Source organism: Gymnoscopelus braueri (assembly GCF_963280865.1).
Source record: "Gymnoscopelus braueri genome assembly, chromosome: 16".
In the NCBI taxonomy this organism is placed as follows: domain Eukaryota; kingdom Metazoa; phylum Chordata; class Actinopteri; order Myctophiformes; family Myctophidae; genus Gymnoscopelus; species Gymnoscopelus braueri.
This window is the reverse complement of record NC_137616.1, coordinates 36,933,752-36,994,699: the sequence shown is the minus strand read 5'-3', so window position 1 is coordinate 36,994,699 and position 60,948 is coordinate 36,933,752. Positions and strand designations below refer to the sequence as shown.

General features: G+C 43.1%; 2 protein-coding genes across 2 annotated transcripts; both read right to left on the bottom strand.

The window, feature by feature from the left end:
- Window positions 1–345: 345 nt before the first annotated feature.
- trmt6 (tRNA methyltransferase 6 non-catalytic subunit) lies at window positions 346–12,849 on the bottom strand. The gene is made up of 12 exons (XM_080453648.1): window positions 12,617–12,849; window positions 11,421–11,551; window positions 10,123–10,232; window positions 9,407–9,498; window positions 8,776–8,859; window positions 8,533–8,657; window positions 7,551–7,721; window positions 6,707–6,864; window positions 5,515–5,600; window positions 3,981–4,083; window positions 1,062–1,148; window positions 346–964 (listed from the first exon to the last, which is right to left on the bottom strand). The coding sequence occupies exons 1-12, from the start codon at window positions 12,715–12,717 to the stop codon at window positions 800–802; spliced, it is 1,413 nt and encodes a 470-aa protein (XP_080309774.1). The 5' UTR covers window positions 12,718–12,849; the 3' UTR covers window positions 346–799.
- Window positions 12,850–13,633: 784 nt separating this feature from the next.
- On the bottom strand, window positions 13,634–31,290 carry fermt1 (FERM domain containing kindlin 1). Its single transcript, XM_080452514.1, has 16 exons — window positions 31,204–31,290; window positions 28,672–28,826; window positions 27,460–27,557; window positions 26,709–26,844; window positions 25,616–25,750; window positions 23,678–23,864; window positions 23,008–23,110; window positions 22,407–22,514; window positions 20,180–20,311; window positions 19,913–19,962; window positions 18,696–18,820; window positions 18,028–18,134; window positions 17,165–17,389; window positions 16,882–17,006; window positions 16,276–16,417; window positions 13,634–14,980 (listed from the first exon to the last, which is right to left on the bottom strand). The coding sequence occupies exons 2-16, from the start codon at window positions 28,820–28,822 to the stop codon at window positions 14,807–14,809; spliced, it is 1,998 nt and encodes a 665-aa protein (XP_080308640.1). The 5' UTR covers window positions 28,823–28,826; window positions 31,204–31,290; the 3' UTR covers window positions 13,634–14,806.
- Window positions 31,291–60,948: the final 29,658 nt, after the last annotated feature.

Below are 60,948 nucleotides of genomic sequence, written 5' to 3'. Positions count from 1 at the left end.
CATCTTATGTGTTTTGATGTTCTGAAATCAATCAGCATGGGAATGGTTTTCATGTTTATACATTATCTGTAATTAAGAAATGCTATGAAATGAGCTTTGCTAATTTGTTCAGAGTATAAAATATATATTCAAATTGTGCCAAGCCCAAATTGTTGTTTAATTCCGTTTCTAAATGTTTGCTCAGTCTGCGTTCAATAAAAGAGAAATTATTCTATTCTGGGACCAAACGAATAGCTTGCAATCTTTTTTTTCTTTTCTTTTTTACCGCATCTCATCATAACAGGGCTCATTACACAGACAGAGAACGTGCATTTTATTCTGTGAAGAATGCAGATGTAAGCAATATTGTAAAGATGCGTCAGTTACTGACTCCTTTATTCTACATGGCACTTTTATGCTTAAAAATAAAAAACATAAAACCTAAAAGATGGGAGAGGATTCACAGCCCCAAAAAAACAATTTTGTCAACAACTTAAAGCAACCAACAGAAGGTTGCGACCCATTTAACAGCTCATTGCGCAACACAAACAATAAGTCCCATGGTAATTCACACAGGCATACAGTGCGCTTCACCCCGCAGGCCTTCATCTGCACTGATCTGAGAACACAAGACAGGGACGGCGGGGCTATTCTGATGGAACGCTAACTGGACACATAGTCCACCCCCGCCGCCGTTCCAGAAATGTCAAATCAGTTCAGCTGAAAAAGCGAGGCTCCATCCTGCAGGGCGCCGTTCGCTCTGGGCTACTAGAAACACTCCCCTTATATGTCACTCGTGTCTGGGAGTCGTGTTCTTTGTTTATCCCTCGGTCTCTGTCAATTTGAGTCTCTTTGGCGCCGGTTCCCCTGCCTTCTGTGAGCCCGCCGCGGGCTTGGGTCTCGCCGCCTCGACGGTTGTTCCTGAGAGAAGGTAGCCTCCGCCACCGCTCATCTGCAGCACGGGATGAGTTCTGTTCTCCAATACCTGGGGGAGATGACAGAAATACAACCGTTAGGTCGGTTAGGACAGGAGGGAACAGTTCTTTTTTTCAGAGAACAGTTTAAAGAACAAGAACAGTCACCTGGTAATGTCTGAGCCAGGAATCGGTGAGCTTGAGGCCGACAGTGCCTCCTTGTTCCTTGAGTTTATTGTAACACTCGATGAGAGGCTGCGGGGAAAAAGCACAAAAAATATATAAAAGAGGTAGATAATCCCCATGGGGAAAATCTAGTCGCTTCACTGGCCTGCAGAGAAGCAATGCATTACAAAGTAGGTTTAAGTCAACAAAAACAGACACAAATTACAGCTATGAAAAGAGGCTTATAATCTCAGAAACCATAAATCAAAATAGGGAAACAAATAAAAGGGAAAGGGGTTATAGTGTGAGCCTTGGCAGGAACACGGGCACAACAGAAGTAATAGGCAACATAACATGGCTCCGGTCTCAACTGACTCTATTAAAGCCAACTGGGAGGCGGAATTGGGCGTACAACTGACTGAAGACATCTGGGATAGCAGTATGGAATACATACATACCTGTTCGATTAATGCACGACATTGCTTAATACAATTCAAAATATTACACAGGTTACATTACTCAAAAGTAAAATTACACAAAATATTCCCAGACATCTCCCCCCAGTGTGATAAGTGTAAATCAGCAGATGCAACTCTACTGCACAGTTATGCCCTGTGTCCCAACCTACAGAATTTCTGGATAGAGATATTCAGACTATTTTCCAATATACTAGAGGTAGAGATAGATCCAGACCCAGTGTTAGTCATCTTGGGAGTATCAGAAGGGATGAAGAAACTACAATTATCTCAACAGCGCCTTCTCTCATACGGCCTTATCGCTGCAAAAAAATTGATACTATTATTTTGGAAGAAGAAAGAGGCCCCCACAATCAAACTCTGGCTCACCGAGATGACAGAATCCTTACATTTAGAAAGAATTAGATTTATACTCAAAGACAAACTGAAAGATTTTGAAAAGATTTGGAAGCCTTTAGTCTCCTTTCTTAAAGGTTGATAGGCTAATCCTTGTGGATGACCCGTGTCGCACGTAATCTGGGGCAGCACTTCTGGGGAGGGGGAAGGGAGGCGGGAGGGTCCCTTTGTTTTTTGCTTAAGTTTGAGTGTATTCTTTTCATGTTACTCCGTTTTGTGTGTATGTCTGTTGGTTTTTGTTTAAAAAAAAAAGAAAAAAGGAAGCAATCCATATGAACAAATGTATAATATAACCCTGTGCTTCACAATAAAAAAGATTTGAAACAGAAGTAATAGGCACGGGGTAGTGATTGGCATTGTAACTCCTCTGCAGTGGCAGGACAGTCCACCAGCAGTTAAAGTAAAAGAGCTTTCTCTGCGGAATTCTTGAGCAATGAGGCGAGGCTCTGTGTAATGGCAGCGAACGATAAGAAATCCATCTAAAAGAACACTAACGAGCTTCCATCAGTGTGAGGTCAGGTGTCCACAGTATTTCTGGAGTTTTAATGCACTCCGCTATCTACTGAAGTGTCTATTTTTGTCCATAATTTCTATTGTGGTACTTAAAGGGATAGTTCAGCCCCAAAATGACTTTTTTTCTATCGATTAGTCACCCCATGGAAACTTTTTTTTCTCGCATTCCTAAGCCAATAATTTGATGACCAGTGGACCTGTAGGCAGCGGTTCCGGTAGGAGATACAAAGGAGACTCTTTGTGTCTCCTTACAATAAGTGCATTCAACATAGGTTGATGCTTTGTTTGTCTCAACATTGTACAGCACTTTGGTCAGCTTCTGTTGTTTTAAATGTGCTTTATAAATAAAGTTTGATTTGATTTGATTTGATTGGTAGGGAACGAAACTACTAATCACCAGAAGTCTTAAGTGCATTTTCTGCTAAAACAGGCAACCAAGAGTGTACCTAGCGCTAAGGTAAAAGTGCAATATATCAGCTACCTACTTTCTTAAACAGATGAGACAAATAGCTAAATCAAATGAGCAAGAGCTAAAACAAATAAGTGTATTGACTAAAGAAGATCCAATAAAACAATACAATAACTAGAAAAAGTGCTCCTCGGAGCACAGGTCTCCGCCAGGTCAGGTACGTTATTGTGGCCTCCTGGTGGCGTTATAATAGGCCAATGTGAAAAGGGTGCCATTTATTCTTAGGTCTTTCACGGCAATCGGACACTGCATTCATGATTTGAGGCATTTTGTTCCAAAAATGTGTTTTGCTAAATTAGACCTGCTGGTGGCGCTATAACAGGCCAATGTGAAAAGGGTGGCATTTCTTCCTCGGCCTAGTGGGAATGTGCGTGTGAAAATTCACGGAAATCGCAAGCTGCGTGCATAGTTTGAGGCTTTTTGTTCAAAACGGACCAATCCTGCAAACTTTGGAAGCCAACCATAGGCAATGAGGATGGAATATGGGAAATCGGACATATTTGTGTTGATCACATGACTATAGAGATACTGTGTACCGATTTGCATGACGTTTGGATAAAATCTGTAGGAGTAATGTAAAAAAAAAGGGTTTTGCACAAATCGGCCTCCTGGTGGCGCTATAACAGGCCCATGTGAAAAAAATTGGGGCAGAGGTTCTGAATTGGCATCCAGGGAGTGTGTGTGCACAGTTTCGGAGCGACCGGGCCAACGGTGCCAGAGATTAGCTGCTAACACACAGACAGGACGGACGGACGGACAGGGGCGAAAACATACTCTCTCGCCATGCCTTTCGGCCTGGCGGAGACAATAAAACAAGAGTTCGTACAACTAGTTAACAACAAGTAGGCAAGGCATCAAAACAGTCATTTTAAATTATTGTCAATTATTGTCATCAAATTATTGGCTTAGCAATGCGACAAAAACAAAAACAATATCCATGAATTCAAGTCTCCATGGGGTGACTAATCGATAGGGAAAAAAGGTCCCGTTGGGGGTGAACTATCCCTTTAAAGCTACTGAAACGGACACTAGGGATAAATTAAGTCTCACGTCATCTTAACGTCTTACCTCTTTGTATTGGGAGTAAACCACGAACGGCCTGGAGGGAGCGAGGAACTTCAGGAGTCCCAGAAGAACTGAACTCGGGTGGAACCGACTGGCAATGATCAGCCTACAGTAGAAAGGGCAGGAGGGAGGGATAACATGAACTGACAATCAATCAAAACCTGCCTGACAGGAAAATGGATTTCTAAAGCACAGTCCCTTGTTGGAAAAGCATCGGTAAGCAGTAACTTAAGTTAGCTTACCAGTGATTTATGTGCATTATCCCCGCTCTGCTTATTAAAGGTTATACCCGTAACTTATGTCCAACCCAAGGATTCGAAGCTAGGTTGTGACAGCAAATCTCTACTGCTCATCCTAGAGGCAATCCTTGCATGGCTAGGGGTGAGATTGTGCTTGCAACCTTAAGGCAGTACTACTTTATAGCACCTGTTAGGCAGTGTTGATTTTGACAGCAAATTTTGATTTAGTTTTAAGTCATAGTCTTTTGAATAAAATTCCATTTAGTTTTAGTCATATTTTAGTCATCTGAAATGTTTTAGTTTTGTCTAGTTTTAGTCGACTAAATATCCTAAGATTATAGTCTACTAAATCAACAGTTGATTTAGTCGACTAAAATGTATTTTGGCGGTGCATTGATGGCGTCGTAATGCCTGATTTTACACTTGTTTGCATGCTGAAAATGGCCGATCTACAAGCTCGCGACGCGTTGTGAGCTTGTAGATCTGCTATTTTCAGAGCGCAACACCCGAGCGCAACCAACCATAAAATGACTTGTCTTTTAGTTCTACTGGATCTCTTCTCCACTAGTCCCTCACTAACATTTTAGTCTAGTTTTTATTTGTTGACGAAATTGTCAATATATTAAGTCATAGTTTTAGTCATCATAGCTTGTTTTTATTTAGTTTTCGTCAGTGAAAAAAGGTAGTCGACGAAAAGTTTGTGTCATAGTTTTAGTCGACGAAATCAACACTGCTGTTAGGTTCTGGGATAGACTGAGAAATGTGTCACTTGCGTATCATTTATGATATAGTTGTGTTGAAGTTAGAGGTGACCCAGAGACATGTCGGCATGCCAAACAAATGTGTCTGATGACAGTCACAAAACACCACGCCTATTAATCATAACATCGCTAGCAATGCTAAGTTTTATCCCTTGGTATGGGAAGGAAACGGCCGAGGAAACCGCACAAGTGCACATTCACCTTGCGAGGACATTTCAGCCTCTAATCATCGTGCCTGGAGTTTAGATGATAGCAAGAGCCTTCATCGTGACCGTGCTGAATTTGGATGATTGCAGAGGTTTCATCGTGACTATGCTGAAAGAGGATAACCGAGTAATTGCCTTAATCATGACACATCAATTTTAGCTAGCGCGCGTTGCTTCCAGAGTCCAATCGAAAGTTAATTATACAAGAGGACAAAGAGAAGCAGAGTAATGCTGGAGGGAGAGATGATGAGGAACAGAAGAAAAATAACTGTTGGAAAGAGGGGAAGAGATTCAAGAGAATGTATGAAAATGGGGCAGAAATGACACTGACCCGTCCGCGTTCCTCCCCTCCAACAGAGCAGCAACAGACGCTAGCTTCTTCCTCTTCTCCTCCATCTTCACCCTCCTTTCCTGGGCCTGCACGTTCAAACCAGGACAAAACAACATGGTTTCATCAGTCAAAAGAATTGAGTGTTTTCTGATTCTCACCCTCTAGGTTTACAGTCTACATAAGTCAGCATGTGTGATGTTTGACAATTTTTTATGCTCAGGATCAATGTCTGTTGTCGGTTATAAGGAAAAATAAATAAAGATTGAGGGTGGGTTGCCTCAACAAGGATTAACTTTAACCTGGATTAAATTGAAGTTTATCTATTAGTCCTGTTGCACAACACTGTAAATGTTACAGCTGTAGCCGTGTGTGTGTGTGTGTGTGTGTGTGTGTGTGTGTGTGTGTTTTCTTGTCTGTTTTCTGCTCAGGTATTGCCTTTGGTCGGCAATAGCTGAATGGTTAGAGAGCTCGCCTGGGAAGCCGAAGGTCCCAAATTCGATTCCAGGCCTCAGCAATGTGTCAAAGTGTCCCTGTGCAAGACACCTAACCCATAACTGCTCCCCAAGCACTGTACTAATGGCTGCTCCTAGTAGTTATAGGATGGGAAAATGCAGAGTACAAATGTCACGTAAGTGCAAATATACCGTGACAAAAACACCCCAGAGTGGTGACCAAACTACTATAATAGTATTCCTCCCCCCCAGTGAGGAGCTACAGAAAGTTGATTGAACAAACCAGTGTTCAGTAAACTTACGAGAGTTTCTGTTAAAAGCCTGGGGAAGAAAACAGACAGGGCCCGTGGTGATACTGTTGTCTTAGACACAACTAGTTGTGGGTGATTACTTCCATTTGCAAAGAGAGTGTTTATGTTTATTGGCACAACCGAGCTAACTCCTCAAGTGTAGTGTTCTGTGGCCTCTCATCTTTTAAGGGTGTGTGTGTGTGTGTGTGTGTGTGTGTGTGTGTGTGTGTGTGTGTGTGTGTGTGTGTGACAGCAATGAATGTATTCTTGCGCTACACAAGCTTAGAACATACAATAGGTCTATGCTAGTTTTCTGTCACGAAGGAAGAAACAAGTAATTGCTAATGCGTCACCAAAATCCTCCTCTGAAGAGCATGAAGGTGCACAGCAAATTAATTGGCCAGTATTTTTCAAGATGTGTCGTTGTATGGATGGACACAGATGACCTACTTTGATTTCCTTGCGCTTTTCCCGTTCCTCACTCTCCTTGTCCAGTGCTGCTGGGTCAGCACTAGAGTTTGTCTCCATTTTCTGCTCCGCTGAACTGCCCTGCTGTTCTGCTTCTGGAACAGGCTGCTTCGGTTCCTCTCTGACAGACTGGCTGACATCTGCAGTCGAATGACATAATGAATCGTAGTACTTCCATTTCTGGTCTACCCGTTTTATTTTGCAACTGGCTTCTGTTACAAAACAATCCCCCCCCTGGGGATAAACAGTATTTTTCTCTCTTTATCTTGTTAACCCATTAAGACCGGGAACGCATCTGTGTCATTTTTAGATTTGAGCTAAGAAGCATTATTTTACACTTTGGCTATTCAAAAATAGCAGATATACAAGCTCATAGCACGGCACCGAGTGCCGCACTACAAGCTTGTATTATCTGCTATTTTTGAAAATTTGTGAAAATCTTTGAATATATATATTTTTAAAGCGAACATTTGTAACTCAAATCTTTGCTTCTGGGGGTCCATGGAACAAAATATTTTTAGATGGGGGCTGTGGCCAAATACATATAATTTTGGGGTCCTTGACATGAAAAAGTTTGAGAACCACTGACATAGCAACATAAGTTTTTTCAAAAAACTGTTGGGGTTTAGAAGACATTTTGTAGAATCGGACAAAATGTCTTCTAAACCCTTAGTGGGTTAAATAGAACTTTATTGAGCCCCGTCGTGAAATTCAGGTGTCATAGCAGGACAAGCAGTAAGCTTTTTTCTTCTATATGTTCCATCCCTTTCTTTGTTCCATCTCACTTTAGAAAAAAGGCCGCTAATAAAAAAGAAAAATGCCCTACCATTATTGGTGTCCTTGGCAGCAGTGTCCAAGGTGCCTGCCAGCAGAGCGTTGACATGGCAGATGGGAAACTCATGCAGCATGTCGTGGAAGTGAGCAGGGAAGCCAAAACTCTCCATACCCGCTCGAACCGGGCCTCCGCCTGGAAACATTTGGACCACTGAACCATAGCCTGGATGGGAATGAGACGAGAGCTGGAGTTAGAAATATAGAGAGAGTGTGGCCGCTCAGTCGATTCAAGTCCAACTGCAGCCAATCGACGACAACAAAAGGAATTCTGAACTTACTGGACTGTTAAAAGACCTTCTGTTAACAGCTTTCACTGCAGCCAGTGGTGGAAAAAGTACTCAAGTGTTTTACTCAAGTAAAAGTATCAATACCGCAATGTAATACTAATAATAATAATAAATATAAGTAAATAAATAATAAATAAAGTAATACTATAATGCAATACTGCAATGTAGAAACACTCTGTTACAAGTAAAAGTCTGGTAATCAAAATTTACTTGAATGAAAGTACAAAAGTATTCGCAATAAAAATATCCTTAAAGTACCTTAAGCAAAAGTAGTCATTATGCAGAATGTCCCGTTTCACAAGTTATCATGTCTAAAATGTATTAAAATATTTTGAAAATAGCAGATCTACAAGCTCACAATGTGTTGCATTGCGACGCGCTGTGGGCTTGTAAATCGGCTATTTTAAAATAGCCAAAGTTTAAATAGGGCTGAAGCGGTTAATGTATGTTTTGTAATAATAATCAAAATCTACAAAGTAACTTAAGTTTTCAAATAATTGTAGTTGAGTGAAAAGTACAATATTTGCCAATATTTTGCCATTTGAGATGTTGTAATGATGATGTAAAAGTAATGAAAATTGGAAATACTTGAAAGTACCTCAACATTTTATTTAAGTACAGCATGAGTACATGTACATAGTTACTTTCCACCACTGACTGCAGCATAACTCATGCCGACTAGCATACCTCCCATTCTCTCCATAACGGCTCCCAGCACCAGACCCGCGCACGTCTCGAACACCAGGACTTTGCTGCCAGCGTGTATGTTCCCTAGGGCCAACATCTGGGCTAAGGTGTCATACCGCATGTGACTGGAGGACACACACACACACGCACACACACACACACACCTGGGGTTATAGCATCTCTTTTCAGCTGAGCAGAGTGTTTCCATACACTTTGATGTAGCAAATCCATGCGCTGACTCACCATATCTTCCCTGGTTCTCTGCCATGGTACATCATGGCCAGGATGCGACAGGAAGGTTTTACTATTGTGATGTTATTCTCATACCTGCAGGAATACAACACAGGCATAAACGATTGTTTGAACTGAAATCACACTATTATTACAAAACACAAATGCATCAACTGCAAGATGCTGAATGTACTTTCAGCAGAGAAAGTGTTATTTTACACTACTCCCTAAGGACAATCTTTCAACTGTAAATCCAGTTGTGTTGTGTGGAAAACATTTTAAGCCGTTAATGTTGTCCTATGCAGATACAAGAGACCATTTATGAATAATAAATGCATTTTGCAAGTTCAGTTGAAAATCACAAGTTCCTCTTGAAACAGTGTTTGGCTAAAAGTGATGTACCAATTATCCCTGTTTACACGCCCACTTTGAACCACTTATAAAGTGTGACGGATTTCATATTGGTTGGGTGAGAAATTAGGGGGGGAAACAGAAAGTTCAATTTGTTGGAGGGGACTTTAAGTGTATTGCATTGCATTTCATAACACAAAATTAAGCACAAGAAAAGCTACATGATTTTGTTATCAGGGTCGCCATTAAAATCTATAAGCAAACCATGTACTAATCAATAGCAATGACTCACTTCTTCTTTTTCTTGTTTATGTATTTGTTCTGTGCAAACTCGGTCTTGTCTCTGAACGTTGTGCTGTTGTCTATGAGCTGCTGGACGATTTCCTGTACAGAACATGAGAACATCAAGTTCAACTTCAAGGCACCATGAAAACCTACATGCATTTCATGACATGGATTTGTTCTCTCGGCTGGAATGCTGCAAGTGATATTTTCTGTTTGAAAACTATTTTTTTGGGGGTAAAAAGTTAAAGCTGCTTTATATTCCGATAGTAATCACTGCTATAGAGTGTTTGTTCAGTAACAGTGGTCTCAACATCTCTCCAGCTCTTTAATAAACAGAAAATATTTATTTTATGGTGGGTCACCAATTTCATCCAATCAGGAAAGAGAACCCATTCATACTGTTAATTTTTTGGTTTCATCACTTCCAATTTCCTGTGTTTATCCTGTATTCTAAATGAGGTCTCGCTCCTGATTGGATGAAATTTGTATCCTGACCTGAAAATGTATTTTCTGTTTACTAAAGAGGTGGAGGGACACAGAGACCCTGTTACCGAACAAACACCCTATAGCAATGATTACTATACATTTAACCCGTACAATCATTTTTTGAATATTTTTATATTATATTATTATTTTCAAAAATAGCCGATCTACAAGCTCACAAAGCGTCACAATGCCATGCATCAATATCTAATAACTTGCTATACAAGCGTTTGCATGTACCTGTCCCTTCAGACCTTGCTCTTTGAGCGTCTCAATGTCATCCCGGGTGAGTTTCTGGGATTTCCCATCATCCACAATGTTTCGATTGTCCGTGCCGGCCTCCTTTGCATCTACAAAATGAACAGAGAGATGTTTTTGTCCAAAACTGATGTTTGCGCAAAGTAAACTGAAAGTAAATGGATGGGTATTTACAGAACGAAATATCAGTACAATCAAAGACTGTAAAGATATTAATGCAGTAAACTGCTTTCCTGAATGTGGTATGGTTTAACATAATACTTCCAACATTTTCCACTGCACATTTATTCCACCACAACACTCACATCATTAGTACTTTAGTAGTACAAGTCGTTTTCTTGAACTGTTGGAAACCAATGTTAACAGCCCACAGAATATTTCATGCTGCTTGTACATAAAGGGCTTGATGTTGCACGCAGTGTTGTGCACCAAAAATAGCAGATCTACAAGCTCACAGCGCATCGCAGTACAACACATTGTGAGCTTGTAGATCTTTATCAGTGACACTGGTGTGCAACCAAGTATACATCTTGCTTTAGTGACCGTGTGCTTTAACTTATATTCTAGGCTACTATATCTGCCTTACACTTTCGTTACTCACTTAGGTAAAAACAGTATAAAAATGATGAAAGACTGTTGTTCTCCATGCCATTGACATCATGAAGAACAGTCTTTGATCAATTGAAAAATGTCTTTACTTCAGTGAGTAATGAAAGGAAATTCTGCCCAGTCAGTCACTAAAGTGCAGATGGTGAGAAGTTCTCTAGCTGTTAACATACAGGTAGTCTTCGACAGATAGTGAGGCACAGCTGTAACTATACGCTGCACTGGACCACAGCCATGTAGGGGTTCCATTAACCCATTCAAACCGGGAAAGCATCTGTGTAACAACCACTTTAACCTTTATTTTATACGTTGGCTATTCAAAAACAGCAGATCTACAAGCTCATAGCGCGCTATTTTTGAGAAATCGTGAAAATGTGTGCAAATCTTTGAGTATATATATTTTTAAAGTGAATATATTTGACTCAAATCTTTGCTTCTGGGGGTTCCTGGAACAAACATATTTTGAGATGGGGGTTCGCGGCCAAATACATATCATTTAGGGTGGTCCTTGACATGAAAAGGTTTGAGAACCACTCATATAACATCAGAAGTTTTTCAGAAAACTGTTAGGATTTAGAAGACATCTGTAGAATCGGCCTCAGGTCTTAAAGACTTGTAGTTGTAGTTTGTACATGCAGTGCAGTGGTGTTATTATATGACATTTAATTCAATACCTGTGGAGCTCTCTGTATTCTTAGGTTTCAGTGGTTGTAGATTGCCTCCAGAAGCAAGCTCAAACACTGTGCTGTAGAACTCTCCCACCGCCTTATCCAGGAAGAACCACTGCTTCTCAAAGTTTACTTTCCTGGAAAATGAGAAGGTAAAATATGGCATGACATGACATTCATCTCATGAAGGATTATTAGATACTCATTGAAGATATACGCATTACTTCTTCTACAATATCTAGCATTTAGGTGCAGGTTTGTTAATAGTAGTAGTAACGAGTTAGCCTTAGATCAAGACTATCATAGATGTATTTGATTGATTTTTACATTTTTGTATCTACTAGAATCTTAGCGACCACCCCCCCAGTTTGCCCTGGAATGTCACCAGTAAAGCCCGTATTTCTCCAAACAAGTACAAATGCAAAATATAAAAGGTGCGTACCCGCTTGCCCCAAATGTTAACTTGGTGTCCGGAGTATTTGTGCAATGTATTAGTGCATATCTTTCAATAAATAAGTGTTTTAATCTCGTTTGTGGCCGAACGCCATCCCCCCCCCCTCGTTTACTTCCTGTTTACATTGAGTGTAATTCCGGCTTTCACCAGATGCGCCTCGTCAATACCGCTCATTGGGAACTTCCAACAGAATCGGCCACAGATGGGATTAAAACACGTCTTAATTGAAATATATGGACTAATACATTACACAAATACTCCAGACACCTAGGTAACATTTGGGGAAAGCGGGTAAGCACCTTATATTTTGCATGTGTACATGTTCAGATAAATACGGGCTTTACTGGTGACATTCCAGGGCAAACTGGGTGGTGGTCGCTAAGACTCGTAGATACGAAAGTCAAAGTCAGATATGATAAAAGTACATATAGCTAGTCTTGATCTAAGGCTAATTCGTGTATATGATGTTTTTGCATAGTATTGTATATTATTGTCTGTCATGAAATGTTTTGATGAATTGAATACACAGGACCCCAATGGAAACAAGCCATAGTGCTTTCTTAGGTTTAATCCTTTTAGCATCCTTTTGTATAGAACTGTACCTCTGTGCTTTTTTTGCACAGTTAATAAAGTATCCAATCAATTAATCAATCAACCATCAATCAATCAATAAAAAGCCATAAAATAAAGAAAGGAAAAAAACACAAATCTAATAGAAAGTTCAATGGAAAATCGAATGAAAACTCACTTCTTTGGCTGAATCTGGACAGCTTTGAAGACATCTCCACGTTTCAACACAACGTAGTCTCCCTCTTTCATCCTGTACTGGGACTCATCATCGTCTGCCATGATAAACCCTATTATGGACTGTTAGTTGTTTATAGTGTTGTTTTGAACGAGCCACTGCATTCAAAATGAAATGATTCCTGATAGAAAAGTCATTCACACACGTGTTAGCTTGTATTTCCACTATTTCCTTAGCGTTGCAGGACGACCAGTCGATTGCGGATGGTATGATTCATTCCATAGACCAGAGGGACGGTCTTCTCTGTGATTGGCTAGTTGGCAGCAGGGAAGGGAACTGTCTCGGTAGTGTTGCCTGGCAACCAACACAGCCAATCGCCGCGCTAGTCTCTTCGACACATGGGATGAAGGGGACCACAGGATGTCATGTCACCGGTTTTCTGTGTGTGTGTGTGTGTGTGTGTGTGTGTGTGTGTGTGTGTGTGTGTGTGTGTGTGTGTGTGTGTGTGTGTGTGTGTGTGTGTGTGTGTGTGTGTGTGTGTGCGTGCGTGCGTGCGTGCGTGCGTGGTGTGTCTAGTTAGTAGCATGTTGCATAAAACAGCTAAAACAGCTTAAATTAGGGGAAAGTACATAGTATATGTATGTACATAATATAATATGTATATGCACACACACACACACACACACACACACACACACAGTCACACACAGTCACACACACACACACACACACACACACACACACACACACACACACACACACACACACACACACACACACACACACACACACACACACGCGCACGCTCCAATTTGAAACATATTTGAGAATTGAGGTCCTTATTGGCTTGTTGGCAGAATGCATAATAAATATGATGCTGATAGGCCAAGCAGCTATAGTGATATTAGATACATATGGACACACACACACACACACACACACACACACACACACACACACAGTAAATGAATGCTAGTGGGTGCAGCCCCTATTCACAAAGAAACGCTCTGTTAAAAAGGCTGTTGAAGAATGTTTTTAATGAAAGAGTAAAAATCCGCTAAGTTAACCTTGCTACTACATTCACCCACATCCACATACAGAAAATGCGTTTGAGATATTGTCCTACATTGGTCAGTGACCAGAATAATCAGTTTAAAAGTGAAACCACCAGCTCTGTTTCAGCAAGGTTACAGATGTGAAAATACAAAAATAGCTACATATACATTTTTTTCCTCACAGACATTTTACTGTTAAAAGCAAGCAATCTTTTCACATAAAATGTAATTGAAATTGAGTCATAGAAAATGTGTCACATCAGTAGTGTGGAGATAGTCATTAAAATGATCTGTATTCATGTCAGCAAATAAGTAGATAAACAATGCTTTTTCACATCTCTGTTTACAGTGTCTTTATGATCAACTTAGCCATGGACATTCCTTTGACTCAGTTGGTCAAACAATAGTCAACAATAACATTTCTCTCAGTTTATTTACAACAATATCAATCCTCACAAGCATACTGTATTTTTCAGTAGTTGTGCACAATTAAATACTTGAGGTTCATTACCAATTGTTAATCTCTGACTCACCACTGTGTGTCTCGGGACACACTCTGGCCACCCTTAGGCTCTTAGTCATTGGTCCTGCACACCTTATAAGGCAATTCTTGGTCTGCTCCCATATTATCTATGTGTCTTTATCGTGCAGGAAAAAGTGTCAGACAATAACTCATTCATTTATGTCCCAAATGCCTGTGTGGAAATTGGAAAATTGTGGCTTTTGTGTATTCTGCATCCTTGGCATGGAATATGTTGCAGAATATCATTTCTTTGCTTTGCTTTTAATAGTTAGAGGCAGATTCCTTAACATGCCAGTGTTTTTCACTGTCTGTGACAATGTGCTTTTAATTATGTCGCTGCCTGTCTTGGCCAGGTCTGCCTTTAAAAAGAGATTCTTAATCTTGACTCTCCTGGTTAAATAAAATGTAAAATAAGACTTGCAGTGATAAAACATGACTTCAAAAACACTGATCCTGTACCAGTTTGCTTTTTGGAGGAAAAAATGGATGAAGTATATGTTCTTCTAGTATCACATATTCTCCAGCAGTGGTTGGTGCTTCACGGTTAAGAGAATGCAGGCGAATGTTGATCGTTGGAACATCCAAACATGACAATCTAATCACTTAACACATGTTTCATTCTTGTCCTCCAGTGAGTTTGTGGAACAGTTCCTCATCTAGCGTCTCGTTCTGGTCTTTGGATCGCGTGGAGAGGAATATGTAGCCGCCGATGTATTCATGGACCACCTTGCAGTCACAGCTGATGCACGAAAAGGCTATCGTCACATTCTGGTCAAACTCTATGGCCACCTGAAACAAAAAAATGAAATGAATTTAGAATCTCTTTATTGACTTGGTGAATTGCTCTCAGACACATTATGTATATATAAACATGAATACATAATAAATATATAGTTACACATATATACACATACTCAGTGGTGTAAAGTAACTAAGTACATTTACCCAAGTACTGTACTTAAGTTAAGTACAGTGTCGCATCGCGACCCGTTGTGAGCTTGTAGATCTGCTATTTTCAAATAGTTTAGTACTTTTACTTTTGGTACTTTAAGTAAATTTTGATGCCAATACTTTTGTACTTTTACTCAAGTAAATTTTGAATTCCGGACTTTTACTTGTAACAGAGTACTTCTACATTGCAGTATTGATACTTTGCTTTTACTTAAGTAAAACATTTTAGTACTTTTTCCACCACTGCACATACTTTAATATATACAGCAAAATAAGTATAAAACTAAAACTAAATAAAAGGAATATAGCGTGTGAGGGCAGTGTGAACAGTATTGGAAGTGTACCATCCACAGGCAGGACAAAACTCGGTGGGGAAGTGAATGAACACTCACCCCTCCCTCCCTCAACACCCACCAGTGAAGTGCCCTTGCTCAAGGCACAGAACCCATAACTGTTCGTGTGGAGCTGCTCAGTGGCCAACAGTATAATGCTGCGTTCACGCTAGCGGCGACAAAGCTACAAAAAAATGTCCAAGCGTGGTCAGCCACATTGCTACAGAGTCACTGTTGACGTGCTCAAGCCACACTGCGTAAATGAAACGGGTTCGGTTTCAGTTTAAATAGCACAGGGAACTGGTTAACAGCAAGAATTCATTTTCTCTTCCATTTATGGAACAGAGAAGGAATTGTGGGGGAGATAGACGGGGAGTGGAAATGGTGAAACAAAAACATATGATTGTTTGATGCTTCACTGTGTCATTGGAGCACAGAAAAAAGTTTAGTCCAGATTAGCTTTGATTTATAGATCGTCATGCAGTGCGTTGGGCCTTGCATTATAGCTGGCTTCCATTGAAAATGACTTATAGCCTGTTGCTTTGTTGTCGCTAGTGTGAACATAACATTCTATGATCATTTCCTACAGCTGATGAAAATGGTCCTCATTGTGGCACAGTGGATCAGTCTCTGGCAACTCATTTCTTCTCTCCTTTCTCATCTTTGTACTCTTTCATAAATCATAACTGACAGAAAGCAATATCTATGGTGAAATTCTCAAACGGCTTTCTATCTGGCATGAAAACAAAGATATACTGCCTGCATACAGAGACCATAACATAAGGTACCGGCGGCCCTTACCTGTCTGATCTCCCAGTTGACGTTCCACTGCTTCATGTTGGCAAACCTCCATGTGGTGACCGGCAAGCCAGTGGACATGTCGATACGGATCAGACGGTTGTAGGAGATTCCCAAAAGTTCATCCTTCTTACTACCTCGGAATCTGCAGCATAGCATAAAAAGATGAAGTATGAATGCATCGTTCATCAATTATATGAATTCAGGGCTGAATGAAATGGATGCATTTCAGAATAAGCTTAACATTTTAACCTGCGTTTATTTATTTATTCATTCATTTATGTGGTCAAAATAAGTTGAGTTCACACACTGATATAAAATAGGAGAATTGCAAACTGAGGGCATTTCAGTATATTATACCGTCATAAGTTCTGATAACCTGAACAGAACTGATGATTGTATAATATCAAAATGTTAATATGTAAATAGATCTACATTTCTTGCATCAGTCTGGACATTCTCAACCAACACCCCTGGATTATGGTTTCTCAGGAATTATTGAAGAGTACAAACTCATTTTTAAGAACCTTTAATCTATTTATCTAGTTGGACTTTGGAGCAACAGCTCACCACATGTCATTGTAATAAGAAATTACTATTAATTTGTACCTGACGATGTAGTACTTGATGCCAAATTCTGGCAGTGACTGCCAGGCCTGGATAAACCGCATCTTAGCCTCCATGAGCGACAGCCGGGCTATGTTCTGATGGGCCTCCAGAATGCGCGCTGTCAGCTGGTGAGAAACAGCACCAGGGATTAGAACAGGTTCCGTTTTAAAATGCACTAATGTAGCCTTGATATAAAATGATACCTTTCAAAACGCCCCAAATATACAAATGTATATATAATGGGGGGTAAATAATGCTTGTCACACACTAAACATATACATACCTGTTTGGCTTTGTGCTTCTTGGAATAGCGTGGGGAGACAAAACATTCTGCGTTCATCTCCATGGCTTCCAGGTTGGGGGCTGCCTGGCCAGGAGGGGGCGCCAGGCTCTTCATCTGTAGGAAGGACTGGATGTTCTTCACCTCTGACCTGTAGGAGCTGTAAGCCATGGTCTTTCCCTTGGAGGCCAGGATGCAGGCTGCCTTCCATTTAGCATACTGCGTCTCCTAAGGCCCCAACATAACCACACAATTAACAGCTGGAATTGTCAGCTACTGTATAGACACAACTACCGATCTATCTTCAATCTTGTTTTTTAAATTTTATTCTGGCATGTGTGCTTTCATTGGGATTTGAAGAACGACAGTATAAGGTTTATCGTTGTACTAGTGTTGATGATTTCTTGTATGTTATTGTATGTCTTTAAATGTCTTGATGAATTGAATACATAGGACCACAATGGAAACAAGGCCTTAAGGTCCTTACACACCGGGGGCAATTTTTTCATGCGTATAATTTGTAGTTTTTTAAAAAGTTATAAAGTCAATGCAAGCTTTCACATCAACGACGAAGTGTGGCGGAGCAAAAATGCGGCTCTTATTTTTAGGGCTTTTTGTGTTATCCTTTTAGCATTATTGTATAATCGTACCACTATACTATTTGCAAACTAAAGTATTCAATCAATCAATCAATCAATCAATCAATCAAACAAACAGAACTGTGATGGCATGGATGAGAGCAGACACGCAACCAAGATCCTGAGCTGGGACTCAAACCCTGTCGTGTGGTCGTCACATTAAGCCAACGGTGTCCCCCAAGCCCTCTCTGTCTTAATCTGTAGCTGTGACATTATTTGGGGTCTTACGTTGTCACATCGAATGTAAACCTCATTCATCCCGTCAGCGACTGGAAGCAGGAGCTTGATGCCAAACTTCTTGTCGGTCACATTGACGTCGGGGACAACTTCACAGCCTGGCACAGTGACAGGGAGAGACAGAGAATTTAGGAAGCAGAAGCGCTATAGCAAGTTGAAGCTACTGCTGGTGTTGACATAATGTAGAAGGCTGTCTAGAAAAGTCCAGCTATAGCAGTAGCCTGGTAGCTAAATGAAACACTGCGATACAATACTGATACTTTCATTTAATATTCAATCTAACAATGTCTGAATCAGACTAGAGCTCTTATTAGATCAATAGTCCTAATCCTCCATTTAATCATTTCTTAGTACTTAATTTTAATCGTTTCTATGTACTTAATTTACTTTAAAAAACAAACAACGCAACATGCCGCGTTGTGAGCTTGACGATCTGCTATATTCAGCGAAAGCTTTCCTCACAATACGGATGCTGGGGTTTAAATGGTTAAAGGCTGCTTCCCACATACCCAGTAATAAATCCCACTCTTCAATCTATAATGTCACATCAATGTGCAGTCCCATACTCTCATGCTCAAAGCAGTCCTATAGGGCACAGGAACTAATTATAAAAATGGAGTGGTATTACACAACAATAAGGCCTTCTACAGACAACAGACCTCGGAGGTGAAGCTGCTCTATCGGTTCTCCGATGGCGGCCTCTTTGTTCTTGTAGTAAGTGATGGTGGTGTCCTTGAACACAAACCAGTACTCTTTGTACGGTCGCAGTGTCAATCTTTTGGGCCTGAGATGTGAGATGAAATTTGACAAAAAAAAGACAAAGAAAGTAAGCATACAGTATCTGCTAGGATGCGTATCTGTCTGTGAGACTGATTTGTAAAGTCAAAATAGAAAAAGAATGGGCGTGCCTGGTGACCCAGAGAGTTAGTGAATAGACCATGTGCTCCTTGTGAGCCGCGATGACACGAGTTAGAATCTGACTCCTGTCTAATCTTTCATGTCACTCCTCTCTCTGCCTTTGGTTTCCTGCCTCTCGACACTCTCCTTAGAAATAAAGCATACAAATGCCGGAAGAAAATAATCTAAAGAATGTGAAGGCTGTTTTCAAACAGCACAGGCTGCAAGCTTATCTTTGAGGAAGATGAAAATATAATGAAGAGAGGGTGCCAATGCCTATTATAATCTATTGCAAGATTTGTCTGATATGTCTGATTTAAGATACACAAGATACACCCCAGACTGATGTGGAGCTAATAGACGGGAGAATACATCGTCGAGAAAGCTACATCACAAATGTCAAGACAGATTTTTATTGTATTTCTATGAACTATAATACAAACATGACAGACCAGTCGGGTGAAAACAACAAATAGATGACTGCATTTTAAACACTTGCAGAGGGAATACAAATTACATGCAGAGAGGATGCAGGACGTGTTCATAATTACATCTCTGACTTGCTCCCACACTAAGAACCTTCTAGACATCTTATGTCACCAGGGACCGGTCTGCTAACTGTTTACAGGATTAAACAAACAAAACAGCTGCATTCAGTTCCTATGCTACACATACGTAACTGGAATAAACTTCCAGAACATCTTTAAAAAACAGGCTACAGACTTTCATTGTTCACCTCTGCCTTTAATTGCTACTCATAATTTGGATTTTTTTTTTTCTTAATCTCTTTTCTTTTTCTGTACACCTTTCTTTTTCTGTACACTTTTCTTTTTATGAATATAACGTGAAGCATTTTGAATTGCCTCTGTGTGTGAAACGTGCTACACAAATAAACTTGGCCTGCCTTGCCTGCCTTCATGTTTCGGGCACAGAGATACAACAGGATAGGTGGAGAGTGTAATGCGTGTGTTGTGTTTACCTAAACAACTTCAGGGAGTCCGCCAGTTCTGGAATGTCTGTAATGTCTTCCTAGGGGCGGGGACAAACAACTGTCAATTATCCTGTGTCCTCCAATGACATCATCATGTCGAGACATGCAATCAGCAGAGAGGCCCACACATCAACCTCCTGCTTCAAAACAGCTGTTATCACCATGCCACAGTAACACTGAAACCCTCGAAATTATTTGTTTGTATTCTGTGCTGTGTAGTCATTATCTGCGTTAAACAAAAAAAACTACATTTACCAGAATCCTGTCCGCATTTCCTCCTTCAAGTGTCGTCTCCAGGTTGGACAGAGCTGCCTCTACTTCATCTATCTCTGGTTCGTTGGAGTAGTCCAGTTGCTCGGTTGACATGGTCAGTTTGCAAATGTGATACTGAAATGACATGATGTTTGCATGGCGTTAGTATTTAGTGCCTCACATTATTCACATAACTTAAAACCATAACAAAAGGTCATAGATAACGTGCAGTGGATTACCTACAAAACTGAATAATAAGAATAAGAATAAATCATGGTGAAAACACCAATTGACCACTTTCAACCTTGCATCCCTATTTTGGGCAGTCATTATAAGTTAACTTATTTTTTTTTAATTATCAAAAGTTTCAAAAATGTTCAAAGAGTTTCATACATTTTCACAGATAGCTAGATTACTAGGGTTAGGGTTAGGGTTCACGCTCACAACAACACATTGCAATGCGACGCGTTGTGAGCTTTTCATTCTTTTTGAAACAGGGCTAAACCACTTGAACCCTTGCGTCCTGGGCATGTCATAATGTGCTAACATTCCGTGAAAATCGCAGATCTAAGCTCACAGTACTGTATGACTCAACGTGACGCCTTATGAGCATGTAGACCTGTCATTTTCGACGAAGAGATTTGGTGTAGAAGGAAAAAAGGAAGAGTATACTATATAGGGCTATATAGGGCTTAAGTGGTTAATGAAGACTGGGAAGAAAGTTGTTTTGTATCAGTTTCTTGAAACAAGGCACTGAAATATCTTTGGGTAGGATTTCTGGGGCCTTGAGGGAAAAATGAACCATCGCTCATTTGTCTTTAATCCACATTTGGATGTGTCAGAGGAACTTAGGTAGAAAGGCTAAGGCTGAGCTTCGGTTAGAAGTACGAGTCATAAAACAGACTCTAGCTAAAGGTGATGCAAGCCAAGGCCCCGGGGATGAGTCAGAGAGAGGCTTTAAACCACCTCTCTGTACAAGTCATGGCACAGACGTGCATGTAGGTGAACACAACCTTAATCTCTGTGATTTCTAAATGGCTGTGAACTAACCATTGCTACATGTCAGCCCGGTGAATTACATGTGGGATCAAAAGCCAGACAGCCAGAATCCCACGGATGCAATGTCATCATCATCATTATGATCATCCTCGTAATCATTTGTCCCATTTCATTATATATTATCATAATTTGTTCCTCGCAGGAAGAATGTGTCTTTGATCACCTTTAACAGTACGCTATTTTCTACTCTGTCTCCCCCGCCTCTCTCTAACTCTCTCCCTTCCCCCTATGGGGGTTCTCCTCATGTCGTGTCATGTCTCCCCATGGATTAAGACAAACCAAACTCAACCAAAGTTCTCCCATTATAATCTGATCCCCAGGATACGCGTACTCCGCTACACCATATTTATACAGTACATCTCCGGTACCCATGGAGAAATGTTTAATGGTGCTGGATGAAAACTACTTTTAAAGCTAGTTTTTACACTAATTACCATGGATCCATTTTACATTTATTTTAGTAGTCTGTCATCAACACGTCGTCAGAAAGGCTATTTATTAACTGCAATATACCAAAGTAAATACATTTCTAGTACATTCCGGTGCCTACGTCTTTTTGGCGTGAGTGTGGGGACTGACACTTGCAAAAAAACAGGGCGCTACTTAACAGGCGCTCGGGTGGCGCAGTGGCTAAGTCCCTGCCCACCACCACAGAGGTTGTGGGTTAGAATCCACCGTGGTGCATCCGGCTTTGATGGGCGAATTGGCCTGTGTTCGGGGGAGGGAATGTTTAATAGTGTTTAGAGAAGTAAAACACATTTATGTGGGATGATCATTGTAAAAAATATACCAAAGATTATATAAAAAATAACTTAATTGAAAAAGGGACACAGTATGATTTTTAAGTCAATTATACATAATGTATCTAACTGTTGCTGCGCAGGGTCACTGTTGAGTGTTGACACTGTGTATAGTAATATTTCTACTGTTCTCAGATCATGAATATTGTGCAATAAAGGACAACTTCATTCAATGCAGATTAAATGTTTTCCCGCAAATGTCCCTAACATCTGGATGCATTTACTAGCCATGAAGATATGATGGGCCTACATTACCACCAACACCAACTTAAATTATTTTATTTAAGTTGGTGTATCAATCTATTTTTTACCTGACTCTGGACTCTGGTCATGTTGAAAAAAATTATAATTTTTTGTTTGTTTGTTTTTACCTGTAGTGAAGCAAACATGAGCATCTCTTCGTCGGTGCAATCTATTTCCTCCAGTAGGATGGACCAGCGAGCCTGCTCATACAGCTGATTTATCCTGACGGAATCATACTGCAACACACACACACACACACACACACACACACACACACACACACACACACACACACACACACACACACACACACACACACACACACACACACACACACACACACACACACACACACACACACACACACACACACACACACACACACACACACACACACACACACACACACACACACACACACACACACTTTAGTACAGCCATTTCATAAATGCCATTTTTACACATTTTCTTGGCATTTGTAACTGTAATTGTTGTGTGCTGAAAATGTCCGATCTACAAGCTCATAAATCAGGCATAACTCTAACCCTAAGCCTAAACCTAACCTGATAAATGCCTCATCTTAACCCTCAATTCCTAATTACGGTATAAGCCTAACTCTAAAAAGGTTTTGTAACAGCCAGGTCTATTTTGTTGTAAATTCAGGCATGTCAATCAATGCCAGACACTTGGGAGACAAGAGAAGAATTTCAATCTTGAAGTTCTTCTTACTTTAGGATTGAGGTCAAAGAAGAAGTGATACTTGAAGCGTAGCAGTAATCTGTCATCATCCTGAATTTCCTGCTCCATCAGAGAACGAGATGAGTCCAACCACCTGTCAACAGCAGCAACAAACAGCCATTTCAGACAGTGGAAAAATATCCTCCAGTCTATGCCACTGGCAAATAACAATGATGTAAAGCCTTTTGTATTTTACTTACACACTGCATATATCATATGTTATATACTGTACATAACAGTAGACATCTGTAAATCTGACAATGTGAATAGCTAGTAACGCACCTCTGCCCAGTGGTGAGGACACTTTATCCAGTATGATATAAATACATATTTTATCCAGTATTAGCATTTTGTTTTCTTTAAACCTCTTTGTTTGCTGCGGCACTGACCAAATGTCCCCTCTGGGATCTATAATGTTCATTTTACATTCCTTTATTCATATTTATTCCTTTTCAGGCTCCACAGAAAATTAACTATACAGTCACTTTACTATCGTCTAATTGCACAAAGCTGCATTTCTCCGTACATGATTTTCATCTCTACACTGTCAAAACTCAACTGAAACGCATGAACAACTGACCCCTGTGGTTTAAGCCCTGGATCTCTTTGTGCATAATGTATTTTTAAATAATTTTTGTTTAGGTTATGTAATTTAATTTACCCTGCATTGGCAACAGATTTGTCCACCATTGAAAGGGGCTGGTACATCTTGGCCAGCTCAGCAGGGGGTACGTTGGGTTGGGTGGCAGTGAGGGGGTTATCTCCAAACCACATGCTTGTGGCGGACACTGGCATCCCATTCTCTGGATCATAGGTCGCTACCATTGTCTTGCTGTACATGGGGCTTCCTGGAAGAAGACAAGAGGTCTTATGAATACATGCTAATATTCTATGTCCTGCAATAAGGGCACAGACTGGTATGAGGACGGTTGTTAATAAGGGAATTGTGGTTGCAGTCAAGGGTGTGATGATTGATGGTGGACATGCGCAGCAGGCTTAGGTCAAATCAAGTTTGAGCTATGAACAAAGCATACATTCAGAGACTTTCATTCTCATACCAATGTATCTGTTTATTTTCTAGTTTTTAATGCAGTGGATAGACATTTAAGTAAGCTAAGGGGGAAACAGAAAGGCTCATTAACTTGGTCTGTGTTAAAAAAAAAGAAAAAAAGCTTAGCTGAAGAACTGTATGTTTGTTTGTATTTGTGTATTTGTGTATTTGTGTGTGTGTGTGTGTGTGTGTGTGTGTGTGTGTGTGTGTGTGTGTGTGTGTGTGTGTGTGTGTGTGTGTGTGTGTGTGTGTGTGTGTGTGTGTGTGTGTGTGTGTGTGTGTACGCTCGCGCACACACACGCATGCGTGTGTGTAAATCCGTGCCCTAATGAAAGCAGGGGAAACACTAACGAAAGCCCAGAGAATATTGCACCACGCTGAACAATTCTGTCAGATGTCAGTGATGAAAACTGCAGTCCTTCAGATCTACAGAAGCCCTACAGTACATACATACAGTATAGATGTTCCTTATTATTTCTGCTCATGTTCCTGGAAATGCTTCTGTAGCATAAGAAAAACATCATTCTCTCAGATGTAGCCAGTGGAGTCATTAAACTGGAGTCATGAAACTTGCACATGTACAGAACAACCGCGTTTTCACAGAGCCACTAGAAAACACCATGGACAAAAACTATAAGGTTGTCCAGGAGGACAATAACAAAGTGCAACAAATAATAAAAATACATGAATAACAAATAACAGTGGAATGTAACCACATCCCCTAAACAATGCTTAATGACAGTGGACAGTTTCAGATAAACCTTTCCATTATTCATCTAAAACATTTTCCATCACTAGAAGTTGCCTTCATCCTGTTCATTTTCAGATTTTTTGAAATATTTAACTTGAATCTTAATATGGAAGTCAATGGGGCTCAGATGGGCCTGAAACCTTGCCCAAATTTGGAGTCATGCATCAAGGATTATGTCACAGATAGGCACTCCCGCACTCTACAAGGATAGAAATTAGTCCCAAGCTCTGCATCTAAACACTGGACAGTAAGTAGGTTTTTACAGCGTGGCTCTGCAGGAGGCTATCTGTCTATAAGAGGGTTAGTCTGAGTGTGTGTACTGTGTAGGTGTGTCTGTCTGTGTCTCTGAGCCCGGACCAATCACCGCCAAGTTTATTGTGCACATTGCCAATAGGCCAAAGAAAAACACATAATAAATGTATAATGATAGCCAATGGGGCTCGAATCGGGCTGAAACCTGATTCTATTTTTTACAACATACACAGCAACATACTGAATGTTTATTTAACTCTAGAGGGTATTGTTCAAGCTCAACACTCTTCCTCAGTTGTACTTCCTTGAGGAAGAAAATATAGCTTGAACCACATTGCGCACCTTCATGTTATACGTATATGTAGGATTCTATGTTTGTCACCTTCTCTTTATGTGCTAATTTCGTGTTATGCGCTTTTCTAGTATAAATGAAAGTTTTATACTCAGAGAGTGTAACAATTTACCCACATGGGTCTATTTTTATCACTCTCAGACTTAAATTAATGCTCCGTGTAGTTATGAAACAACGATATACTTTACAGTACCTGGTACTCCTGACCTTCCACTGAGTTCTTCCATGTCCAAGACCTCGTCCAGGGCAGAGTCCTTTTTCTTCTTCTTTTTCTTGGACCCATCGTCTGGAGGCTTCAGCAAGGACAGTTCCTCTGGTCTCCTGATGTCTGACGTGGTGCAAGAAGGAAGTCAAATACGAGGGACAAACATTTCACGTGTTGCCGTTTTAAGGCATTTTTGTTTATTTTACAGCAGAGATGACCTGCAACAGTAAGTCAGGATTTGAACCCATGACTTAAAGCTGCACTTTGTACCTTTCCTCTTCTACCCCGGATTTGAACCCGGTTTCCCGCGCAAGTGCTGACATTTTTACCATTGAGCTGATAGAGCCTGCCTGCTTGCTCAGGGGATAAATTGAATCTTGTCAAAATTCGTGTCAGATCCTGTGTCTAGGTGAGACATGACCTTTGACACGAACTCAATAGAAGAGCAGGAAGACAAAACACAACCACCCCAATTGTATAAGTTATATTGTATTAACATACTCTACCATACAGATTGGATAAAAATAAATTGTATTCATAAAAGAAAGTTACATAGTGCCGGTTTAATGGTTAGGTCTGTGCCCAAGGGGTCAATGCACTTACAAGCTACGTAGGGCTGTCACGATTATACATTTAAATTGACGATGAATTGTCACTCAAATAATTGCGATCAACGATTTAATTGTGTGTTGAACCATTGAACATTGGAACATATGAAGCCTTTTAGGCTTCGTAATAAAAAATTGCACAGGGTAGATATGGCAGATTACTGAAATATACAAATAAATTATTGACATTTAATCATTTATATACATGTGAAAAATAGCAGCTGCTTTTTAAATATTTGAAAATGTGTGAAAATCTTTCAACATGGAAACGATTATGACGGTTATGCAAAAATAATTGCGATTATCTCAAATAATTGCAATTAGACGATTATGTATTAATTGTGACAGGCCTAGAGCTACGCCACAAGTACTTGTCACCCGACATGCAGAAATCATCAAACAACAAAAGCATATCCTCAAACAGCAAATCCTGAAATTATTCTCTCATGGATTGAAGCATGAGAGTCACTTACTGAGCGTTCTGCAGATCTCAGACACCGTCTTGAAGACCACGCAGGAATAGCTGACCGTCAGTTTGATGGTCTTCATGTTGGGAAGCTGCAGTAACAGGGGTTTGTGCTGGGGTGTGTAACGCAGGTCAGCGTCAGCCTGGGAAACACAGTTACTGTAGTTTAGGTCTAAACTCTAAACTTAGTTCAGGTTGTAGGCAAACTTTTTTGTGTCTACAACCCCCAAATTGATGTATTTGTCCGCGGACCCCCATCGGAAAATGTTTTGTGCCAGGGACTGCCAGAAGAGAAGATTTATGTAAAAAAAAATATTTTTTTTTATGTTCAAAAATAGCAGATGTCCTAGCTCACAGCTCACGTAGTGCGCCGCTGTGAGCTTGTAGATCTGCTATTTTTGAATAGCCAACGAGTAAATGGGTAAAGTGATTAAAATGTTTGTGATGCTGTATTAACACATTTTGCTGGGGACCCCCCAAGGACCCCTGGGGGTCCCCGGACCCCACTGGTTTAGTGCATGTAAATGATAAAAATGGTGCATTTATAAAGCGCCTTTCTCCAAATCGCTTTACAGTGTGCATTTAAATTCACCCATTCACTATCATGAAACTAGCAGTTATATAGCAGTAGTTGCGAAATCATCAGCTCCTATAGGTGCTACAGTAGTGGTTATTGGACAGAATAAACAACGGGAGACAGGAAACACCTGAACTGGGGAGTGTTTACAGTACCAGGAAAAAGACACCGAGTGTTGTACCTGAATCCCATACTTGTCCAGGGTCCAGTGAGTTTTCAGCAGCCAACATTTCCTCTGCTCCCACCACAAGGCGTGGTCCGACCAGTCCTGAGGAGCCTCTGGTAGATGGAGATGAACACAACGTTATTATATTGATACTGGCAAATCCTCAGTGTTATTTTAATCTGAGAGTGTACAAATGGAACCAAGTGGCAAACATCTATTTTGGACCCTGTAAATTGACTTTCACAAATGTTATTTTTTGACATTTTGGCCACTCATGATATATTTGTTACATATATATGACTAACTAATCGCATCAATTATATCTTTTGGACAGTTTATTTTGTATAATATATGAATATATCGTATTTCTTTCTGGAGAGGGAGTTGAACACAACATTACCTACAGTATATTCCTCATAATTTACTATTATTGCTGCAGTATCAGTATTACTACTATTACCGGTACATTTACAATTATTATCATTATTATTACCAATACTACTAGGCGTAGTACTACTATTACCAATATTCACAATTCATGCAGCCACCCTTGTGATGACATGTCTGCATATCAGTGACTCGCCTTCATATTTGTAATCTTACTCTGGTACTATTACTACCATTAACAAATGGACGTGGACAGGAGTCGACCATAAACAGACCATTAAAAGGTGCTGTTTTATGAGTCTGTGTGTGACATCATGTTATGACTCTGGGCTGATATCAGACAAAAGACAAATCCTGTGTTTTGATGACAGGCTGTTTAGTCATTCATCCTGTTTGCATGCTCCACGACAGCACCCTAACTAACATACAGTATAGCCAGCAACAGCGGTGCCCAGGCCAATTTCATGTTGTTAACTCTTCCCCGGTGAAATCCAGCGGGGACACCCATTCAGAGATCTGAATGGGTGAATGGCTGATATCAGAGAATATATCAGGGCTAAACTTTGTCCCCTGGGGCTATGCTAACAGAGTATTGTTATAGAACAATGGCACTGCAGTACAGAGGAATGCAGGGCAAACAAGGGTGTGGTACACCTATCACACCCGCCAACTCTCCTTGAGCAGGAAGAGGTTGAGGCGCTGTGCCTACATCAACCACACGATATAGGTGATACATTTCCAGGTAAACAATGAGCAGTTATGGGCAACTGTCTGGGAGACTACTACACACAGACAGATAGACAGACAGACAGATTCCCGCTTGCATGCACGCCCACTTACTGATTTTCTCCACCAGCTTGAGCATGAGACCTCCGATGTGCAAGTCGCCCTTCACCCTCATTTTGAACCTCATCCCCTCGTCTCCTTCCCTCTGGTCCACCTGCACAGCCAGCTCCCATGACGTGTTGCCATATTCTGCCGCTGTGATCATGGCCCTGGTCACATATAGGAGGGAGAGGGGAATGGACTGGGTTAGATGCTCCTACGTATTCAATACCATTATTGTAAAAAGGTACTAAGGTAGACTCCAAAAGGCATTCATTATTAGGGAAACCTTCAGTTCCAAAGCAGTACTGATAACACAATGAATCGTGGATTCAATCTCTTGCTGTCTTCTGTTAGGAAACAGCCACAATGAAAACAGCACATTAATAGTCAGCACAAAGAAAGTCTCTCTGTATAGTTATAGAGTTCACACAGTGAACCAGGCCAGTAATATAAGCAGTGCTTCTTCATTAACTAACTGTATTATACCCACACAATAGAAGGCAAAACGTCGCTCACTGCTTCTATACTGTACTGTGGTTGAACTGACGCAGTGCTAGCCCCCGTCCTAAGTCATCAAAATCAATGGACTGACAAATAAAATAGCAGTGAACAGCACAAAGAACCTGTCAGATGCACTGACTAGTGGCAGCAGGAGAAAAGTGATGAGGCAGCATAATAGGTGGTAAACACCACCAACGGTGCAGCTCTTATCCAGGGTTATCCACAATACAGCTCATAGAGAAGTTTGCTGTTCTGAGCCGCACTTTATAATACTTTGTCATATACTGTACTTTGTCTACTCTACAGTTTTGCTCGCTAAAACCAGCTCAGTTTCACTAACTTTATCTGTTGTTATCTGACAGACAGGCAGACAGGCAGGCAGACAAACAGACAGACAGACAGACAGACAGACAGACAGACAGACAGACAGACAGACAGACAGACAGACAGACAGACAGACAGACAGACAGACTAGAATACCATAGAAGAGAAGAGAAGAGAAGAGAAGAGAAGAGAAGAGAAGAGAAGAGAAGAGAAGAGAAGAGAAGAGAAGAGAAGAGAAGAGAAGAGAAGAGAAGAGAAGAGAAGAGAAGAGAAGAGAAGAGAAGAGAAGATGGGAGGGTAGGAAGGAATGCTGAGGGCTGAGTATAGTGGAATGTGTAACGAGCAGGGACATGACTTGGAGCTGAGGATACGAAGCACAACAACAGCCATCACCAGCGTCCTCATCCCCATTCACCTCAGCTCTGGGAACCCCCTGCAAAAAATATCTGCTGAACAATGATGACACTAACACATGCACACGCACGCACACGCACACACACACACACACACACACACACACACACACACACACACACACACACACACACACACACACACACACACACACATCGAAAGTGGTATATGCAATGACAACACACACACACACACACACACATAAACATGCAGGTATGCAAAGACAAAACACATGCATGGACACATATGCATACATGCAATATTACAGTGACACGCTCTCTGGCAGAACCTGGTGAACAATGGACACACGCATGCGTGTACACACACATACTCACACACACACACACATGCTTTAACAGTTACACTTGGTATTCTGTGGCCTGAGGCTAAGTACAAATTATCTGTTTAATATTTCCAGGGCTGCCAAGGTTGGTTGCGAGGGGAGGGGGGATATGGATTGGGTAGGCTACAGGCTAGGTTTATGAACACATTTTTCAATCTCTGCTGTACCTTCCCTATATGCAGCTGCAAGGTATATTTTTCAAAAAGTTGTATCCATGCATAAGTGATGTGTTGACAATTCCCTCGAGTAAACTATACTGGCAAAATTGTATAGGTATAAAAGAGTGGGTGAAATTCTTCTGTGCAAGCTACAGTACCCACGCATTGCAGTTACATTACATAAATAAGATTAAGAGTAGGAGTCAAATCAAATATGTAATCAAATATGATCAAATATACATAAATTGTGTAATAAAGACAGAGTTCCACAGTCTCTTGTGCAAATAAAATACATCAAATAACAGATATGAAACATGTATAAAAATGTATGGGGATGGGAGTGTGTGTATCTACAGTCAAATGGTAAAATGGTATAACATTGTATTAAGACATCTGAAGGAAGGCAATCCCCTTCAAATGAAGATACAGTAGGCCTCGAAAGAGCACTTTACAAAAACTACCAGATTTCCATGGCTCCATGAAAACATGAACCAGGGAGAAAATGCTGCATCTAACTGTTTTAGTGTCCTCAATTGAGTAGTAGCCTAATAATGACAATGTCTGTATAAAATAGGCCCATATGGCCAGGAACAGGTATATTCAAGTATTTTGTACTATATTCAACATTGTTATAATAAGGCTATTATTAGGCCTATTATTCTTAACAACACAGATTTACTAGAACGTCTAGTATAACCATTCGATGAGGTAGCCTAAACAAGACATTGAAATTATTACCTGGAAAAAGAAAAAGACAACCATTCATACTTCACTGAGAGGTAAGTATTGTCAAACTCGTCTTACCTTGATTAAAAGGTTTCTCCGTTTTACTGTAGATTTGTCTTCCAGAGGAATGAAGCTACAATGATCTCCTGAGTAATAATATGCCCCGCCCCGTTCAGATAGGTAACGGAAGTGGCTCACCTTGGTTACGTCCCCATGGTTACGTTGCGTTCACGTTATTGTTTAGATCCCATGGCCCAGGACGATAGCGGCGCGCTGGTCAGTGTTGCCATGTCTGCTTATTATAAGCGACTTTGGGCTTGCTTTTCTGTAAAGTTGTTTGTAAATATTGGTTAGTTGCGGACAGAGGTGGACAGTAACAGAGTAAATTCACTTGAGTACTGTACTTAAGTACATATATATTCTAAGGATCTGTACTTTACTTGAGTATTAGATTTATTTGATACTTATTACTCTTACTCGAGTACATTTTCAAGACAAATATTTTGCTTTTACTCAAGTAAATTTCAAGGAAGGCTGAAAAGTACAAGTTACTTTTAAGTTTGCTGGTTGTTGTTTTCCCCCCTAATATGCAATGGGCCACACGTTGTATTCGTCAAAGAAGGAATCCAATCCAATGTTCCCTGTAGCGTGTGCCTGTGAAAAAAAGAATCCAGCAAACAGCCCAAACAAAGTAGTCCATTGAAGTAGATAGGGACAACTCTTGTTGTCGAGGTAAGCACAACATTTTAAATCCCTTTAGAGCAGGGGTTTTCAACAGGTGGTCCGTGGACCACTTATGGTTCCTGACCATGTTGCGATATGTTTTTTTCTTCTTGTTCCATGGAACAGTGAATCTCAAGAAGGGGAAGTGTACCGGATTGCCTGATGGAGTCATCATTATTAGGAAATGTGGCAATATAATTGCATGTGTCATGGCCACTGGTTGAGAAACAGTGGGATGTATCATCATGGAATGCATGCATACAGTAGCAAGTGTTAGCAAAGCTCTAATCTCACCCAACACAACAGTGGTCCCCAGGTTGATTCTTAATCAGGGTGGTGGTCCCTGGTTCACAATCAGTTGAAAACCCCTGCTTTAGAGAGTTTTAAACTATAAATCTCACTGGAGTTTAGGCTAGCACTAGTATTTAGCACAGGGGTGGGCAACATTGATGATGGAGAGGGCCACTATATTTCCACACTCACTCCAGAGGGCCACGTTGCATATACTGTCGGGCAGAAACCTCTTATCTCCGTATTTTTCCGTACTTCGTCATTCTATGTCACACAAAGTGTGATTTCTTTTTAAACTGGAATTCTGAGTAAAAGTAAAACTTTCATTAAATTTCAAATGCATTTAGTTATACTTATGTTCTAAGTGTATCTTTTTGAACTTAAATACAAATACATTGGACATAAAAATGACAGAATTTTAATACTAGTCAATAAGCTACTGATTTAGACTGAAGTAATTGAAGCGGGTCATGTTTGCATGTTTGGAATTGTAACAGCTGAAATCAATAATATATCAGTATTCCGATATTAACCTGCGGGCCGCATTAAGTGAAGGTGGGGGCCGCATGTGGCCCCCGGGGCGCCAGTTGCCCATGTATGATTTAGCACATAGCAGTGACATATGGTACTTTTTTGCCTTGAATATTCTTGAAAGGCAAAGAGTGACATGCTTTGTTTTTGCCTTGAAAACAATGCATGCGCCTTGAATGGGGAAACGTTTTTATTTTATTAGGACTCATAGAATCACAAAATGTCCCTGGGCTGGGACCCATTCAAATGTCCACTCCTGGGTCCTGACACCCACTAACTACATTGAAAACCTAACATCACTGCTACTGCTTAGATGAGGAGTTATTTTGTTGCATTGCTGAGGTTTTAGACATATTTTAGTTTGTTCAAGACAGACTCATCTGGCCCAATCACTTCTTTTGGGCTTGTTTTCATAGACCTGGTTGCTTATTTCTCTCACAAAATCTGGCAACGCTAATGTTTCAGTCCCGTGGTTAGATCCCATGGCCCGGGAGGATGATGGCTAGCGGCACTTGATGAAGAGTAGACAACAAACTTGTGGCCTCTAGTTTATGTGGTCTCTGCTGGTCACCAAAGTCAGGAACGTAAGAAGGTTTGTTTGGGAAATATCGTCTTTAATTTAATATAGACTACGGTAGGCTACTTCTCCGGACAGACAGACAGACAGACAGACAGAATGTTGGAGAGTTATAAATGTAGTTAGATATTGGCGGGCTGTTTATGTTTCTGTGTGCCACACTGCCACCTTAATTAACTGTAGGCTGGCAGCTGTGTGTCAAAGCTGGCACACAGCAGGTAACTTAAATCAGTAGTTCTCAAACCTTTTTGTGCCAAGGACCCCCAAATTGATATATTTATGGCCGCGGACCCCCATCTGAAAATGTTATTTTTTCCCCCCTAAAAAATACCAGATATACAAGCGCTGCTATTTTTGAATAGCCAAAAATAAAATATGATTAAAGTGGTTAAAATGTATTGTATGCTGTTTAAATAAATAATATATAAAAAAAATATATATATATATATATATATATATATATATTTTGCTGGGGACCCCCTAGAACCCCCTCAAGGACTCATGTCATGGGGGTCCCCGGACCCCACTTTGAGAACCAATGAATGACTTAAATGAAACACACCCACAGCCCACCGTGACCTATTCTGGTTGTGGTTAGCAATCAGAATGTCAGCCGTGAAAAGGGAGGGTCTATCATTGTCATAAAACAATGTTGTTTCTTCATATAACGTCTTCTATAAAAGCTGCTGTGATGTTTGAACCAACAACCTATGCTGTTTGTGCTTTTATAGGCACGTCAGAGAATATATACTGTCTGTACACTTATGGAAGCCTGCCATTTCCACCAATGTGTTGGAAAAAGATAAAAAGATTCTATAAGTCAGTGGTTCTCAAACTTTTTCATGTCAAGGACCCCCAAATTGACACTTATTACCCCACGGACCCCCATTTGAAAAGATAAGCCAGGGACCCCAATAAGAGAAGGTTTTTATGGCTCTCTAGCAGTGATTCTCAACCATTTTAATTTCAAGGACCCCCAGTTTAACATGCATTAGGCTACGGACCCCCATTTAATGGCATTTATACCTCTGGTACCCCAATTCATATTGTAAAAGCAGTGCTAATTTAACTCAGAGTGTACAAATGGAACCAAATGGACCATTTGGTTCTTGTCCATCATTTAGCTGGGGACCCCCTGGAACCCCCTCAAGTACCCCTGGGGGTCCCCGGACCCCACTTTGAGAACCAATGCTATAAGTCATATGGTCGGCGTCAGAAACGTTATCGACTCATTATTTTGAGAAAGTTTCCCATTATTTTAAGAGGCCTAGTACTACTACTAAGTCATCATTTTGATAAAGTTTCTCATTATTTTGAAAGAGTTTCTCAATTTTAAGTCATTCATTTGAGAACGTTTGTGATTATTCTGAGATTTGAGAAAGGTTCTCATTATTCTGAGATATCCATCATTTATATTTTGAGACCTAGGCCCTTCTCATTTGAGGTAGGCCTACTCGAAAACAAAAATACAACAAGTTGGTCTGTTATTGAATTTAACAAAGGTAAAAGTTGAATCATTTTGATCCATATGATATAAATGTAGCCTAAATATGAATGTATATGAATAAAGCCACATATTAGTCTCTTGCACATGAATCAGGATAGCAGCGTCTTTGCATAATTTTATTCAAGCCTTGAGATGTTTACCACTTACCAGTGACAGCCAACATTTCCTTGAATGAACTTCCAAAAACATGAAACCCAGGGCTGTGGGGTTTAGTTTCCAAAAATATTACTCTGACAGCTCTGAGACATTGATACAAGAACAAACAAATGCTTAATAATGACAAAGTCATGAAAACAATGCTTTTTCTCAAAGTCTGTCATTCCAATTCTGTCATTCTTAATCTTCAAACAACTCAGGCACGGAATTCTACAGCTGAGGAAACCTGAGAGTGAAAGGCTGGATACCCGGGAAATGTTGTTTTTAATGTGTGTGTGTGTGTGTGTGTGTGTGTGTGTGTGTGTGTGTGTGTGTGTGTGTGTGTGTGTGTGTGTGTGTGTGTGTGTGTGTGTGTGTGTGTGTGTGTGTGTGTGTGTGTGTGTGTGTGTGTGTGTGTGTGTGTGTGTCAGCCATTCCATCATTCATAAAATACTGTGTGTCACTGTTTGTATACTGTATGCCCAGCCTGCCGCCCTGTGGTTGCTAATGGTAACAACAAGTTTGTGTCGATGGAAACTCTGCAGAATTTATGCACTGTCATTAAGTGAGGAATAAAGCAAACTTCGCAACCGCGTCCGTGTGTATTTATTGAATGAAGTGTACACAAAATCACCACCTTGTCTGTTTTTTGTGAACTGTTGCAGGAACCTGACCTTTTCCCGGCTCCACTGATGTATTTTGGTGGTTCGTGTTCCCCAGAAAAACTTTGGACATGCATGCAGCTTCTGCCACACTGCCCTGGACGAGCGCGTGATCGCAGGTGAGGAAGAATCTGAGCTGTTGCCAACTACTGAAGTACTCCTATTACTACTGTAATATCGTTTTCCTGCACTGCACACAGATTTAGAGATGATGGATGAAGTATATATTTGTCTCTCATGCTGTTGATGCAACCATGTTTTTTAACCCATTAAGACCTGGAACTGTGAGATTTGAGCTAAAAAGCATTATTTTACACTTTGGGCTATTCAAAAATAGCAGATATACAAGCTCATAGCGCGGCACCGAGTGCCGCGCTACGAGCTTGTAGATCTGCTATTTTTGAAAAATCGTGAAAATGTGTGCAAATCTTTGAATATATATATTTTTAAAGCGAACATTTTTAACTCAAATCTTTGCATCTGGGGGGTCCCTGGAACAAAATATTTTGATGGGGGTCCGCGGCCAAATACATATCATTTTGGGGGTCCTTGACATGAAAAAGATGGAGCACCACTGATATAGAAACATACGTTTTTCAGAAAACTGTTGAGATTTAGGAGACATATAGAATCGGCTTCAGGTCTCAATGGGTTAATGTAGCTATGATTATTTGATAATATAGGATACCTGAATAATGTTCATACCAGAGTCATATACGTATATAAGGCTCTGGTCTGTCTACCCCAATCTCTATACTTCCCTGTCACCCCCACCAGTGTTGCCAGGTCTGCTTATTGTAAGTTCCCCCCAAGATTCTATTTGAAAATAGCAGATCTACAAGCTCACAACGTGTCGCGATGAGCTTGTAGATCTGCTATTTTCCCTACTCGGGAACGATGCGAGTCGGGAAAGATGCATGTTGGGAATGCATGCACCACCCTTTTATGCATTACCCATTATACTTGTCGTCAAGAGTACCCGTTTTACCCGTGTATACAGTGTGGTATCCACCAAAATTCATGACAGATCAACCAAATATGGAGATCCCTGTTGTCGTCAGATGATGTCGTGTTGATGATGTACATGGGCATAAATGAGAGACAGATGACCCGCAGAGTTCCATTGTGAACCACTTATAGGCGTTGGTGCAGCGGCACAAATGTGACACAAAGCTCAGCCAATCCTGGGAGCCTATGGTTCGGATTGGCCAATCAGGGAAGCCGATGCCTACACCCCCCTCCCCCCCCCCACAGAAGCGCAGAGATTCAGTCCATCCTCCACAGAACCCTGGACAGGCGGATACATATATTTGTGGATTCTTTGCTTCTCCGAAGCTGTTGTTCCGACCTAATTCCCAATTATTATTGCACACCCCTGGGTCATCAGTGACACACAGGTCAGTCAGTCGGTCAGACGGTTGTCAGAGTTATGCCCGGGACAGTCACACGACATACACACTCCCACAGACAGGCATGGTTTCTGCAGTTAAACAAAAGAGATTGAAATCTTGTTTGACCAAACCTGCCTACCAGTGATGCCATTAGTAGGCAGGTTTCTGAACTCTCGACAACTCTCCTCTGAGACAGAGTAGACATAAATGGTGCCATCTCTTATGAGCATTAGTGAGGACCGATTGTACAAAGATGGGTTGAAAATGGGTGAACATTTGTGTTATTTCTCCCCTTCTCGCCCCCCCCCCCTAACCAGTTTGCATGCCTGATGTAGTTTATGTTGCATCCTTTTGACATGAAAATAGCATATTTTGCAGAGTCTTCCTTCTAAAGAATTCCCAATTCCCATTGTTACATAAATTAATCACTTGGGGAAGAGGTCCTTTTGTCATAGAGCTCTGCGTAGGTATCCACTTCAATGAACAAATGTATATAGATAATGTTGAAACATTGCGTAGTACTAAGCAAGATGAGGACACATGAAGCATTTTTAATTAACATTTCAGTGCATTTTAAGCTAAATCTTAATCCTTAATCGATACATTGGAGTTGGATATTGACACAGGCCAACAGATAATGCCTTTGATTTATTGGTAAAGCTCTCTCCCTGCCACATGGTGGCGCCATCAGACCATCAGGAAGAGTTGGTGTTGAGGAGCTTTCTTGCAAAGATCCTGGGTCTGTGGAGCAATTCAGCTCTTGTGATGCTGCCAGCCAGGAGAGGAGAATATTTCACTTCTTCGGTCTAAGAAGTGAACCTGGTCTTTTTTCAGCTTGTGTAGTTCTGCACTACTGAAAGTGCATTTCTGTCTGGAATGGAAACACGCACCAACAGGATTGGAACATTTTTAATCACTTACAATCACCTTCATCTTACAATATTTATATATTTTGGATGATCGATGCCATTTGGCTCACTGTGCCCACAGGTCTCTTAATCACTTTAATCATTACATCCCAGCCTGGTGGTCTAGAGGGGAAGGGACGTATATCCAGTGAAAAATAAATGGAAAAGGAAAGGAAAAGTGTTTATTTACGACATGATCGTGTCTGGCGCCAAACAAAAGCAAACAGGGGAAAGGATTGGTGAGTGCTTAATCAAAGTAATTAACAAAACCAAAAACCCACTTACTGAACAAAGAAAACAGCTTCTCTAAACAAAGCAATAGAAAACAAAAACCTACTGAACGAACTAACGAACAAAAAAGTACAGTGGGTTGGCACTCACCTCTAAACTTAAACTTAGTGTGCTTAACATAAAACTCCTATGTGTGAAATGTCAAGGGGTCTTACCTATCCTAAAATAAACCACATAAGAGACGGGACGAACTGACTTAAACATAGTCTGTGCAACAAACAACAAAAGCAAGCTGGAGGGCAGTCAAAAGGGAAAAAGGCCGATTGCAGGTGCACTAGTGCTTTATGTTGGTAGTGGTTGGATGTGATTGGATGGACTGGAGGTTGGAGGACCTGCCTCACCACCGGGTGGTTTGGCAGAGTTTGATGGGCTGACCTGAGTAGAGGAAAGGAAACAGCAGTGGGGAGAAACACAAAAACAGACAACAAAACATCTGTTCCTGGCATCCCTGTTTTGGGCATGTCCTTATTAGCTATTTTTGTTAAAGAATCTCTCAGTCACTAAGTGAAGTGCACACTCAATTCCTCAGTGTTAGTAGTAGTAAAACGGATCCAAATATGGGTCCATTTGGGTAAATGTTTACACTCTCAAAACTTAAATTAACACTGATTTTACTGTGCAGGTGACAATAGTAGAACACACCCAAGACTATCTATCCAATACACCTGCTCACACGGACACGGGAACAGATGTTGGTTTTGGAAACTTTTGGGGACATTGCATTGATTCATTCCATATCCCTTTACCCATACCCCAACCCAAACCCCCACCGCAACCCTATATGAAACTTCAGTCAAATCGAATTGGGTCCAGCAATTTGTCAAATGGTCCGCAATTTGACATGCTGACCCCAATCAACTGGTTTCATGTCCAACATTTGTTTGCAAATGTGATCTATGTGAGGAACACACATTTTCGCCCTCACGAGTAATACAAGTACACACACACACACACACACACACACACACACACACACACACACACACACACACACACACACACACACACACACACTGACCTTGTCATATCCAGAGAGCTCTGTGTCATTTGCGTTTGTGGACTATAGCATTATATGCGAATAATATGCAAGATCAATCTCATTGTCGATTACTGCAGGTCTGAATTAGTCTCCGGTTTTACAATTCTGAATTTGAGCTTATAAACACAGTGTATGGTGCTGCTGGTTCACCACCAACCAGGTACATGCGTGGCCGTTCACTTTGTAAACTAAAAGTTTACAAATTGCCATTTTATGCGAAGTAAACATGAATGTGAGCCCTGTCTCGACTGCCTGCTCCGGGCCGAGCATTTAAACGCTGGCAGACGAGGTCGTCCTGAGGCCTTGCGCAGAGGAGAGGAAATGTAAATTCCATGACAAAATACAAACAAATAAGACCTTGGCCTCCATAAATTCTGTCATCGGCAGACACTAACACGGAAAATAACATCACTGGGACCTGTCACAGGCCTCCGGACTGCGTTTGGAGCGAGTACACTCGAGAGTAACATCATGTCCATCCATGTCATCGCGACACCTGCGGTCTCGAAAGGGGCGACTGGGTCTACATGCTCCAGTTTAAGTCTGTGGCTAACAAGTGGAGGACAGTGGTCCCCTCAGCGCAGTAACACAGAGTATCTGGGTAGATAAAATGCAGTCTTCAGAGGGAAGAGGAGAGGGAGAAACAGAGTGAGAGGGGAAAAATCTTGGACTGAGGTCTTTAGACACAATAAATTACATCGACTGCCTGAAGCCGCTCTGACCCGACTTGGAAGCGGGCGGGAAGCACAGCAACATCTGTGGAAGCCCTCGCCGGTTCTCTCTTGTATTTATGGAAAGAGAAACCTCCCGGTGACCTGGGAACACGCTTACCCAATTAGCAGCCTCGCCGACGGGATCAAATGGAAGTGAAAACATTCACCGCCGTGACGGTAGACGCATCACAATGCCCCATTCATGGCCGCCCGAGCTGCTCCACGCTTTGGGGATGGCGGGGGGGGGTGGGGGGTGAGGGGGTGAGGGGGGGTTGGTATAAGCGTGGGACACTGGAGGGAAGTAACGGAGTAATGAATGCAACAAGAAACTTAACTTACCTCACCGTATTTGACGTGTCGGCGGAGAGAGGCCTCTGCCACAGATTCATGACTCAATACGGGGCTCGGAGGTAAACAGCGTTCAAAGGCGGTGTTTTCATAAGGGTTACCACTCGCTGCTCACCTCGGCCTCCCACATCCCCCTCGTCTCAGCCTCCACATCCCCTCCGTTCGCTCCCACCTCCATCGCCCCGGCACAACCACCGGTCTTATCCTCTGGCCCTCCTCTGGGACTGAGGGGGAGGCTGGGGGTGGGGGGGGGGGTTTGAGGAGCCTGAGAGAAAACGCTGGAGGAGAGGTTCTCCTGACAGCTGCAGTGCCCAGGGGAGCATCATGAGACCTCTGGTCTACAAAAAAGTCTTCCAATCATTCGTTTGTTCCCCTCTTTCCAGTGGCCCTGCTGGATGTTTACTTCTCTTTGTGCGTTTCATGCCTTTTCCTCACCGTTCTCTCTTCTTGATGTGAGATTTGCTGCTGTGAGTTGAAAGCCACTTGCTGCAGGACCTCCTCCACGTCTATCATGGAGCTCTAAAGCTCTAAAGCTGAATTTGACATCAAAAATAAAAACCCCGTAGCAGAAAGCCAACATGTGCAGAGGCAGTTTATTTATTTTTGCAAATGTCAGTATTACACTGCGAAAACCACGAGTGTCAATTTAACTCTGAGAGTGTAGGACCCTTACAGGTCTATTTTTCACACTGTCAAAGTTAAATGGACACTCAGGATTTTACGGCGTATGTGAAAATACAGTGATGGTGAGAGTTAAGCAAACCCAGGTGTGACGGTCAAGAGAGGACTTGTGTCTTGAAGCAGAATGATTGACTAAAATATGTGCTCTATATGTTGATAAAAGTGCCTGTGTTTACATCAGTGTGACAGACCTTTCTTCAGGTAGATTGTGTGTGATCTCTGTACTGCCGTTCAGGCACAGTATAAAGACTCCTCTATTTCTGAAATTAATTGTTTATTTATGAGGGTGGAACCATAGGTGCTTCGTTAAAAAGCCGCCCCGGGTCTTTTGCTTGTGGATGTTTCCATCATAGCTTATAAAAATGTTACCACGCAGAGGCCCGTGTTATATAAATATTAACCTATTCAGACCGGGAACCCATCTGTGTCATTTTTTAGATGCCTTTGGGCTATTCAAAAATAGCAGATATACAAGCTCATAGCGTGGCACCGAGTGCTTGTAGATCTGCTATTTTTGGGAAAAGTCGTGGGTCTAAATATTATTAACATTTGTAACTCATTTTTTTTGCTTTTCTACAAATGTCTTCAAAATCCTAACAGTTAAAAAAAACAACGTATGTTGCTATAATATCAGTGGTTCTCAAAAAATTATATGTATTTGGCCGTGGACCCCCATCTGAAAATACTTTGTTCCAGGGACCCCCAGAAGTTGTAACAGAGTTAAAAATGTTCGCTTTAAAAATATATATTCAAAGATTTGCACACATTTTCACGATTTTTCTAAAATAGCAGATCTACAAGCTCGAGTGCCGCGCTATGAGCTTGTAGATCTGCTATTTTTGAATAGACAAAGAAATCTTGAAATGACACACAGATGCGTTCCCGGTCTTAAAGGGTTAAGAACACACAAATTCACATGCGCACACACACACACACACAAAGGTTTTCTTGAAAAAAAAGTGAGAAAAAAAGAGAAGTAACCTCGTAACGGACAGTGGACAGAGAGAGGTTCATGCATTTTCAATTATCTTTCTCTCCTCATTTACTTTCCGTACCAAATGGCCAAGTCTGATATCCCTTCCTCTGTTCGCCCTGACTCTTTGTGCATGGAAACATATGATAGAAATAAAAAATGTTTCATGGTGTCAGGTCAGATAGCCATAAATACAAGCTGTCAGCGTTGCTAGGGGCAGACCCTCACATCCAGACTGGAAGGCTTGGTCCGAGAGCTGCGGTTTGGAACGGGATATCACATGTTTAAATATTGCACGTCTTTCCCGAAAGAGAAAAAGTGGCTACTGTAAAACAACTTCCATTACTGGGCATCGCGTTACCTGTCACCGGCCATAATTCATGCCGTTGCAGGCCCTGCAGGCATAAAAAGATATGGATGAACAGAGCCATATGGGGGGCAGACAGAGATCACTCACCCCAGGGAACCGCCTCTGGAACCCCCGGGTACAGTTTCTGCCTGTTTAGAAGCACACAAAAAGAGAAGGACATATATACTGGAAAGGGCACATTTCTTTACAGATTAAACTGGACAGGTTAATTGTTGGCCTCGTCTTTTTATCGTCTCGTCTCTAACCTTTATCGTCGGCTTCGGCAGGTGTACGTCTGGCCGCGAAACAGCTGACGGCTCTGTTGGCCTTGTGAATATATCCACCCATACGCGTTAGTGTTAACCCTTTTAGACCGGGAACGCATCTGTGTCATTTTTAGATAGTCTTAGATGGCTATTCAAAAATAGCAGGTATACAAGCTCATAGCGCGGCACCGAGTGCCGCGCTATGAGCTTGTAGATCTGCTATTTTCTTTTTTTTAAATCATGAAAATGCGTGCAAATCTTTGAATATATCTTTTTTTAAAGTGAACATTTGTAAAAGAAAATTGTTCCAGGGACCTCCAGAAGCAAAGATTTGAGTTAAAAATGTACAAATGTTCAAGATTTTCCAAAAATAGCATCTAAACGCTTGTAGCGTTGGCACTCGTAGCGCTCATAGCGCGTGCCGCGCTATGAGCTTGTATATCTGCCATTTTTGAATAGGCCAAAGTATAAAACAATGGTTAAAGTGGTTCAAATCTAAAATGACACGGATGCGTTCCCGGTCTTAATGAATTAAGGGAACTGCATTGTGTTGAAGCGTATATATATGGCCCTATGGACCTATGGTGACTGTTATTGGGTTTGTCAGAGCGAACCCAAACACAAAGCTCAAATTCTGTTGCCTGAAGATGAAAGGAAAAACCCCCTCACCTTCTCTTGCCGGTTTTGTTTGTGCGATCTGTCCAGATGTGCTGAGAAGCCCCCCCCCCCCCCCCCCCCCCCTATAGGTGCCGTTGTTGTACTTCCGGGGGCCCTATAGCTGCGCCACGGAATGACGATATAACCTTTGGCACCTGGAAAACCTTGCAGTTTTGCCGCGACCGTGATCCCACAGGTACACAGAGGTAAGAGGAAGCAGAGGGCGTTGTGTTGTGTTCCTTTCCTCCCCCCCTGCATCAATTTGCCAACCCGGGGCTGTGAATGGGCACCATTTTAGAAACATGCAAATGCGGGGGCAGCCTCTGCCTGTATCAGCTGATGCAGTTCCAGTGTTGTTTTTGGCTCGGCCTTAAAGGCCCCGGGGGGAGAAAAGACGTACTGAGAGTTAGAAAAGGTCGCACAAACTTCTAGCGGGATTACTTTACCGACACTTTCCATGGCTGAGAGCCCGTGAATGGATCCATTGTGGGGGTGGGTTCTCCTGCTTCGGCAAAAGCAAACCCTGTCAGGATCCAGTTCATTAGCACCTAGTTTACTGTTTGAAGTTAGTTATTTATCCGGTGGCTAAAGGGGAACCCCGTTCAGAGACGTATGTAAGCGCGCGCGTGTGTGTGTGTGGTGTGTGTGTGTGTGTGTGAGTGTACTGTACTCTACAGGATCTACAGGGGGGGTTTCCAGAGCAAATTGCTCAAGAGCAAATAAAACTTTCCATGGCGCAATAAAAATGTATGGGGGGAAAGAACAGGAGAACAGGGGAGACATTGGTGTGGTTTCTGTAGGTATAGGAAACTGAAAACATATATATACATACGGGTTTGAAATATAAGTTCTGACAGTCACTGACCTCCCCTCCGTAAATAAAAAACAGCATTAGCGGGCAGTGGGGAGGCTGAAAAATGTGGAAAAGTCACATTTACTTTTATATTTATGGTGTTTGCCGTTTAGGAGGTGCTCGTCCGGTGTTGAACAATGAGCGTACAGCCGGTATAATTATAGTCGTAGCTTATGGAAAAAGAGTCAGCGGCTTTACTCAGTGTTTAAAGCACCATTCGCTTCTTGAATACACCGAGGTAGCACATAGTCCATCCTCTTCTGGGTTAACTCCACTGTTTCACAGACTATCTTCCTGTGTGTGTGTGTGTGTGTGCGCGAGCGTGCGTGCGTTTTCTTCCCTTCCTTTTCTTTTGTGATCTGTCTGTTCTTTGGACGGAATCCCTGTCCCTCTGGTCAGACAAAAGTGCCGCGTTGAGCAAAACCTCCACTCACTTTTTATGGTCTATGTGGGCCGTCCTATTTGTACATGCTTAGAGCAAATTAGACCAGCAGCTGTGCACAGGACCGGCCCATTCCATGTTGGCTTTTCGTGATAAAAATACGTTCGGTAAACCTCTCGAGCTTGGATCCAGAAATACGCATCCCGTTTCTTCTGGCACCGAAGGCCTCTCCATATTTACAATCAGCACTTCCCTTTTCCGGCAGAGAGGGGGAGAGAGAGGGGGGGGGGAGAGAGAGAGAGAGAGAGAGAGAGAGAGAGAGAGAGAGAGAGAGAGAGAGAGAGAGAGAGAGAGAGAGAGAGAGAGAGAGAGAGAGAGGAGAGAGAGAGAGAGAGAGAGAGAGAGAGAGAGAGAGAGAGAGAGAGAGATGAGAGAGAGAGAGAGAGAGAGAGAGAGAGAGAGAGACCACCTATGCTGATGTTTTCCACATGCAGAAGAGAAAAAAAACAAGCTGCGTTGAGGTGAGGAGAGGGGAGGAGGAGAGAGAGGGGAGCAGAGTGGAGAGAGCAGAGAGGGCTGCACCTGTCGTGGGGTGACGATCTCGCCATGGGTGACATCAATCCTCGTAACTTGTCACGCCGCCTTGATTCATTAACCAGTTCCAAGCCAGCAAGAGCTGCTTGCGCCGTGTTCCAGACTAATTAGTTCTCAGCGCGAGTTGACGCATGATGCAGTTTTGAGGGCCAGCCCACGATATGTCTTCCATATTGAATAATTAAAATGTCCCGAGAGCCGAATTGATTCTCGGATTCTCGTGCTATCTGAGGCTAGACGATAACCTCACCAGCTTGCGTGGTTCTGTAATCTGTATGATGAACTACAGTCAATTTATTTATTTTTCAATTTGTGGTTCAGGTTAGTGTGAAGTCGTGCATTGCGATTATATGGTTCAATTCTGTGTGCAAATATTTTTCTTCGGTCTGTTAAAATATCAGAATGTTACTGTTACTTCAGAGGGGCTTTTCGAAAACCTCTTCTCAATCCAGCATCTTTGACAAAGTCTAAACACATCCTGAGATCATCCGAAGAAGGCGCCGCGTGATGTCATGCATTCCGAAGAGAGGCGTTTTCTTAATGTTTAAAATCAACATCATAACGCTGGCCCTGATTTGCGTCGATCAATCAAGTCCCCCCCCCCCCCCCCCGCTTCATGCTTGGGACAGTGAGGAAAAGTGGGTAGGCAAATATAATTTCTGACAGTGTGACAGGAATAAGGAATAGGCTCACAGCTCGGAATTGAGTTCTTTAGGCTAATCTTCCATGAATATGGCCCTGGAGCCAAAACACACTCCCATGTGAAAGAGGGGTGTTTTCATCTGCCTGTTGCAGCGGCACGGTTGGCTGACAGAGTTACCTATCCTCCCGAGGCCTCTCACTCTCCTCCTGCCTGCCTCTGCGGGGGCCTGGCCAACAGCAGGTCTCATAGCCCCTGGGGACTGGCCTGGGAGACCTGGACAACATTGGCAGCAGGCGGCTTAGCCCATTTAGACCGGTATTAAGTATCTGTGTCTCATTTTAAGTACCTGTGTCTCATTTTAAGTATCTCTGTCTCATTTTAAGATTTCTTTGGCTATTAAAAAAAAATAGCAGATATACAAGCTCATAGCGCGGCACCGAGTGCCGCGCTATGAGCTTGTAGATCTGCTATTTTTTTGGAAAAATCTTTGAGAATTTGTGCGAATCTTTGAATATAAATATTTTGAAAGTGAACATTTTTAACTCAAATCTTAGCTTCTGGGGGGATTCTACAAAATGTCTTCTAAATCCTAACAGTTTTTTTTAAATGTATGTTGCTATATATCAGTGATTCTCAAACCTTTTCATGTCAAGGACCCCCAAAATGATATGTATTAGGCCGCGGACCCCCATCTGATTAAATATTTTGTTCCACGGACCCCCAGAAGCAAAGATTTGAGTTAAAAAAATGTTTTTATATATTCAAAGATTTGCACACATTTTCACGACTTAATTTTTTTTTAAATAGCAGATCTATAAGCTCATAGCGCGGCACTCGGTGCCGCGCTATGAGCTTGTATATCTGCTATTTTTGAGTAGCCCAAAGACATCTTCCTTCCTTCCCGGTCTTAATGGGTTAGTGGTGTCATTTCGCCACAGTAAGCCGGTGGGACAAAAGCATCTCTTGTTTGTTGGGAGCTGTTTGCAGTGCTGCTTTCCCAGCCCTGTGGAAAGGAAAGGACAGCCAGCGACCGCTTGCCAAACAGACCTGCTCCAGCTCACCTGTGCAGTGGACGTGGAACCGAGTGACCCAGATCTCTGGATGGAAACCATTGCAAATATTTCCCAGCAAAGGCCTGTGTGGAAGGAGCATTTAGCATGGGCCTCTCGCTCGGGGAAGTCGGGGCTAACTGTAAATGACTCTGACTCCCTTCAGCTTGGGTCATCTGTTCCTAAGCTGCAGTAAACAGTTGGTTTACCATCAAACCATCCAGCAGCACGTAGCTCCAGCGTGACTAGGTGTAGATTTCGAGTGCCGAAAAAAACAAACACTCTGTGAAACTGCGCAGACTGACAGAATGTTTAGCTCTTCATTCATCGCAAAACAGAAAACACAACACCGGGGGAAAGTAATGAGAATGACAGCATGATTACAGTTTAAGTTGTTGATGAGCAGCAAATCTGTTTACTGCTTTGTCTGTGCAAAAAGAGCTGGCAAAAAAGGACCCTCTTCTGCCCAAACTACAGCTCAGTTTAGAAGTGTAAGCCATGCTGCAAATATTTGGCTTGGCCGCAGAAATTGAATTATATTGGCGCAGAAAGCCCTGGAAATAAAAAAAAACAGCAACCTTGGGAACAATTATGCAAAGTGAAAGGCGGTTAAACCTAGTGCTACTGCTTTTCCTTTCCATCCAAAAGGAAAAAAGGAAGAACTCTGCAGTAGCAAAAACCAATCTGCCCAAGTAAATATGCTTGAGCATTTATCCATCGTTTTGGCAGCTATGGTTCTATCTTCTTTTTTCCTCTGTGGTGTATTACAGGTTACTGATGTTTCACACTCCTGAGAAATTGAATCACAGATCATCTAAGGACCTCCTTTCCATTTTTATTAGGTTATTATCGGTGGCCCGTGTCTTTTGGGACATTGCGGCCCAAGACAGCTCTGAGCTCCGAGTTGTGGTGAGCTGATGGTCTCTTTAGAACCGAGAATGAAACCACACAATCCAGAGAATTTAATAATCGGCTATTTTGTATGTTCCAAACATATCTCGGTCCGTCTCAGCAATAACTAAGTATCCTTTCGGACCAACAGCGAGCGTTTCCGCCTCTGTTGTGAAATCAATAGAAGATGATTTATAGGTCTGCTAAAGTAATCATTTCTTTCCCTGTACTTAAAGTTATTGTACAGCAATAAACAGTTTTATTTCATGTCATCTGTGTATTACTGGAAATCTAAACTATTGGTCAATGCCATGAGCAGATTTTTTTTGTTGTGTGGAGGCCCTCTCACACACTGCCTTTGAACATGTAAACTAATAATAATCATAAGAACCACTGAGGCCTGGAGGCTGTTTGATTTGGGGTACACAGGATGTATGGATCCTTGAATTGGCTCCTTTCCCCCCTAACTGTGTAAATGGTTAGAGGGGAATGGTTGTTGGTTTTATGAGCCCTTATCAGTGGGGCATTGACGGGGCCTTCTCTCATTAGTCCATTGAAGCCCCACCTGCAGAACACAGGAAACACAAACTCCATTGCTCTCATTGACATAAACACCACTAATGCTGCTGCTAGCCAAGCTAGCTAGCTAACGCGCCGTGCGAAACTTCAAGCCAGCTTTGTTTGCTCACAGCTGAGGCTCAAAAGAAAGGGAGGACCAGCGCAAGAGAAGGGCCAGCTTTGACAATTCTCACACAAAGGGAGCACTGTTGGCTAACAGTGAGCGGCCTGTTTCTGGGAGGTTTGCACTGTTCCCGGGGCCCATTTCATGCAACAGTTAGCAAGGCCAAAGGCAGCCCGTGGACTGGAGTGATAGCGAGACCCACGGGGCCAAACCCGGGTCTGGCCCTCTAGCTGTCCCCTCTGTCCCCTCCGGCCCAGTTCAGAGGCTTTTCACATCACGAGTGAGGACGGCAGGTGTCCCTCCACACAGACCCTCATCACATGGGCTGGTGGACTGATTGACTTGGATGGGGAGGGTAGGGGTGTTTTTAACTGCTTTTTTCTTCTTCACTACATACTGGTGCGGTTAGTGAACTTGCAATGGGGAAAAAAGGGTATATATTTATTTTTATTTAGCAGCTTACGAAGTCTTACAATGCAAACTAATCTAATGATTACTACTTTATAATTGCATTAAGGTATACTCAAGGTATCAATGCAATAACAGAAGAGTACCATGACCCTTTTTCAAAATATATATATATATATCACTGAGCTGTGGAAGTGGTTTGTTTTGGTGGCGTTGACAGAACATCAGAATATGGTGAGGTGGACGTATTCAGGTTGAATGAAAGCCGGGCCAGAGGGCCACTATTAATGGACAGAGATTAACATAGAAAACATGCCAGACCTCGGCTTGAACTCCAGGTACTATACATCACCCAGAACCCGGCCTTGGACCGGATCGCTCGTTTCCTTCAACCTCCTGTCCACAGAGTGTGTGTGTGTGTGTGTGTGTGTGTGTGTGTGTGTGTGTGTGTGTGTGTGTGTGTGTGTGTGTGTGTGTGTGTGTGTGTGTGTGTGTGTGTGTGTGTGTGTGTGTGTGTGTGTGTGTGTGTGTGTGTGTGTGTGTGTGTGTGTGTGAGAACATGCTTCCTGCAATGTTGCGCCATTCAAAAGAAACAGTCTGTGCCTTCGTTTGATTTAGACCTAATGGGGAAGGAGAGCCCAAGAAATACGGCCTCCGTGGTGAGAGAAGGAGGAAGGGTGAAAAGGAAAGAAAGCAAGCCAGTAAAGGACAGAGAGAGAGAGAGGGAGAGAGAGAGAGAGAGAGAGAGAGAGATTAATATTCAGGGTCCTCTCTCTCTCTCTCTCTCTCTCTCTCTCTCTCTCTCCTCATGACCACAGAGAGGGCATAAAGAGCCCCGGCGCCTCCGTGATGTCAGCCCTTCGCTGGGGCCTGTCCTGTAGTTTTCAAGTTTGGTTTGGACAGACCAATGCAGGGCCCGGCCTGGTCGAGGGCTGGGAGGACCAGGGCCATGGGTTTCCCACATCACTCATGGTGCCTCTGATAGGCGGTCGTGCAAGGCCCGGTAATGACAGAGGAGAGAGATTTAGTATTAAAAGTCTCCTCCACTGCCTCTCCTCTCTTGCTCCTGTCTGACGTCAGGCTGTTAAATACGGAGGGATGAGAGCATGGCATGGCCCGGAGGGGAAGGGAGTCCGACCCGACGTCTTAAATATACGACTGGCGGGGTTCCCTCGCGGGGTTGCTAAGGAGACGAGCTGTATACAACAGTGGGGGGGGGGGGGGGGGGGAAGCATGGGATTACAGCCAATCATTAAAGGGATTTGTATCTGCCATAAATGTGAATAGAGACGTGTTAAAGTAGAGAGAGACATAACGTTGTGATAAGGCTGAAGGTAGGAGTGCTATAGCTATATAACAGACTGAGTCATCCTGAGCAGTGTTGCCAGATTCTGTGAGAGAAACAAGCAACCAGGTCTAGGAAAACCAGCCCAAAAGAAGCGACTATGGGGCCACATGAGCACTTTAACATATACATCAGCTATTTGAAAATAGCAGATCTACAAGCTCACGACGCGATCGGCTATTTTCAAGTGAAATATTGCGGGGAAATTATATTAAGCAGATCTGGCAACCCTGATCCTGAGAGGTTTGTACTTCACTAAGCAGAGTCTGGATTTACCGGTACTATAACACTGGCCAAGGCGACCAACGAAACGACTCCCCATGGTCTCTATAGCTGTCGGAATCTTCTGTCCGACTGATAATTTTATAACGGCCCCTCCACATACAATTTTGAGGGCCTCCCCTGTCTATTTTGAGAGTGTGATAGCATTTAAGTTCATGACTAATGAACTTTGAGAGCCAACTCAATGGCTGGACACTGTTTTGAAAATGTCATTCAATCTAAAACTAAAAGAGCCCCATTGTCTCTGTGCCCTGTTCGCAACTCAACCGTACAGCCAATACCCGACGTGGCTCGGCAAACTTTAAAGGGCTGATTCCTGCACCTGCATCCGCAGATCATCACACCATTGTGGCACTTAAAGAGAAAGGCCTCAGCCTAACACGCCCTCTGACCTTCTCCTGCTAACATAAACTAATTAGGCCCGGCTCTGAAAGGACCGGTCTGCCCGATGGCTTAATCAGCCTGAACCGTGCGATTCTGCCCTGGCCTGCTCTCCCTACTCGAACCTCATTATCTCACGATTTCAAAGGAGCACTGGGCAAAACGGCAAAGATGAGGAGGGGCTAGGAGATAGAGGGATGAAGGAAGTGGCGATGATGGTATAGGGGCTTCCCCCGGGTCCGCTTCTCTCACGTCGGACTCGGAGAGGAAATGTCATGCGTGAAGCTCGGAGAGTGGTCAGTACCAACCGGTCGGCCAGGCAGCACAGAGGGGGCCTTTGTCGGCCGTCACTTAGCGCCAATTACAGCCCGTCAAAATAGTTTTTTTTTGCCGCAGGGCGACGTGTTAATGGGCCCAGCGTTGGGTGTGAGGAGCAACCCTGTCCACACACACCAACCAGGGGTCAGGGGTTAATAGGGCCCCTCTGATGTGGCGGATGAGATTTTTGCAACCTTTTGCTAGCGAGGGAACCCCAGGACAAAGCCCTGAGAATGTGATACAATTAGGTGGACAGCTAAAGCGAATGGAGTCGTTTCCGAGAAGCTGGAAGAGTGCATTGCCAGGAGCAGATGGGCGGCCGGACGCCGGCCAAACAGATGCCAGGGAAGGTCAGTCAGTGCCCCTCCCATGGCAGAAAAGAGAGGGCCCAGGTGAGGACACAGCCAGCCAGCCAGCCAAGCTTTTATTTGGGGTGAGCGGCAATTAAAAATCCTGTTGAACACAAAGAAGGTCCTTTTGTAGTTGTGAAAATGTCAGAGGCCATCCGGCCTTCTTCTGTGGCATTTCCCATCCCGAAAGTCTGAGACCACAGAGCTGAAACTCGCCCTCATACAGAGGACCGTATGAGGGCCTTTACGAGGGCCTGCGCCAGCGATTTTTGCAGACCGCCCTCAGTCTTAACGTGGAAGCTTTCGACTCTCCCTTATGAGAAAGTGAACTTGGCACGCTTGACGTCTGACCTATACTGTATTTCCTGAGTTTAAGTAATCAGTGATTATCTGATGTGGGATGCAAAAAAAAAAGGAAAAAGGCCCACACAAAATTATATGTTCATTAGATTCAATCGTGCTACGTGTGTGCCTGGTCAGGGCATGTGAGCACAAAGCCAGGACTCTGTTTGCACCATAAGTGTGGGAACAGAGCTAATGCCAAACTACCCATGAGCCCTTAGAAGACCCACAATGCTCTGCCAGGGAGAGCTGGGAGAGATGTTTGAACAAAAAAAAAAACACACGCCACCGCCACACTGAGTAAATCTAACCACATGCAAGCCTGTGGGAGCGAGCGGATGACATCCATCCGCATATAAACGCTCTCAAAATACTTTCTGGAATTATTGGTGCACAGATCGCCGCACCCCCCCCCCCCCACCCACCCCATGCACACATCCTGAACCCCTCACCCAATCCTTTTTGGAAAGGGGAGCGGTGATCTGGGCCCCAGCTTCATGCTCCTAATGTCGAAATAAAGGAGGCGATTGAACTCGGCTCTCCAAATTGGATTTGTTTAATCTGCATCGAGTTTGAACATCCTGTGTAAACATCGAGCGTGTGCAGATGCCGGAAACACCACGGCTGGACGCGTAAATGCCCGCGGTTGTCTTTGGCAAGGAATCAGAAGAGAGAACGGAGCCCGAAACACAGGCTGGAGAGCTTCTATTGTTGCAGAAGGGGGGGTCAAAGGGCATTTCCTATTCCACAGACAAGTGTGCTGAAGTGTTGGGGGGGGGGGGGTAACATGGGAGGTCAAAAGAGGAGAATATATTTTTTCTGCATTTCTTTATGGCAGAGGAATGGACTACTAAATACTGATCGCTTTCAATCATATTGTTAGTCATCCGTTACAAAGTGTTCATTATGCAGTAAGTCTGGCTTGGCTTGAAACTTCTGGGAACCTCTGGGATCGAGTGTGCGACTCACTCATCGTAACCTTTACACCAAATCCTACTTTGGCAAACGACGCGGAGGCAAAATTGAATAAACACAAACATCGTTAAAAGTTCATGTGTGTAAGTGCTCCAGCTAAACAACCCCTCGGTCAGGACCCGGTTTCCTTATTGCCTTGCCAACAGTATCGCAATCGCAGTGTTAACTCACAAATCATTCACACCCGGCAATGGTTTCTTTTCCCTTTTAGCTTTCTCCCAGAGATAAGGGAAAAATATGACTGCGCCTTGATAGGATTTATTGCTTCTGCCAGGCGCTCTGCACCCTTACAAGCCCAACTCATTAAGCAGCGTGCATTGAGCAGGAGGTGGAGGAGCAGTGAAGGTCACCGGGGGTTAATTCCAATCGTGGTGCCTCCTTGAAGCAGCCTGACAACATGTCTCCTCCGCTCACTGAGTGGATGAGTTCTCAGTGATCAGGCGGGACCAGATGACAAAGTGTGGAAGATTGATTCACACACGCACGCATGTGCGTGCGCACGCACACACACACACGCACAGACAAAGCAATACAGCCTCTCCCTCAATGCTGTTGGATGCGTGTGCTGTGCACACACTCACACACATACAGTATGCACATACACATTTCTCTCTCTCACTTCTCTATCTTGCTCTATCTCTTTCTCTCTTTCTTTCTCTCTCTCTATCTCTCTCTATCCTATTCTCATGGATGGAGTATATTGACTCATTTCAGTGCTCTGAGGGCCAAATTTATACTTAGTCACGCGCCGGTGCCGCACATCAAAAATAGAACAATCTACAAGCTATGCGCAACACGATGTACATCCATGTGTAAATCAGGCATAACTGTGTGGTGAAGAGGGGCCGTGCACAGGAAGGTGTTTTAGTACATCCGGCCACAACAAAGGCAATTCCAGTGAACCTAATTCTGAACCTAATTCGGATGTTTTGACATCTTTACTGTCAAAGTGATTTAGCGCGTCTGATGTCTGGCGGGGGGTTGATGTGTGGCCGTGCTGCCCTTGTTCTCCCCATTGATTTTTATTGTTTTCATCAGAGTGAGCAACTGCTTTACGACTTATCAAACAACTCCATCTTGATCTCGGAAGAGGCGAAAGAGAACGGAAAGGTGGAATGAAAGAAAATGGGGAGGGACGTGTGTGGGGGGTGTGGGTGGGGGCAGAACAGGAGTGACCGCAGAACAGTGAAGACATAACAGCAAACAAAGAAAGAAAGGTATGTGGAAAAAGACTGAAAGAATGTACGAGAGAACGAAAGAGGAGAATGAAAGGGAGAAAAAAAAGAAACGAAAACAAAGACAGGAGAGAAAGAAAAAGAAAGAGAGAGAGAGGGAGAGATGTGGGCCATTCATAAGCAGACTTCACCAAGGGATCTTGGGCCAGCACACCTGCTACTATTCACTTCAGAGGAAATAGACACTCTGTGGAAGAGAGGCTTTTGGCCTAGGGACAAAACCGCTGCAGCGCCAAATTAGAAACAGGAAGGACTGTGGGTAAGGCTCAGATTAAAAACGCACTCCCCACATGGACTCAATATACTGTAGCCCTGATCCCGCTCTGGAAACCCAAAACCCAACAGCACTATTTTATGTCCCAGTCAACAAAACGCCCGCTGTTTGCACAGTGACAGCACGGAGATGCAGTCCAAAGTCAATCCCTGAATGTTGGTAAACTCTGGGGCCTCTAAATGCAGCTCGTTCTAATGAGGGAAAATGGGGTTTCTGCGATGGCTTTATCGCCTATTTCACCGGTCCAAAGTGATTATCTTATAGGAATGGATCCCAATAGCGCATGCATCGAACCGTCTTGCAGTGGACACTTTGGGATACTGGGATGGGATACGTTATATTTAGAACAGTTACAAGGACTCTGTTGATGGGGAAGGCAGAGAAAATAAAGCTAGGAATCTTCCTCTTCTCTCTTCCTGGCTGGCTTCTGGACTGGCTTCTGGACTATGCCAGCTCTCAGCAGCTAACCCACAAACACACAGATACTCACTCACTCACTCACTCACTCACTCACTCACAACAACAAAAACATATGAATATACACACACATATACTCATTCACTCGTACGCACAAAGACACACAAATATATTGTGGCAGACACAAAGCGTAGGTAGGAGACAGCGCTAACTTTTCCCACAGAAGACCATTAGAGCCGGTAACGCTGTCAACAGGCGGCTAGCGAGAAGTAATGACGCGGAACACGGTGAAAGAGATGTGGGGAGAAACAGTGCGACGAAGCGAGAGGTCTGCGAACGTATACCAGAAAAGGAAATGAATATTGATACATGCCCGCTGCCTTTCCTCCCGTGACCCTTGACCCCACAAACGGGTTTCTCCTCTCCGCTGACGGGAGCCATGAGGCATTTCCTGCCAGCTCACGAACCACTCGGGCCAATTTGAAGGATTGAAAAAAGAAACATGCAAAAAAAAAAAAAAAGGTCTGTTCAGAAGAAAAACAACATTACCTCGTACTAGTCCAGGATAAGGGAAAAAAGTATGCACCGGGTTCTCATACGATATTTCCATTTGCTCACAGGCCCGTCCAAGTGGTGCGTTCCCCTCAATCTATCATTTTCACTGCGGTCACCGCTGGTAGAAGAGCCTAATATAATTATTCCTACAGATATCGGGGGCATTCAGAGGTTGTCTCTCACTCTGTCCTCATTGTATTTGCGGATTCCCCCTTCACGCCAAGGTCAGGTTTGCAACAGGTGAAGGTCAGTCTGAATTCGCAGCACGATTCCTAAAATGATGTAATTGATTGCGCAGATATAAAAAAAATGGGACCATGAAGATGCTGGTGTCTTTGGGAGGGAAGGAGGGAGGGCAGGAGAGAGAGAGAGAGAGAGAGAGAGAGAGAGAGGCGGGTTCACGATAATCCAGCTTTGGGACCGCATCCACGTTCTGTCTAGTACTGCTCCTCTCTTCCTCCGCTGTCGGTTTAATGTGCCTTCTCTCCTCTCTTTGCCTCATGGAAGAGGTCATCACTAAAGCCATGAAGGGCTGTATTCACCCCGGGTCTGCTGATTGATGTCGGAGCCAGGCGCACTGATGGATACACACAGAAAATGCACATGCATACACACACACACACACACACACATACACACGCACCATTCACACGTATACGCACACACACACACACACACACAACATGCCAGACGGGGAGTGTGCTCAGTAGCGCGACTCCAAGAGGAAAACCTGCCATGACATCACCCAGGGGAGCGCAGGTGCAGGGCCGGGACAGGAAGTGAGTCACAGGAAGCTGGAGTGAGGCAGTCTTTGCCATGCCACTGACAGGCTGTGGGAGAGCGGGGTGAGGAGGGAGTGTGAGTTACACCTCAGAGCATGAGCTGGCCAGGGGCCTCAGGTTTTGGGGACCTGCTCTTTACATAAACAGGCTCCACTCATCTCCCTCCACACTCAGGTCGATGACGCCTGGCCTCAAGAGAGGTGACTGGTACTGGAGATTTATTTTCCCAGAGTACCCTCTGTTCAAGTGCTTTTACTTGCAAAGCACTTAATTTTTCTTTTTCTTTTTTTTTTCCCTTTGCTCTTTTTAACTCGTTAGTACCTTTTGTGAATTGTGTGATTTTTATCATTCACTCTGTATATGCACATATCTGGAACACGTTCGGTATAGGCGTGAGGCAACATCTGACCAACAGATAGCAATCAGTTACACTAGAGTAAATAAGTGGAGCCTTTTCCTGACCTTCTATTCGGGCTTGAGGGCTTGCAAGCGGTCATAGAGTGTTGAGAGTGTGCAGCTGAAATAAGTTCACATTAAACATCGGAATCCTCTGGCATCCCTCCAGCACTGAGGGGTGCGACAATAACACCATCGTAATGAAAGATTGAGGAGCTGGGAGAGAGAGACTATACCCACAGACTGGATGGTTAAATGGACAGATGGACGGATGAATGGAAGGACAAATGGACGGACAAATGCACCGATGAACGGTTGGAACGAACAAACGGACAGATATATTGAAACATGGACAGACAAATGGAACGGCTGGGGTTTAGGTGCACGTATCCTTGACCGCGGCGACCCCGTTGGCTTATATGAAGCTTATTACGCTGATGAGAAAAGTGTGGGGAGCGAGATCTGTCCCAATGCACCCGGTGGAAATAGAACCCAGGTCGCCTCTGCGCCCCCTGCATCTGGAAGGAGCCTCCTGGTAATCTGCTCTAAGCACAAAAGGGTTCAGCAGCAGCTTGTTCTCATAGACCACCAACCGAGGCTCCCAAACTGCAGAACAGGTCTCCTTTCATAGCCGGTGGATCAACTGATGCTTGGTCGACTGGCGTTCCAAGCAGGCCTGTAGCCCCTCAAGGTGCCTGACTGGCACTTCACAGCTCCATGACAATGATATTTGAGTTGCCGTTCTCGTTCTATCATCCCGGGGGTGAGCAGTTTTTGGAATGTGATCATACAGAAATCCCTCGAGCACAGTAAGCCCCTTCAAGCTTGAAAGAAATGATACATGATACCTGGCTATCAATTTGAGAATCCCTCACTATCTTGGCCTTGGTCTGTGTGCTGACACTTGTCAGAAAGAGAGAGAAAGCGGGGGGTGGGGGGGGGGAGTTAGAGGCTGTGTGTGGTACAGTTGTAAGACAGTATAGGAGATGGGTTGTTGCCATCTACTGGCTGGACACAGATGAAAGAGGCCACACATGCTCGTCAAATCAAAACGTCTTCATTTCCTCAGATAGTCGAGAACGCAGATGGAATGAACTCTGTAGGCGTTGTTGTTTAGTTCTTTTTTTACTGTCCCACAGTAACGGAAGTAGTTTGCACGATCAGATTGTATCAGACAAATTGTATCCAATAGATCGAAAACAAAGTTGTTGTTTTTTACAAATAGACAGTGAGTCGAAGATTGTATGCTGAGAGTGAGATTCGATTATTTCCGACCCAAAATACGACCCATAAAAAGGGGAATTTGACCCAAATATTAAAAATCACACCCTGTGTGAAGTGGGCGGTGTCTTGCTAGCTAATCACAATACTGAATGGAGTCAACCAATCATGTACAACAAATAAATACATTTATTGAAACACTCTTTATGATGGAAGAAATCATAACTTGAAAAAAACAACTTATGTTTTTTTTCAAGTTATGGTTTCTTATATAGGGCTATGCACATGTGTCATGTGACACTGGCCAATCACAGTCCTGAATAGACTGTGATTGGCCAATCACGGTGCATTGTACAAATTGTACAAATAAAATTGTACAAATATCCAAACCTCACTTATAGGGGCGGTTTCACCGCCCAAAAATTCATAAACCAAGCAAGGAGTGTAAAAGCTACGAGCCCCTTGTCCACTAGCAGCTATCACCAGACCAACGATAGGATCCGAGCCAGAGCCGTTTTTTATTGGTACATCCCCGATTTGAAGTTTATATGTGGTAATGGTGAGATTTACTGTGTCTCAGATTGACATTTATCTACCAGGCATGCTGGCGAATGTCATGTACTTCTCTCTTGATTGATCTCTTCACTTCCTGCTACAAAGATGGAGGACGCTCCCCCTTAACCACACTCTCCCCTCCTTTCAAGCTTCGGGTAGCAGGGACACACCCCCCCCCCGATGCTGCTGCAGGCGTGGTTCCAGGATCAGATGAGTTCATAACCATTCCCCCAGCGAACTTTAACTGTAACCATCACAGGAGAAAACACAACGCTGACCTCAGAACAGTGTCTGGAGGCGAATCCATCCTCCCCAAGCCTGTGTTGGGAAGCCCATATGTGGTCCATATGGACCTTGCTTCCTGTGTCCTTTTCTGTTGGAAAAGTGCTGGTCCACAAACCGGCAAAGGTACACATCCTCCTCAAACCCATAGCCTAGTACCCATAATATATAATTTAGTAAATGTAGGATATTTTCACCTTGAGGTGAAAGGAGGAAGGAAGTCAGACAGGCTGCACAGTGCACACGCAGCCCTGTTCAAAAGCCCTTTATTCACATCACATCAGGTTTATCAGAAAACGAGCTGTAACCCACAAGGTTCTTCATTTCGTTATAAATTACTTGTCCGCGTCAGTAACCGTTTTACCATATTATGAAACACTCTTCCAATGTTTTCTCTCCCCCCCCCCCTTCCACACACACACGCACACGCACACGCACGCACACACACACTCTCTCTTTCTCTGTCTGCAATTCACGTAGTTTCTTACCAGAAAGTCAGAGAGGGAATTTGGGACCAAGGAGGCAAGGAGGGAGGGAAAGATTCACACACACGACGACCCCCCCCCCCCCCACCCCTGTCCACGACAGGATAGGTGTGTGTGATTCACAGTCCCCTGGACGAGAGATGAAGCGTTCCGGTGTAACGAGGTCGTTTGTCCTGCCGCTGCCCGCCCATCGTCTGTCTGGCGCAGGCTCCAGCGTCCATCCTCTACGGTTTCATTGCCTTGTTCTCGGGACGATCATAAAGGCTGATTTATCCTTCACCGTACGACGGGGTCACGTGCCAGAAATAGCAGATCTACAAGCTCGCGACGCGTCGCGTCCGCCAACACGTCGTGATCTTGCACATCAGCTATTTTCGCCACTCGACCATAATACGACGAAGTATAAAATCAGTGGAAGGTGCTTCTGACAGTACGCCGTAGCCCAGCTACTACACTATACTGCCCTGACTATAAGGCTGTTATACGGGCTCCTCCCTCTCTCTCTGCCATGGAGCCCCAGCCAGAGGTAATAATTCCAGCATGTCACTCCAGGCCAGCCTCGCTGTGATTGCACGGATGATTAGCTCTAACACTAATGACAGTAGCAGAGCATAGTTCAGGAACAACTTAGTGTTAGCTTTTAGTAATGTAACTGTCATTTCCTACAAGCCTGTCGCTCTGCACTTTGTACTGAAACGTTATAGGCAAGATCAAGACACGGTTGCATTTCTGTTCTCGCATGTGCACAGAAAACCCCACCCCCCCACCCCCAAACACATACACACACACACACACACACACACACACACACACACACACACACACACACACACACACACACACACACACACACACACACACACACGCACACTTAAAAGGGCACACTCGGGCACACTGAAATGGGTCTATGCATACACTACACACAGTGGAATGAGACTGTGTATATGAAAGCACTATCATCACTGCAGTCATTCTGGAAAAGTAATCTCCATATTTGCTCTGCTCCTGAATCTGTGGACGTGGGGTGCGTTTGATGTGTTCAGAGCTGCAGCGCAGATGCCACAGTTTCAGCTATGCTGGACGTCATCTCGCTGGCTGTTCTCGGAAAACAGAAAGAAGGAAGAAGAAGAAAAAAAAACACCCATGTGCACCACCACCTCTAAAATTAGTGTGTGCGGCACATGAAGGGGGGAAAAAAGTAACAAGAACTGTAACAAGAAAAAAAAAAAGAAGAAAAAAGAACTCCAAAGTGGCCGCTGTCCCTCCCAGTCCCTGTCGTTCCCTCCCCACGTCCCTCCCTTCGTCCTGGCGTTTTGGTTGTCCCGCCCTGGCACGAGCCCGGGCCTAGAATCTCCCATGGCGATGGAGCACTTTGCTCCTTCTCAAGCGTGATTTATGCTTAGTTGCGTGCCGGTGTCGCGCACTGAAAATAGCTGATCTTGTAGATTTTCTATTTTCAGTGTGCGACACGGCACTCAACCAAGTATAAATCAGGGGGTGCACGGCATGCCGGCCACATACTTTCCAAAATCCGGGGGCCAGCCAGAAATCTGGAAATCTGATTTTATAGGCCTTATGATTTTGGTTGTTTGGAGTTGCATAGGCCGTTTGGTGTGGTTTCGCTAGTGCAGAGCGAAAAAGAGCCCTGCCATGCTAATGCCAGTGTTATGTTCATCAGTTTGTGCGGCTGCTCTGTTGTGTGTTTGCGCGTAAACAAAGAGTGCACAGCACACCTTTAACTGATTTGCCAGATGTTCGGGGGAGAACGAGGGGGAAAATCAGTTTGCGGAGAGAGCGACTTTGCAGAGGTCTGTGTAGCAGGTGAAGAGTGTCCTGCCAAGAAAGCATATCTCACAGTTCTGCTTTTATAACTAAATCACTAACATAGAACTCAAAGTCGCACACAAACAGACATGCGCGCGCACACACACAAGAAAGGACAAACTGTTTAGCCTGACGTCCGAACGCGTATGCTATAGAATAGATCACTCTATTCTGTGCGCTCTAAAATAGCACACGAGTAGCACACAACTGGGTTTTGGAACATGGCCATATTCTTCTCAGTCCCAGCCACTGGCTGACCA

Excerpts from the sequence above, each read along its gene's own strand:
- trmt6 (XM_080453648.1), bottom strand. The coding sequence starts at position 12,717 with ATGGCAGACGATGATGAGTCCCAGTACAGGATGAAAGAGGGAGACTAC. Across the intron at positions 11,552-12,616 it reads GTCCAGATTCAGCCAAAGAA|GAAAGTAAACTTTGAGAAGC; the intron begins GTGAGTTTTCAT and ends CTCATTTTCCAG. Across the intron at positions 8,658-8,775 it reads AGAGAACCAGGGAAGATATG|TCACATGCGGTATGACACCT; the intron begins GTGAGTCAGCGC and ends TGTGTCCTCCAG.
- fermt1 (XM_080452514.1), bottom strand. The coding sequence starts at position 28,822 with ATGATCACAGCGGCAGAATATGGCAACACGTCATGGGAGCTGGCTGTG. Across the intron at positions 27,558-28,671 it reads CAAGCTGGTGGAGAAAATCA|AGGCTCCTCAGGACTGGTCG; the intron begins GTAAGTGGGCGT and ends TCCATCTACCAG. Across the intron at positions 26,845-27,459 it reads TGGACAAGTATGGGATTCAG|GCTGACGCTGACCTGCGTTA; the intron begins GTACAACACTCG and ends TGTGTTTCCCAG.